At 36.9% G+C, this 72,089-nt stretch overlaps 1 protein-coding gene across 1 annotated transcript; it reads left to right on the top strand.

The window, feature by feature from the left end:
• The first annotated feature begins 57,954 nt into the window (after positions 1-57,954).
• Positions 57,955-61,000, top strand: LOC113349403. Its single transcript, XM_026593377.1, has 4 exons — positions 57,955-58,564; positions 58,658-59,847; positions 60,407-60,662; positions 60,855-61,000. Exons 1-4 carry the CDS (start codon positions 57,955-57,957, stop codon positions 60,998-61,000), a joined length of 2,202 nt encoding a protein of 733 aa, XP_026449162.1.
• Positions 61,001-72,089: the final 11,089 nt, after the last annotated feature.

The raw sequence follows: 72,089 nt of genomic DNA, 5'->3' as shown, positions 1-72,089 counted from the left end.
CGAAACGTTCCTGAATAAAATCAATGACACATATCACTGTTCCATGTTATTTTCGAATGATAAACTTGAATCATGATTTGGTTCCGAACAATAAATTTTTCTCCACCGAAATTTGATCAAGTATGAACAAACGTTCATTAAGCGTAGTCATTATATTTCGAGAAATTCGTAAACTAAATAATTAGTTCTCGACTCGAAATTCTTGTCTATGCATGCTAGTCTAATTAGTTATGCGACAATTGTCTCAAGGATAGAAAGGTGAATATAACTTGAGAAATATGTGGTTCATTCTTCACTTAACTTTTGTTGATGAAGTTCTCCAAAAGCTTCGGTTGATCTTCACCTTCAAATGGTAGAACGCAAATGATGACTGGTTCGCTTCTCAACTGCCTCTATCCTAGACCGAGACTTAATTAATTGTATACTAGAAATCAATATATAGTTTTGACAACTAAATTTGACAACCAGCTTGATATAGCAACACTTGTGAGTGACAAAATTATTTAATACATATGGATAACAAAAATAAAGTTTGAAAAACTCCTCGATCCATTATGCCTTGATTTCCTTGGTATCTTCAACTCTTCTTTAACTCTTCATTGTTCCAAGTTGCAATGATCCTGAACGTGTTCAACTCAGCATCGTTGTTGTTAAAGAACTGATTCCATAGCGATAACAACTTTGAAAATAAATATTCTCAATTTGTTGTTATATAGAAACATGGTATTATTGTATCTCAACTCTGAAGTAATACTACATTGATATGTTTCTCCCCCTTAATCAATACTCATATCTTTTGAATAATAGGTAGACCTATTGGTTAAATGATTCACTCCCCCTTACATGATGATCCATAAACCATATGTGTGTAGTATGAAACTACTAAATAATTCTCCCCCTTTTTGTCAATATAATTGACAAAGGTACGACAATCGCAGGATCATAATGAATACAACCAAAAGATATCTCAAGTTTAAGGAAGATGGAGATACTACATAATAACATAGCTAAACTGCAACTCCTCGTATCAACTTCATATGATTTCACATAGTAATAAATACTTAATGCTCATCCTAAGAGATTAAGAAGATACAAGCATCCCCTTTATAATTCCACAGCCACACTCCCCATAAAGATATATCAATTAAGCACAATTCATTTAAGAACTCTCCCCCATAAGATGGCATTCCCAAGGGAACAACATGAGTGACTTTAGTTTTGTGAAAAAGAAGGATTTTGGCGGACATTAACAAATCACAAGGATTTGTATCCATAGTCTCGACATAAATTAATCTCAAGGCCAGTTACGAACAACGAGACAATTTTACTCGATTTTACTCAACATAAGAGAATCTTGCGGAGTGTATCAAGCAGCAAAACACAAAAGTGCGATCATAAAAAGATCAATACTACGAGAAAAATCTCAAAGAGTTTGTTCTATTTTCTGTTTAAATAAACATAATATATTTAACTTACGATCATATATGAAATATTAGCTAAATATTTCATAAGATTTTTGCAATAATTAAACCAATAATGTTTACATACTGCAAGTTCATATTCCAACAACTCTAGAATTTAAATAAATAAATCTAAAAACATGCAAGATGAAAAATGTTGGTGTTAGAGCATAGCTTGGTTGAACCCACCAGGCGGTGGTATGTCAAGTTTGGTTGTCATATTTTAGTGAGCCAAAACTCATTTAAGAGTCGCTTGATTATGTACTAGAGTCAACTTCGTATACGTTAGCTTGAAAGTATTAGGATATGAGACATTACAAGTATTGCGAAGACTTGAAGAAGTGAAGAAGTAAGGAGCTACAACGACAACATCATCCTTCCACTTGAGGTTAGTGATATTTGACTTGAACTGTTTCATTCTTTTTTTTTTTTGAAACGTATCTTTCAAGTCGTGCATATTGAAAATAAAACTGCGAAGCATGAATGATTATACTCTAGTTAGACATAGTATTAAGGAATACAATACGAGGTTTATTGCTTAACCATTAAACTTTGTAGATAAGACATCGACATAATCGTTTGAATGCTATTGTGATTATGTATGGGTATAAGGTGAATATTTCATCCTAGGAAACAATGTTTTACATTTGTTTTAAGGAAGAAAATTCATGAACTTGTTTTGTGAATCGAAAGAGAAATCGCCAGACATTATTGGTATTGTTATTCATTACATATCTTTTGAACTACCAATATGTGTGATTAGTATAACCGCTCATGACTTGTTTATGTTCTTGTTAAAACTATTCACAAAGGCTTGACTTTTGTATTGGTATGACCTTTTTTTAGTGAAACCGATCTTAAGTAATCACCTGAGATGGTATGATCTATTTTGTGTTATTGGTATGACTTACTCTGGGTAAAGGGGAACCAATCCTAGTAAGAGATGCAACCTATCACAAAGGGGAATCGATCCTTGTATGAGGTGCAGCAAGTTTTTAGCAGAAAGGGGAACCGATCCTACGGACATGTGCAACACGTTTTTAGGCAAAGGGGAACCGATCCTATGGACATGTGCAGCAAGTACAAGTTAGATACCATATATATGTGGGGAACCGATCCTAGTACCTAGTCAACCGAATTTTGGAAAGCTAGTGTGACTATGCACAGTACTCACATGGAGGTAGAACCGAAACTTGTTTTGGTAGAACCGTGAAACCCATGATTTGTGATTGAGTATTCTTGATCAATCACAGTAAACATAGTTCGTGAAAGTCAGATGAACCAATTCTAAACTTGTTTGGAAGTGTGGCTAATCGGTTTCAAGATTGTAAGTATGAAAGAGGACTTACAAAGTAAGGATGTCGACATACTTTGAACATGTGCAGTAACGCTTATCTTTAATTGTTCAAAGTTATTCCTTAATATCTAAAGGATGAAAATCCCAGATTGAATAAAATAAATTGAGAATCTTTTATTTAAGGTTTTTAATTTTATTTTTGGAAAATGAAAATTAGTAATATGCATTTACTAGTTGGAGATTTTCTAAGAGAATTTCGGTCATTATTTTGGACAAAGCATTTCCAGGAATTATGGAAACCGAATCTGGAATATATTGCATATCTTGTGAATATTTTCGGTTTTGGAAATTCCTTGGTGTCCAAACTTCCTTGGTCTATAAATATCAAAGTTTGCATTTCGAGCAAACTAATCCTCGTACAACAAGAACTATCTCAGTTGTGCTGCTACTGGTGAAGCCGCCTATTCGGAGAGGAGAGTAACCTAATTAGGCGAAATCTCTTACGGCCGCTCAGTTTAAAGCCTTCTTTCGGATTGAGAAGTTCTATTAGTACCGTTGGTGGGAAACTAGATAATTGCGGTTTATCTTTTATTTTCGATTGATTTGATTGACTAACGATGGTTGAAATTTGATTGAACCTAGTTTGTTTATGCTTGAGAATCTTCTCTTCTGACATAAGATTCACTCAAGCTAGATCGAAGTTTCGACGGGGATCTTTAGACTGTTTGTAGATCTAAAGATGTCTTGTGATAATCCATTGTTAACAGACTCCGTTCCGTGCGTGATTGATCACAAGAGATTCAAGTTTATTGTGTGCAAGTGTTTATTGAATATCTAAGAAGATTTGAAGACCAAGAAGAATTTGAAGATTTGGGATTCATAATCTTTGGTGTGCACAATACTTGTTTCGGTAAAAGAAGATCCAACTATAATCGGTTTATCCTTGTGGTAGATTAGATTGATTAGTTGTGTAGATCGGCATCAATACAATTCTTTGTGATTAAAAGTTTTGATTGCAAAATCTTAACAATTACTTTGGTAATTGACAATAAGATAGATCTAAGAACCTGATGAAGGAGTTTATTGAGATAAACAGAGGAGCCTTTGTCGAACTCATATCACTTGGTTGAAAAGAGTTGATACCAAACATATTTGTTATTCCTTTACTGTTTTGGAATACGAACCAAAGGAATTGTTCCAATTACGTGACTTATTACATGTCGGTGGCGTGGGAATACATACGGAACTAGGTGACCTATAGGTTTAGTTGCTTGGTCTCAACTATACGAAGTTGGTTTGATTTTGTATAGCGGCTTAATCCTGAGAGTATTCAATTTTGGACAAGGTCCCGGGGTTTTTCTGGATTTGCGGTTTCCTCGTTAACAAAATCTTGTTGTGTCATTTACTTTTATTTTCCGCAATTATAGTTGTTATTATAATTTAAAGTAAATTACACAAACGTTAATTCCTATTTACTTGATAAGCAATCCTATTGTGTTTGGTTAAGTCCGAACCTTGTATCAAGTAAACATACTTCGTTGTTGTATTGTCTCGATCTCATATCCATAGATGATCACACGAAGTGTGAACTGATTTGTTGTATTGTCTCGACTCAGTCCGTAGACAATCACTTTTGGAGAAAGGACTTATAGGTGGAAAAGTTTTAGATTGAGGTATATTTGGGTATCCTCGTCTTTTCAGTTGGAAATAACTATTTGTACTCAAAATCTTTGATATACCAATCCCTAGTTATTCGTCTCAAGAATAAAATCCTCATAATAAGTTTCTTCGAAAACTAAATAGAAGAACACGGAAATAAACTAGATTTTTCCAGACACTTCATCAGTATTGAGACCCTTGAATTTGTCATCAATTGTATCCACGAGCTCTTCAGAGAAAATATCCTCATTGAGTAGTTCATGAACATGAGGTTTCATGAGAACAAGGTCAGCATAAACCTTTTTCAACTCAATCTTCACCATGTCTAAACTTTTTAGCGTTTTGTAGTGTACTCATGTACAACTATAAGGATTTAATCTAGATAACTAGCAGCAAGTTTCCTTCTCTCTGCAAGCAGAGCCTAACTTTCAAAACTGAAAGCAAAATAAATTCTTCATTGATGAAAACTTAGGGTCTTACAATGATTGGGTATTTAAGCCACCAATCTGAGAAGAGGGACATCAACGGTCCTTATTACATCAGAGAAGAAAGTAAACAAAAACGGTGCCCGGGGAAATAAATCCTTCACAAATGAGCACATGTGACAACACGTGATTACTAGTAAACCAGGTGAGTCGGGTATTCGACTCATCTAAGCAACTCGGTCTCAGTCATTGGTACATGACAATGCCTCTCCCTTTAAAAATCCTTGTCCTCAAGGATAAAGTCTGAAAACTAAGCTTGTATGTGAGTTGTATCCTCCCATGTAGCATAATCTGTAGTAGAGTTAGACCAGTGAATGAGTATTTGAGGAACATGTTGATTACCTCTGAGAGTGGTACGAGTGTCTAACACAGCTATTGTCTCGACAACAAAACGACCAGCATCATCCACCACTGGCAGAAATGGTAGTGTAGAAGCCTTGAGACCAATGTGCTTCTTAAGCTGAGACACATGAAAGACTGGATGGATTCGTGATCCTACTGGTAATTGTAGTTTGTAAGCCACTGCTCCAACACGTTTCAGAATTGCAAAGGGACCAAAATATTTTGCAGAAAGCTTAAAATTCTTCCTGATAGCAACTGAAGATTGGTGATATGGTTGCAGTTTAAGAAAAACCAAGTCTCCTACTGCAAATTCCCTATTCAAGCGCTTTTTATCTGCAAAAAACTTCATTCTATCTTGTGCCTTTTGAAAAAGCGGGGGTCTAACAACCACACCCAATAATTCTTTTGGCAATCTGTATGGACTAACTCCAATATACTTTCAAGAGAATCAACTAGACAGTCAGACTCAATCTTAAGAAAAGTATATCAAAGAATTATATCTCAATTTCTCAATTCAATCAGCAATCAAACAAATAGGAATTTGCGAGCCCGGTTGAATATAAGAAATAACTTGGACGGTATCAAAAACCAATATCCAAGTGTCAATCAATTTAATCAACAACCCAAGGGTCAGATTCACAATTGATTGAACTTACGTACAACCTGTGATATTTCAATTATATAAACAAATATAATGTGGAAAAGAAATAACACAGACACCAGAAATTTTGTTAACGAGGAAACCGCAAATGCAGAAAACCCCGGGGACCTAGTCTAGAATAAACACACACTGATTATAAGTTGTTACACCAATTTACTACTACCTATTCGGACTAGATGTAATCACTCCTTCAGCACAAATAGAACTCCTAGCACAACACCAATTGTCTTTAGGAATTCTTCTCGTAAATCTTCTAGCAGAACCCAAGGCTCTCTTTAGAAGATACAATAACACGATTGATACAATTCGATATTTTGTATGCACAAAACACCGGTTTGATTTCCCTTCAGATGTGAATCAAAGTTTTGGAAATCTTGTGCTTATTTTGATAAAAACAATTACTAGGTAAAAGTAATATCAAAACAAACTTTTAGATTAGGGATTATTATACTCTTCAATAAAGGAAGAGAAACCTAATTATTCTACAACAAAAACCACTAGAATAAATCTAGAGATATCTTGTTTAAAACTTCTTAAGGATTTTTACGAGATGCCTTAATCGAAGTTTTCTTTCTAGCTTCCGATTTCGACTAACAAGTGTTGGTATACGATCGGAAACTGAAATCTATCAAAACCTAGGGTCTATGATCAACAACTCTTGAATGGTTTTATATCAGAAGAGAAAACCTTAGAATAAACAAGAGGTGAAAAACCTAGATTACAAGTTGTATAGTCAATCACGAAGATTAATCCAACTCGCCTTTGTGATCCCCAATACAAAGACTTTTATCTCACTCTTGTTCATGAAGAACATAAGACATGGAAAACAACCTTATGAGCTTACACCAATTTTCCAAAGGGGATGAAAACGTGTAGCACTCACGAACCCTTTATTTATAGTGAAAGGTAGCTTGAAATCTAAGCATAACTATTTTCCTTTTTCAAGACTCTCCTAATTTTGGGAGTCTTTCCTAAGTTACAGCTCTTGCCAAAATAATTAATTAGCAAATATTGTATTTATGTGAATAAATCACATTTTAACTTAGGCAGGAATTAAAAGTTATCACAAACACTTTAATATGGTAATCAAATATGTTTGGATTAATAGTCATCTTGCCTAGATAAGGAAACATCACCAACTTGACCAAAAATGCCTTTTATTCACGTAATTGGGACCAAGTCCGTGAACCATTACAAACAGTCCATGGATTGTTTCCTACTAACGAACTGTAACAATTACATCAACACTTATAATTGTTACTTTAGTAAATCACTCATAACTTTATCGTTATAACTCGGAATTGAGTGAATCTTGGCTCGTTGAATTCGTAAGCTCATTCACTATAACATGAGAACCTTTCCAGGGATAGGTTATTGTCACCAAGGTCATGAGTCAAAAAACCTCAAGTATATATACATAAATGTATATTTACCGTGATAGGAATTGTTCCATAGAGTGAGCATTTATCTCGATAGATTAGAAAGGTAAAATTGAACAAGAATCCAAATGAAATCAATAACATACCTTTGTTGATGAAGTACTTGTTGATGTCTTCTTGTAGTCTTCAATCTTCATCCTAAGGATAGTTTCGATTCAACTTCTTAGACTTAATCTAGTCCGAAACTATCTTTAGTATGCTAAATCAAGAATGCATTTTGGCAAATAAAATTGAAAACTAACTTGACATACCAACGCTAGTGGGTTCAACCGAGCAATGCTCTAACACCTTTGCTAGGTCTTCTTTCAGGAGTTGTAACATAATATCTCTCTCTTTCAAGTAACTTTCTACATAAGCAACTGAAGTGGAATCCATAATGGGAAAGATGAGATGAGGAGGTTGATAACCATACAAGGCCTGAAAGGGTGACATTTTCAGACTAGAGTGGTAGCTTGTGTTGAACCACCATTCTGCAAGAGCTAACCACTGTGTCCATTGCTTGGTATTGGAGTTATTCATACACCTGAGATAGATTATGGAAGCACAACTCTAGTGATAGACACTTCCGATGTGGAAAGAAACAATGTGGTCATTTGGATTGATGTTCCTAGAACTCAGAGTCGGGCAATATTCCCAATGACGCTTAACGAGAATTGGATCGACATTTGACGTTCCCAAAGTCATTTGGATTTTAGATTTTGTTTGGATTCCAAGTTATCTTCTATGATATACAATGCCAATATGAATTACTTGTCTTGACGGATTTTAAAATTATATCATGCAACCTGAGAAATAAAAAAGAGTTCAGTGATTACTAGTCCTTTGCAAGACTCAAATCCATGGAGACCACACTTGCAAGTCAAAAAAATTCCAAAATTATGCAGAAACAAATATGGATGGGGAGAATGATAGAGCAGATGACTCGGAGAACAAATTGTTCATTCATAAGTTTGATACCAAAGAAGAAGGAATCAAATTCCCCTCAAGATTTCAGACTTATGAGCCTTATAGGAAGCATATAAAAATTGTAACAGATATTGTTGCTGAAAGACTTAGAATGTAATGCTAAACTTAATTGTAGAAAATCAAGATGTCTTCATCAAAGATAAACAATTACTAAATGTAATGCTAACTGTGGATGAGTTATTTGAATCAAGATGAAAAAGCAAAATATGAAGCATATTGTGCACGCTTGGAAACCAAAAAGCCTTTGATAATGTCACCTGGAATACTAGTGACATGTGAAACAAGCATTAAGCTTTTTACTCAAATGGAGAAACTGGATCTCTTTCTATGCCTCAAGTGAAAACACTAGGGGTACCAAAATACACAACCAAATTTTTCGTAGGCAATCTGTATGGACTAACTCAACACAACTCCGAGAATAAAAACTCAATCAACGAAAGTGTCTAGAATTATATCTCTCTCTCGTTGTTAGAACGTTTGCAGAACTGAATCCGTGAACCTAAATACAAAGAGAGTTCTTGAACGGTAGCAAAGACCAATATCCAAGGATCAATCAAGTCTTATCCAAAAAACAAGGTCAGACCTATCTACTTTGATTGATCAACGAACAACCTGTGATATTTGTAGTTGCAGGAAATCCTACACTACACCCGTCATAAGATTTCATTAACATTCAATTCATTTTTGGATTAATAATCTTAATTTTATTGATGAATCTTTGAACAATCTTACAAGAAAAGATAAAGGAATCAAGAATGACCACTGCTCTAGATTTTCTCTCTCCTATTTACTTGCTTCTCATTCAAAAAATATCTCTCTCTTTCCTTTACAATTGAACGACTATTTATAGGGAAGTACCTAGTGGATGACAGCTAATCTGTCCTTTATTTTCGGATATGTCTTGCGACATTCTCGCAACCTTACAAATGTTAATCTCACAAACTCTCTTATTTTCGCAGAATCATTACATTTTTCTCATGATTTTAGCTGACGTCTTTTATTATGTCTGTAGGATCAGAATCTCGCAACAATAATGTCTCAGCGAAATTATCAAAGGAACAGCACAATAGCGTCGCAGAACAATTTCAGGAAGAATATGACAAACGATGTCAGCTAGGATCATGAGAAAGATGTGATAGTCCTGCGAAAATTAGAGAACTTGCGAAATTAACATTTGTAAGGTTGCGAGAATGTCGCAAGCCATATCCGAAAATAAAGGAAAGATTAGCTTTCATCCACTATGTATTTCCCTATAAATAGTCATTCAAGTTGTAAAGATGGGAGAGATCTTTTTTGAGTAAGAAACAAGTAAATAGGAGAGAGAAAGTTCAGAGCAGAGATCATTCTTGACTTCTTTATCTTTCTTGTAAGAACACTCAAAAATTAATCAATAAAATTAAGAGTGTAATCCTAAAAATGAGTTGATCAACAACGAAATCATATGAGGGGTGTGTTGTGGGATTGCCTGCAACTACATAATGGCGCTAGAAACAGGGAGATTGAAGATCGAAAGTTGAAGATTGTTGATTGAGAATATTCGAGTCAAGAAAGTGATTAAATAAAACAGTGAATCAGTTAGAAGAAAGATAAATAGAATTAATGAAAATGGCAAAATATTGGAGTGTAATACGACAACAAAAACGATGATTAATGAATTCCATGAAAACATCAAAGGAATACATAAACGAAATTTTGAAGGAAGGAAAGTTATGGCGGTAGAAAAAACATCACCCTTGAAAGATTGGGAAAAGAAAAAAATTGCATTCATGGCGGAAGAAATACCAAAAGAAAATTTGAACCACACATCTCCGTTGGTCATCACAGTGCCTATTACACGAAAAGAGAAGGAGACAACAATAAAATCCACAGGAGAATGTATGTTGAAAAGAACTTTAATTGATACAGGAAGTTCAGTTAATATAATATTTTATCACGCATTCCGGGGAATGGGATTTAAAGATGAAGAAATGTCCAGTTCAACATATTTTGTTCACGGCTTCGGAAAATCCACGACAAAACCTAAAGGAGAGATATTGGTACGAATTCCACTTGGAGAAATCGAAACACATGTAACATTGTGCGTAATGGATATGGAATCACCATATAATATGTTATTAGGAAGATCATGGATACATGCGGTAAAAGCTGTGGTATCAACGTTGCATCAATGTATTAAATTCCCCACTCCAAATGGAATAAGTGAAATCATAGGATATGTTGACAATGCGAAATTATGTCATCAGATTGAAGTAAAGCATTATGAAGGACAAGCAAAAAAGAAACAATTTCGCTGAAAATTGGCAAAGGAAGCAAAGAAAGAAGAAGAATTTAGAGTATATATGATAAGGGCAAAAGAAGGCAAAGGAATACCCAGCGAAATTTCGGAAGAAGGAGAAGAGCCTATGAAAACAATAAAAGAACCAACACCAATGGGAGAACCTAAACCCAGTAACACTGCCACAGAACCAACAAAAGAAATAAACGTTGGGATTATAGAGGAACCTCTAATATTGAGAATTGGAACCAAAATGGATAAGAAATAAGAAGAAAGAACTGTTAACTTGTTGCGAGAATATAAAGATGTTTTCGCAGGAAGCATGGATGAGATACCGGGAATAGATCCATCAATTGCATGCCACAAGTTGGAGATTAACAAAAATATGAGACCATTTAAACAGAGAATAAGAAAAATTGCAACAACATACCATTCCCAAATAGAAGAAGAACTACAGAAAATTCTTGATGCAGGAATCATAAGAGAAGCTAAATACCCAGAATGGATAGCGAATATGGTCATTGTCCCAAAGAAAAACAAAGGAATCATGATTTGCATAGATTTCACTGATTTAAACAAAGCTTGCCGCAAAGACAGTTTTCCATTACCAGATATTCCTCAAATGGTAGAATCCGCAGCGGCAAACGATAGGGTATCATCTTTAGATGGATACAAAGGGTATAACCAAATACCTCTCGCTGAAGAAGATCAAGAACATACTGCTTTATTTGCACCTAGAGGTTTATATTGTTACACGAAAATGCCATTTGGTTTGCGAAATGCGGGAGCGACATACCAAAGAATGGTAGAGAAGGTGTTCGCAAAATGGATACACAAGACGTTAGAAGTATACGTGGATGACATGTTAGTAAAGAGTAAAGAAGCTAAAGACCATGTACTAGATTTGAGGGAGATTTTTGAACAAATGCGGCAGTATAACATTAAATTGAATCCTGAGAAGTGTACTATTGGAGTTGCATCGGGAAAAAATTTAGGCTATATTGTATCAAAGGAAGGAATACAGGTTGATCCAGAAAAAGTGCAAGCAGTTCGTGACATGCCAACACCAGCAACAATAAAAGATGTACAAAAGTTGAATGGGCTTCTAGATTCGCTGGGGAGATTCATTTCGCGATCATCAGACAAATGCAAATATTTTTTCGATATACTCAAGAAGGGTGCAAAATTTAAATGGAGTGATGAATGTGAAAAGGCTTTTCAAGGAATCAAAGAACATCTTATGAATACAACTATTTTACAAAAAGCAGAACCGGGAGAAGAATTATTGATCTACCTTGCGACAAAGTCGCATGCATTAAGTGTTGTGTTATTGCGAGTAGACGCAGGAGTGGAGAAACCCATTTATTACATTAGCAAAACTTTTAATACTGCCGAGAAGAATTACTCAAAGATTGAAAAGTTAATCTTAGCATTAGTTTATGCATCATTTAAGCTCCGCATATACTTTCAAGCACACAAGATAAAGGTATTAACAAAAGTACCAATTGAATCAGTGATGAAGAATTCTAAAATATCAGGAAGGGTGGAGAGATGGAATGCACAAGTAGGCCACTTTGATATTAAATATGAAATTTTGTCTTCATTCAGATTAGAATTTGCATCCAGATTAGAATTGGAATTGTTTTAATTTCGCCAGAAGGAATAAAGATGGCTTTTTCATTCAGATTAAAATTTGCATCCACTAATAATGAAACAAAATATGAAGCTGTGATACATGCCTTAAAATTCGCAATAGAAATGAAACTAGAAAATGCAAGGATCACTAGTGATTCGCAGCTAGTTATTCGCCAAATAAAAGGAGAGTATACTACAAATGAACCATCCTTGAAGAAATACAAGAAGCTGGTTGAAGAATTGTCAGCGAAAATCCCAAAAATAAAATGGAGACACATTTCAAGAAAAGATAATAGACTCGCAGACGCTTTTGCTTTCATCTCAAGCATGATGACAGATCCAACTGCGAGATGCATAAAAATACAAACACTTCTGTCACCATCAATCAATAAAGAAGAGGAAGATGTGGATGTGATGATAATAGATAATGAAAAAGAAGAACAAATAAACAATGTCGCAGACTGGAGAATGGAACTTCATGCATATTTGGCGAAAGGAGAAACACCAAGAAATAGGTTGGAAACACACAAGTTAAAAATACGAGCAACGAATTATGAACTAAGAGATGGGTTGCTATACCGAAAATCCTTTAGTGGACCATCACTCAGATGTTTGACACGGGAGGAAGGAGAAAAGGAGCTGAAAATGTTACATAGTGGAGATGCTGGCAATCATAGTGGAGGAAGATCTTTGGCACATAGAGCAAAAATGCAAGGTTATTACTGGCCATACATGCATGAAGATGCAAAACAAATATCAAGACGTTGCGAAAATTGTCAGCGGCATGTAAAGAAAATACATGCACCAGGAGCACCATTGTCATCTTCAACCAGTGTCTGGCCCTTTGGAAAATGGGGCTTAGATATTGTGGGGCCATTTTTACCAGGAACTGGACAAAGAAGATACTTAATAGTCGCAATAGATTATTTCACAAAATGGACAGAAGTGAAGGCAATACAGCATATTCGCGACAAAGATATCTTTACATTCATATTCGAAAATATCATTTGCAGATTTGGAATTCCTGCACAGTTGGTATCTGATAATGGGAAACAGTTTGAGGGACAGAATATAGAAATGTTACTTAATGCATTCAAGATAAAATGTGGAAAATCAACTCCTTTGTATCCACAAGCTAATGGGCAAGTAGAAGCAACAACTAAAACAATTGCAGATATATTAAAGAAGAAATTGGAAGGACACCACAGAGCATGGTGCGAACAAGTACATAATGCAGTATGGGCCTATAATACAACTAGAAGACAAGCTACTGGAATGTCACCTTTTTTTTAACATACGGAGTTGAAGCGGTGTTACCAACAGAGGTTGTTATTCCGACAACAAAAAGAGAAGCTTGGGAGAAAAATCTTAGTGCGGGTTTAATTTTAAACAAACTTGATGAATTAGAAGAAAGAAGAGAAAAAGCTTTACAACATATGGAGAATTATCAGCGAAGATTAGCTCGAGAATATAATAAACGTGTCAAAGTACGCGAATTTCAACCAGGAGATTTAGTTCTGCGAGAAACACCAATATATCAGCGAGAAAATGGTGGAAAATTAGCGAAAAAATGGGTGGACCTTACATCATTAAGGAAATAGTTGGAACAGGAGCTTATAGATTAATGGATCCAGAAGGAAGAAATGTTGGTCATAGATTGGACAGACCATGGAACAGGTTGTACTTAAAAAGATATTATCCGTAAGAAGTTTTGAGAAGTTATGGAATCTGAAAGAATAATTGCAAGATTACTCATATCAAAACAAGATCATAATGTGCGAAATTTTCGCAGAGATAATCACAGAACAATGACATAAAAGAAAGAGGAGAACCTTTATGGCGTACACCCTAGTTCGTGAATAAAATTTCGCAAGAGGCAAATGTAAGACCTAAAGTACGTCATATTAGGGGGTACCTATTGCATGGCTCAGGAAAAGGTTACACCGCCACCGGAACCTGAGTCATGGAGATTTGAGGTCAATAAACCCCATCCGGGAGAGGCACCTTGGATTCTCAGCTTAAACATATGACTTAGGTTGGGCGACTAAGGTAATAAGGACTCTCCCAAGGAGTGTAGAATCTGATCAAGTCGCCGAGGTACACGGTTGAGTCAAGAGTGCCGGGGGCGTTTGAAGCGTCCTTTCCATTCTTGACAAGTCTTGGCTCATACTGCACTCGGCCTGAAGAAAACCCCACTTAGGGTGCAGTCTCGTAACCATAAGCCCTATAGGTAAAAGGGATAAGAGGCTGCGAAAAAACTGGTTGTTGTTAAGACTGGATGGGAGGATCTAACCTTGTATGGTAGAAGTACGCCTCCTTGAAGGGGCAACCAGGGGGAGATAAGGGCGGCACCCTCCATTAGGGAGCTGATAAGTGTCTTAAGACGCAAATGTCATGAGGCTTTTTATTCGCAAGGATATTAAGGCTTGTCATATTTGTGCAACAATCCTGAAGAGGCAATAATACAAAAGAAAAAGATAAGACGAGATCAATGGGTTTTCGCATGAAAGTGCGAAGACGTCCTGCGATTTCGTCGCAAGACGGCAATGTCATGGGGATTTATTTTCGCAAGAATATTTAGGCCTGTCATATTGTCGCAACATTCCTGAAGAGGCCATAATACAAAAGAAAAAGTTAAGCAAGATCAATTTTTGCATGAAAGTGCAAGGACGTCCTGCGATTTTGTCGCAATGACAAAAGGTGGCATAATAAGACCTTTAATTAGGAAGGCAAAATAAGACCATATGATAAAACAAATTAATTATAAGTATTCGCAACAGATTATTTTTTGCAAGAAAGATAATGAGAGGCAAGTATGGGAATCATACACAAGAAGCATTATCTTTCTCATCAACAAAATATTAAAAGAAAAGTTGATTCCAAAGTTGGTAGAAAATGTAATTCGCAAAAGTGATAAAAATAAGACATTCAAGAAGACAAAGCTAGATAGAGAGCTCAAGATTCAATATTAATTTCAGTAGCAGGAGATGACAAAATTCTTCGCCAATATTCTCGCAAGCTCTCCTTCATTTCGGTTTTGATCTTCGCCATGACTAGCATCTTGATTATCGCCAGCAATTACTTCTTCAGGAGAAATTTCTTTCTCATTCTGATTAACACCAGCAGATACTTCTTTAGAAGGAACCTCTTCTTCATCTTCCAAGAAATTATCCTCTGCACCGCTTTCGTAATCATAATCACTATCAGCAGGACGAGGAACTTCATCATCATCTACTTCTAAAGGATCAATTGATGTAGGAGGAAGAGAGTTGGACAATAAAATGTCATTTACAAGGACTTCAGCCCGGAGATGAACTTGGCGAAGAAGTGCTCTTGATGATTCCTATCTTGAATATCCTTAAAATAAGCAAGATAATCAAGTCTTCTTTCGCTCGATCGCGCGAGAACCAGTAAGGTAGAGACAAGCAATGCATTTTCTTTGCGAATTTTGGCATATTTAGCCTCCAAAACAGAAATAGAAGAATGAAGATTCTTCTCAGACTCTGCGAAAGATAGAATACAAAATTTTATTAATAAGGAGTTCAGAGAGATATGACAAAGAAAAGATAATTAAGGCAGTCAAACTATTATGACTACCTTCCTTTTGCGAAATAAGGTGTTGAATCAAGGACAGACAACTATTCTCCCAATGGTCCATTGCGTCATCAAATTTATCTCCAACTAAACCTTTAAGTCGAGACTGAAGATTTTTCTCTTTAGAAATAAGAAAGGCATTTTTCGCAAGAGAAGAATAAGATTCTTCTAATTTGGAATACTGTTCTTTAAGTTGATTCGCCTTTACACTTAAAGCTATTCTACCTTGAATGAGTGTATCTTTCATCGATAGATGACTCTGTTACTTCTTTAAGTTCATTTCTCAAAGAGCGAAGAGATTGCTCTTGGTCAGCACATACTTTTTGGAGAATACTAAGTTTTGCGAAGATATCGCCATCTTGTTTAATAAGTTCGCTTCTCTTGAGATAAGGTTTTATTCTCATCTGATAAAGTTTCCATCCCTAAATTAATTTAGTTAAAGAATAAAAGACGAGATACTTCATTACTTAATAGATCTTGTCTTTGAACTAATTGGGTATTTTCATTGGTAAGATTATTTATCTGATCAAGAGAATATGAATAGAGGTTATCTAATTGGTTATATTGATCCATCAAGATTTCTTTATCAACACGGGCTTCTTCAACAGCAGATTCAAATTGATATCTCTCCATTATTCGTTTCTGGTTTAATGCTTAACATGCGAAAGAGGGATTTCAAGGATAATTAAACATGGGAAGGATAAAACCATCGAAAAACAAATTAAAGACATAGATAAGAAAATCATACCTCTCAATTCATCATTCTTCTTGCGAAGATTGTCACGATCCAGCAAAACATTCTGAAGCTTCTGATTTTCAAGACGAAGAGCATTACATTCTTTTTCTAAAGCTGTCTGCGAAGCAGCTCTGTCAGAACCCAAATGCTTGCTCAGAATTTCGCAAACATTAGACTTGATAGGATCAGTAGAAGACTTCTTGCCATCATCCAGAATTCAGATAAAACTTTGAAAGCAATATCTATCCCTTCCACGGTTTCTTTCGAAAGAGGAAGAGACTTGGGTAGAGAACTGGTAGAGATAGAAGGTTGAGAAACATTCTCAATGGGAAGAGAAGAGGTTTCATTCGCAGAAGGATCCACAAGGGGATTTCAATCATAGAAAGGTCAGCTGAAGAAATGAAGTCAGGCAGCATTTTCGCGAATTGGAGATAAAGGTTTATCTTGCGAAGATGTCGCAGAGATTTGGAAGAAATGAGTAGGTGGAAGGGAACAGAAGTTGGAACAGTTTTAAGGTGGCGAGATTTCTTGAGAGGTTTATTAAGATCTTTATCACCCTGCGAATTACAATCCAGATAAGAAACAGAGGCAACAATATTGTTATTAGAAAAGATAGTGTTTCTTACTACCTTCTCATTCGCAGACTTTCTTTTATGTGCGACAACCTTATGCTGGATTTGGGAATGTTAGGGTTCTGAACTGTAAATTAGTGTTGGAGCCGCTTTTGCTGAAATAACAAGAGTATGGGAATCACATAAACAACATCAAATAAGGCAATAAACAAGATCAATTTCAAATATCAATTCACAAAACTCATAAAGAAGAAAAGAAAACTAACCTTGATGAATCCATGAAATAATAGCAGGGAGATTGTTCGAAGAAAATTACGAACTATGAAGATCTAGTATGAAGATGAAGAAGAACTTAAAAGATTGAAGAAGAAAGAAGAAAATTGCAATAATGGAATTTGCAGAAGAACGATGAAGTTGCAGAGAAAATAAAAAGAAAGAAAAAGAAAGTGGGAATGAATATATATATAGAGGGAATTTCTCCTCGAGAAAATAAACACGATTAATACGGAAAGATATAAGTGGTTAAAAATCAACGGTTACAAAAGACATGTCGAGAAATAAATGGAGGAAATAATACGTGTGATAAATGCAGAATATGAAGAGGAAAACAGCTGCGGCATTTCTCATATCATTCTCTACTTCGCAGAGAAGATATGAGAAGAGGCAAGATGTAGGATCAAAATCTCGCAACAATAATGTCTCAGCGAAATTATCAAAGACACAGCACAATAGCGTCGCAGAACAATTTCAGGAAAAATATAACAAACGATGTCAGCTAGGATCATGAGAAAGATATGATAGTCCTGCGAAAATTAGAGAACTTGCGAAATTAACATTTGTAAGGTTGCGAGAATATCGCAAGCCATATCCGAAAATAAAGGACAGATTAGCTGTCATCCACTATGTATTTTCCTATAAATAGTCATTCAAGTTGTAAAGATGGGAGAGATATTTTTTGAGAAAGAAACAAGTAAATAGGAGAGAGAAAGTTCATAGCAGAGATCATTCTTGACTTATTTATCTTTCTTGTAAGAACACTCAAAAATTAATCAATAAAATTAAGAGTGTAAACCTAAAAATGAGTTGATCAACAACGAAATCATATGAGGGGTGTGTTGTGGGATTTCCTGCAACTACAATGTCACTTCTAAAATTGTTCTGCGACGCTGTTGTGTTGTGTTGTTGATAATTTCGCTGAGGCATTATTGCTGCGAGATTCTGATCCTACATATTGCTTCTTCTCATATCTTCTCTGCAAAGTAGAGAATGATGTGAGAAATGTCGCATCTGTTCATCTCTTCATATTCTGCATTTATCACACGTACTCTTTCTTCCATCTGTTTCTTGACACGTCTTCTGTAACCGCTGCTTTTCAACCGCTCATGTCTTTTCGTCTTAATGGTGTTTATTTCTTCGAGTAAAAAATCTTCTTTATATATTCTTCTTACTCTTCTTTCCACTTTCTTTTTACTTTCTCTTCTCTTTTTATTCTCTCATCTCTGCAACTCTATTGTTCTTCCGTAAGTTCCGCTGTTGTAATCCTTCCCTCTTCAATCTTCTTACTTTTTATTCATTCCCATACTCTATATTCAAATATGCCTCCAAGTGGCCATAAACATGAGAAAAACTTAAAAGACATCCAAAAAGATCTTGCAGAGAAAGGTTTCACACTTTCTACCATTCCTGGTGAAAGTGCCAAATCAATTCTTTCTATCAAACTTTTCTCTGATCAATATTGTGATGATCAATCAATCATAATTTCGCTAGGTCAAATTCTCGCAGGTCTCCCCATTCCTCTTTATGACCCAGATATTCCTCTGTTCTATGAAATTTTCGCTCACTCGGGATTTTCGCGAGCTATCTTCCAATTGAGTGGGGATTGCATCCGTATGATGTTAGAGTTCGCTAATCGTGGTGTTGGTAAAGGATCTATGTACTCCAAAGAACTTAGGGATCCTAAATTTGCAGACTTGGAGATAATTGCTAAGAAATACACAGTAGCGAGTTTCTTTGAAAATTATGAATTGATCTCCATGAAGAAATAGAATACTCGCTGGGGTATTTGTTTGAAAAGGAAAGATAACATTGATGAAGCTAAAATACTCATGCAAGACATTGATTGGAATTCTGGTAAAAACACAACTCCTCGCCAATCCAAAGATGATAAATGGTGTGTTTTTCCCTTGATGCTAAAAGGACCTTACATTGCTGGGTCAAATGTTCTTCCTGAGAATCTCGCTACCTATCAACCTTGGGTATTATCTTGGCCCGAGAAGGAGAAAGAGGTATGTTTCTTCCAGTTTTGCTCACTTTATAGTTCTTTATTTGTCTCTATTCTTTTGTTCGCTGACTCTTGCGACATTCTACAGATCCAAAAACTGAAAGATAGTTATAACAGGACTGGGAAGACTAGTACCTTGTTAGCTCTTCGCTCATACACAGATGAGGTAAGAAATATTCTCTTATTTCTAAACAGTATACTGTTATTTCCATTTCTTATTTCTATCTGTGTGTGAAGATTATTGCTGAAATAGAAGAACCTGCCAATGTTGCGAAGACTGGTGATAAAGGTAAAGGTGCTCTTCGCAAGGAAAAACCAACTGCTCCTCCTTCAAAGAAAAGAAAAGTCCGTTCTTCCTCTCCTTCAAATATTCCTTCTCATGAAAACTCCGAGAATGATGAGGATAATGATGACCTTGCTGCAAATGAAGATTCTCCATCTGAATCTTCTATGGCTAAGCTCTCTGGCCTCTTTTCTGATTCTTTGCAAGGAATGGGAGATAGCCAATTCACTAATACATGTAAAGCTCTCACTACAATTTGCGATGTTCCTTTGTTGGATGGTGATAATTCTCTTCGCGGAGTTTCTAGATCAGTGACTCCCAATTTCCTGCATTCTCTTAATAGTCTGGTATGCTTTCATCCTTTTACTTCTTCGTTGTTGTAATCTCAAAATCTCTTTCTATTTTAATACTTTTTATATTTTCTCGCAGGCTGGAAAAGCTTCTTTCGTTGTTGCCTCAGATCTGGAGAGGAGACGCGAATTTCTTGAAAAGAAGAATCTTCAATTTCGCACAAAGAATGAGGAACTGGAAGCTGAAGTCAAATGTCTTCGCGAGAAAAAAAGACAACTATAAATTGATTCTTCTTCGTATAAAAACAATATATCTAGTCTTCAGCAAGCTAATAATCAGCTCTATGGTATGTTACTTTTCTCCTTTCCCTTCATTCATTCATCCTGTTGTTTTATCTTATTTAATTGATCCTTTTTGCAGACATTTATGGTCTTTCTGATGAAGCTACCATTCTTCGTTCATTTCCTAATGCCTTGGATAATGATACCCTTCTTGAGCGCCTTAATAAATCTTTAAATAGTTTCTCAAATGATAAAATTTCGTTTCTTTCCTTGAATGAACTAAGATCCAAATTTCGCCTTTTATAAATTGACCATAGATCTAGTTTAGGCTTAGCCAATCGATTTAAGCGTCTCCTTCTTAATTATAAAGAGAAAATCAATGATTTGAGAACCAAAATTAGCGGTCTCATAGATGATAAGGATCGCATATCTGATCAAGGTGTTAAGGCTTTGACGAAATTCCAAGAGACCCTTCTTGAAGTTCAACTTGAACGAGATGAAGCTAACCGCAAGAACATCGAGCTCTGCGAAAGAGAAAACCAAATTCGTTCTCGTCTTCTTATAAGTAATGAGGATGAATTCGCTTGGGCTGCAAAAATCTTAGACGATGCCAGAAAATATTTAGGCGTAAATGTTAGTCTCCAAGTTGAGCATACAGCCTTGATTAGAGATATGATTTCTGACAAAGAAGGTTATTAACTGTTGTTCTTTACTAATCTTTTGTTTCTTATGAATTTTCATCAAGTTATTAATTGATTGCCTTTTGCTCGCAGATTCTGAAAGTAGATATCGTGAAAAGATTGAGGAACTTGAAGTTGAAAAAGAGGAACTCGCAAAGAATCTTTCTTCTCGCAACGACAAGTATTCAAGATTGAAGAATCAAATCAAGATCACTGTTGCGAACTTTAAGAATGATGCTATGCATTTTCACAATCAAACTATCCAAATGGTTTGTGATGACCATAGTATTCCTCATTCTGATTATCCTTGTCTCTTGGAGGAGATCCCAAAGAATATTCCCAGTCTGATTATTTCTGATAGCGAAGCTGATGATGAAGAATCTGATGGTGATGAAGGTTCTGATGGAGATGAAAGTTCTGATGCAGACGAAGAAGGGAACAAGTCTGATGAAGATGATGAAGGATCAACTAAGAAGTAGTCTTTGTTTCTTTCTTTGATCTTCTGTAATACTTGTACATTTATTCCTTCTTTCTATATATTTGCAAATTCTTTTGGTTCCCCATATTCCTTAATATATGAGTTTCTTTCATTTTGACCTGCATTCATTAAAACAATTCTTCCTTGCAATACAGTTAATCAATATAATCATTAATTTTTGAATTTTTGTGTAAATCTATCATATGGAGACAAATAACATTTTCTGATTTCATTCATTCCCATACTTGCCTCTGTTATTTGTATCCAAATGAGAGACTTTGCAGATTTTTCTTATTTTGTGCCTCAACTTCACAGTTATTTATGTATAATTTCGCAATCTTATGCGAAGTGAATTTTGATTCTTTTCAAAATCTCATTCTTGTGTGGTCTTATTTTGCCTTCCTAATTAAAGGTCTTATTATGCCACCTCTTGTCATTGCGACAAAATCGCAGGACGTTCTTGCACTTTCATGCAAAAACCCATTGATCTTTCCTTAACTTTTTTTTTGTATTATGGCCTCTTCAGGAATGTTGCGACAATATGACAGGCCTAAATATTCTTGCAAAAATAAATCCCCATGACATTGCCGTCTTGCGACGAAATCGCAGGACGTCTTCGCACTTTCATGCGAAAACCCATTGACCTCGTCTTATCTTTTTCTTTTGTATTATTTCCTCTTCAGGATTGTCGCACAAATATGACAAGCCTTAATACCCTTGCGAGTAAAAATCATCATGACATTTGCGTCTTAAGACACTTATCAGCTCCCTAATGGAGGGTGCTGCCCTTATCTTCCCCCTGTTTGCCCCTTCAAGGAGGCGTACCTCTACCATAAAAGGTTGGCTCCTCCCATCCGGTCTTAGCAACAACCAGTTGTTTTCGCATCCTCTTATCCCTTTTACCTATAAGGTTTATGGTTACGAGAATGCACCCTAAGTGGGGTTTTCTTCGGGCCGAGTGCAGTATAAGCCAAGACTTGTCAAGAATGGCAAGGTACACTTCAAACGCCCCTGGCACTCTTGACTCAACCGTGTACCTCGGCGCCTTGATCAGATTCTGCACTCCTTGGGAGAGTCCTTATTACCTTAGTCGCCCAACCTAAGTCATATGCTTAAGCTGAGAATCCAAGGTGCCTCTCCCGGATGGGCTTTATTGACCCCAAATCTCCATTACTCAGGTTCCGGTGGCGGTGTAGCCTTTCCCTAAGCCATGCAACAGGTACCCCCTTATATGACGTAGTTTAGGTCTTATATTTGCCTCTTGCGAAATTGTATTCGCAAACTAGGGTGTACGCCGTAAAGGTTTGCCCCCTTCTCTTTTGTCATTGTTCTCTGATTGTCTTCTGTAAGATTTATTATCTCTGCGAGATTCTCGCACATCATCATATCGTATTTGCATTTCGCAATCTCAATTTTGTCATTCAATAAAATGTATTTTTGAGAATTTTACTTATTGCGAGAGTATCACAACAAATTAATCATTCATACATTTCTTATTTTTATTACCTTTGCCATCCTCTGCTTGTTTGTTATTTTCTGTTACTGCTTCCTTGGTAGTGGTATGTTCATCATTTTTTATTCTGAGCTAGCATTAGTTTCGCAACATATCTTCTTCTTTTCGTTCGATTGCATCCACCATCAACCTCTTACTTCTTTGTGTTTCTTTGATTTTGTGTCGCCAATTTTCCTTCCTTCGCAAGATTTTATCTCAGTTTCGTAACACCTCTTTCCTTCAACCCAATCTCCCTTTATGATTCCTACACCGCTGGGGTGAGGGAATTTGATGCACTGGTGGAAAGTTGAAGCTACACTTAGAATCCCATGTAGCCAAGGTCGACCAATTAATGCATTGTAGGGTGACTCTACGTCAACGACACAGAATAGGATTTCAGAAGATATTCCCTTCAATGGAATTCGCATAGTAACCTCCCCTTTAGGCTTGCTGGCAGTACCATTAAAACCATATATCTTATATGTTGATGGTATAAGATCATCATCTCTTCCTCCCATAGTTTTATAAGTATGATAAAATAAGATGTTAACAGAGCTTCCTATTAATTGCCCATGAATCTTTAGCTTCATCATCCTCATCTTCTTTCGGTTTTGGATTAATTTCTAATTTTACTACCAATGGATTATCATGTACCTCTTCACCTTCGGGGATTTCTTCTGCGGTAAAAGAAATAATCTGTTTCTGCCATTCCTCTAGTGGCGAGATTTTCGCAATATTCATAATTTCTCTTCCATCGTTATCTCTTGCGAACACTCTACTCAAAACATTGTCATGAAAATCTTCAATTGTCTTGTATGAATGTACGATAGAGTGACAAAGTAGATTCTTTGCTTTTGCACCAACTTCTATGAATAATGTTTCCTTCTTTTTCATCGTGTTTGCTTTGTGATGTTCTGGTGGTGGTGGCAATGGTTGAGTTGTGGGTGCCCTACCAAAAAGTGGTTTAGTTTTCCTTGATCTATCATTCTCAGAATAATTCTTTTTACATTTCTGCAATCATTTGTTGTATGTCCATGAAAATGATGATAAGAACAAAACTCATGACTTCTGTGGTTTGGAGGTGGTTCCGTTCCCATGTTCCATGGTGTTGGTATATTCTCCATCAAAATTATAGCTTCCCATATTTTCTCCACACTTGCATTTAGAGGTGGCATCTTGATTTCTTCCCATACTACCTTGTGACCTCCTTGTCCTCTATTATAGTTTTGTCTTTGACCTCCATAAGTTTCTTGTGGGATCGAGTCTTTGAATCTTGTTATTTCCACCACGATTGTAGAAATTTTTCTCCTTCATACTCCTCTTGATCTCGGCTTCCCATAGCCACCAGTTTCTGTTGATTGTTACCCGTCACCTTCTCTTGTTGTACTTGCGAAGTATTCGCTACTGTGTTTATTAGCTTGGGTAATAAGCTTGCATTCGCTGTTTGTGAACTGGTGTTCGCAACTGGATGATTCCATTTCATTTTGCCTTTCCTCTAGAGCAATATATTCTTCTTGAAGTTCTCGCAATTCAGTCATTGTGATCGTATTCTTGACTCTGAAAATTTGGACATACAATAGGTTGGTTGCAAACATAGCATTGATAAATGATAATATAAGATATCTCTCATACACGGCCAGCCATTTCGCTACACATAGTCCTCCATCTTTTAGTTAGGTGCTTCAAACTTTCGCCAATCCTTTGTTTTAATCCAAACACGTCTTCAATACCAGGTCGCGAAGAATTATTACTTATATATGCCCCCGGAATGTAGTCTGCAAATGATTGAAGGATGTTATTGTATTCTTTGGTAGACCTTCGAACCATTTTAATGCCTCCCCTGTTAAGCAGGATGCGAAATATTTGCATAATACAGCATCATGATTTTCCCATTGCAACATGCACCTCACGTAGGCTTTAATGTATTGAATTGCACAAGTTGTTCCATCAAAAATGCTGGTTAATGCGGGAAAATTGCATTTCGGTGATATTCCTCCTAATTGTACTTCCCTTGTAAATGGAGTTTTCACAGCTTCTTTTATAGCTTCATCCAATTGTCTTCTGCCTACTTCTCCTATATTATTTAGCATTCCTCTCATTTCTTCTAACTCTTTCAAGATATGTTTATTTACACCTGAATTTTGATCCATTGGTCTTCTTAATTTCGCCTCCCTTCTTCTGCGTTCATGTCTTTCTTCTCTCGCGAAATTTTTCATTTCTTCTTCATTATCCTCATCTCGTCTTCTTCTCCGAGTCTCTTCTTCATATCTATCTTGAATTCGCATATGATTATGTCTCTCATTTTCCCCTTCATGATTTTGTTCATTTCTTATTAATTCCATTCGCTGTCTTTCAGACATCCTCTGTATTCTATCATACTCTTCATTGATATTACCGTTATTCCGGTTTTGTGTACGCCTTCTTTCTCGATTGTCGTGATTGTTCTGGCGAATTGTCTCCTGAAGCTCTTTTTCTTCCATTTCCGCTCTCAATCTTTCACGTTCGCAAATTAAACGTGCTTGTTCAGCATAATGTCTTTTAATTTCTTCTTCAATCGTCTGTTGATTTCTTTGAGTTTCTCTTTCATGTAAAATTCTCCTTCCTTCCTCTCGATTTCCTTCGCCATCTTGGTCATTTCGCCCCTGACGTTGTCCGTTCTCTTGATTTCTACCATTTTTCCTATCATCAAAAGTTTCATTTTGTGGAACGTAACGATCATCAGTTCTTTCTCTATTTTCGTGATATTCTTTATTAGGATTTGATATTTCTTCTTGAATATTGTTTCCAGCATTAATTGTGGGTGAGTTTCGCCTCATTTCTCTTCTAGTCGATCTTGAATATGATTTTGTAATACTTCTCGATCTTCTGCTCTGTAGTCTCATATTTTCCATCCTCAATTCGTGATTTGGTCTTGTTAAATTCGCATGTTCTTCTGCCTCAGCTCTTCTTTCTTCGTGTATTCTTCGTCTCAACGTTTTTAACGCTCCAATTTCCTCATCTCCATGAATTATTCCTTCATCTGCTTCTTGATTTCTCTCTACCTGTCTATGGTTTCTGGTTTGTTGCTATTCTTCTACTTCTTCTGCTGAATTTGATTGCCAAGTGTGTATACTCACCCTATCATAATCTGTATTCTTCCCTTGTACTAGTGTTTGTTGAACTGGCGGTTGAATTTGATTTTCTTTATTACTTCTCATTCTAGTAGATTCTCCCATTTCACTTCTTTCCCTTCCAGCAATTCTCTTGCTTCTTCTAACAGTAGTTGGTTGTTCTGATGTATTTCTTCTTCTAGCCATTTCTTCAATGTTAACGAATTGCAAGAAATTATGTAAAATTCTTAACCAATCACTCTAAATCTTCACAAATTTCAATATTAATCTTCAATTTTTTCTAGAATAATCTTCAATATTCCCTGTTTCTAGCGCCATTATGTAGTTGCAGGAAATCCTACACTACACCCCTCACAATATTTCATTAACATTCAATTCATTTTTGGATTAACAATCTTAATTTTATTGATGAATCTTTGAAAAAACTTACAAGAAAAGATAAAGGAATCAATAATGACCACTGCTCTAGATTTTCTCTCTCCTATTTACTTGCTTCTCACTCAAAAAAGATCTCTCTCTTTCCTTTACAATGGAACGACTATTTATAGGGAAGTACCTAGTGGATGACAGCTAATTTGTCCTTTATTTTAGGATATGTCTTGCGACATTCTCGCAACCTTACAAATGTTAATCTCGCAAACTCTCTTATTTTCGCAGAATCATTACATTTTTCTCATGATTTTAGCTGACGTCGTTTATTATGTCACTTCTAAAATTGTTCTGCGACGTTGTTGTGTTGTGTTGTGTTGTTGATAATTTCGCTGAGGCATTATTGTTGCGAGATTCTGATCCTACAATATTTCAATTATAAAGATAAACAATATAATCCGGAAAAAGAAATAACACAGACACCAGAAATTTTGTTAACGATAAAACCGCAAACATAGAAAAACCCTGAAACCTAGTCCAGATTGAACTCCAAACTGTATTAAACCCCTACAGACACTAGCCTACTACCAATTAACTTCGGTCTGAAATGTAGTTGAGCCCGAAATCAGTCTCTCACTGATTCAGGTACAGTCACACTCCTTACGCCTCTTGAATCCTAGCAGGACTCTGTGCAATTGATTCCCTTAGACGGTGCCACACCAACTAAGAGTTGCTTCAACTCAATTGAAAACTTTAAACCAAATCTGCCTCCCACAGATTAAGCCTATGATTGATTTCCTGATTTACGATCTAAACAGATGATCATATCAAATGATAGATCCAGGTGATGGAAATCAATAGCAACTTGACAAGAGTCTGGCTATCCTCAAACTACAGACTTATGCAACCTGAAGTGCTGCCTAGATTATTCACCTCATAAGTATAAAACTTGTGGAATCAACAATATCTGAGACGAAGAGAACTTTGAAGATTACTATCTATCTTGATCGTTGGAGAAAGCTCTACAAAAAATGAAGATCAGGATACTCTAGTTATCAAGATAAAAGATAACTGGACCTGGCTTCATGAATCCCAATGAAGTTTTTGTAGTTCGCTAAACCCTAAAAGGGTTTCTGGAGAGGACGACTCTAGATATTACTAGGACACACAAAAAGTATTGCCAGGATTCAAAGATCCCAGTCGCCAAGAGTTCCCATTATAGAGACTTAAAATCCTAGGTTGCTTTAGGTTTAAGCTAAGATAGCTTTGGAACCAAGCAAACAATATCCACTGTTAGATGAACGCTTTTAATCTTATTCACATATACAAGATATACACTCTGGTTAGGTAAACCGTAACTGAACCGTGTATAAATACTATGTTCAACATGGTTACCCGAAACTATCCGATTTAAACTTTAAAATCTTAACACTCATTTTCATGTTCACTAAGACATTAATCTTGAGTTACAATTATGTGATCAAATGAGTCTAGTGTTAATTAGACAATTGATCAAATGCAAATCACTTCATAGAAATAATTTAATTGCAATTGAATCATAAAAGACATAGTTGGTAAATGTACAAGATATAATTACTTGGATCGTTCGTGAGTCGGTGAGTCACAGTATGCAGATAGGTTTGCAAGCTTATAAGCAATAACCGAATTCCGGAGTTGACAGAGCTTTTTCAGTTCACGTACCGGTTTGCAAACTTAGGTGAAACTCAAAGTTCCGGTTTGGGTACTAACTGGTTCTAGAAAATAGAACTGTATTGGCTCGTATACCGGTTTGATTATTTGACCTAGTTCCCTTACTGTAGTTCCAAATTGGTTTGCATACGCATATCTATCTGTATGACGAAACAAATGGATTCTCCCATGATATATATATGAATATGCAAATCACACAAATCTGAAATTTGATATATAGTTACTCCGCTACATGTACAAGTACATGTAATACGACTACAAAGATATAAAAGTTTTCCCAGTTTGTAAGACTGATAACACTGTCTTGTATTCCGAATATAGTAGTTATATATTTCTTTAAATCAATTCGAAACGTTCCTGAATAAAATCAATGACACATATCACTGTTCCATGTTATTTTCGAATGATAAACTTGAATCATGATTTGGTTCCGAACAATAAATTTTTCTCCACCGAAATTTGATCAAGTATGAACAAATGTTCATTAAGCGTAGTCATTATATTTCGATAAATTCGTAAACTAAATAATTAGTTCTCGACTCGAAATTCTTGTCTATGCATGCTAGTCTAATTAGTTATGCGACAATTGTCTCAAGGATAGAAAGGTGAATATAACTTGAGAAATATGTGGTTCATTCTTCACTTAACTTTTGTTGATGAAGTTCTCCAAAAGCTTCGGTTGATCTTCACCTTCAAATGGTAGAACGCAAATGATGTATAGTCCGTTTCTCAACTGCCTCTATCCTAAACCGAGACTTAATTAATTGTAGACTAGAAATCAATATATAGTTTTGACAACTAAATTTGACAACCATCTTGATATAGCAATACTTGTGAGTTCGACCGAGCAGTTCTCTAAAAATCTCCCCCTTTTTGAATTTTAGTGACAAAACTATTTAATAAATATGGATAACAAAAATAAAGTTTGAAAAACTCCTCGATCCATTATGCCTTGATTTCCTTGGTATCTTCAACTCTTCTTTAACTCTTCACTGTTCCAAGTAACAGTGATTCTGAACGTGTTCAACTCAGCATCGTTGTTGTTTAAGAACCGATTCCATAGCGATAACAACTTTGAAAATAAATATTCTCAATTTGTTGATATACAAAATCATAGTATTATTATATCTCAACTCTGAAGTAATACTACGTTGATATGTTTTTCCCCCTTAATCAATACTCATATCTTTTGAATAATAGGTAGACCTATTGGTTAAATGATTCACTCCCCCTTACATGATGATCCATAAACCATATGTGTGTAGTATGAAACTATTAAATAATTCTCCCCCTTTTTGTCAATAAAATTAACAAAGGTACGACAATCGCGGGATCATAATGAATACAACCAAAAGATATCTCAAGTTTAAGGAAGATGGAGATTCTACATAATAACATAGCTAAACTGCAACTCCTCATATCAACTTCATATGATTTCACATAGTAATAAATACTTAGTGCTCATCCTAGGAGATTAAAAAGATACAAGCATCCCCTTTATAATTCCACAGCCACACTCCCCATAAAGATATATCAATTAAGCACAATTCATTTAAGAACTCTCCCCCATAAGATGGCATTCCCAAGAGAACAACATGAGTGACTTTACTTTTGTGAAAAAGAAGGATTTTGGCGGACATTAACAAATCACAAGGATTTGTATCCATAGTCTCGACATAAATTAATCTCAAGGCCAGTTACGAACAACGAGACAATTTTACTCGATTTTACTCAACATAAGAGAATCTTGCGGAGTGTATCAAGCAGCAAAACACAAAAGTGCGATCATAAAAAGATCAATACTACGAGAAAAATCTCAAAGAGTTTGTTCTATTTTCCGTTTATAAGAACATAATATATTTAACTTATGCGCATATATGAAATATTAGCTAAATATTTCACAAGATTTTTGCAATAATTAAACCAATAATGTTTACATACTGCAAGTTCATATTCCAACAACTCTAGAATTTAAATAAATAAATCTAAAAACATGCAAGATGAAAAATGTTGGTGTTAGAGCATAGCTTGGTTGAACCCACCAGGCGTTGGTATGTCAAGTTTGGTTGTCATATTTTAGTGAGCCAAAACTCATGTAAGAGTCACTTGATTATGTATTAGAGTCAACTTCGTATACGTTAGCTTGAAAGTATTAGGATATGAGACATTACAAGTATTGAGAAGACTTGAATAAGTGAAGAAGTAAGGAGCTACAACGATAACATCATCCTTCCACTTGAGGTTAGTGATATTTGACTTGAACTGTTTCATTCTCTAACGTATCTTTCAAGTCGTGCATATTGAAAACAAAACTACGAAGCATGAATGATTATACTCTAGTTAGACATAGTATTAAGGAATATAACACGAGGTTTATTGCTTAACCATTAAACTTTGTAGATAAGACATCGACATAATCGTTTGAATGCTATTGTGATTATGTATGGGTATAAGGTGAAGATTTCATCATAGGAAACAATGTTTTACATTTGTTTTAAGGAAGAAAATTCATGAACTTGTTTTGTGAATCGAAAGAGAAATCGCCAGGCATTATTGATATTGTTATTCATTGCATATCTTTTGAACTACCAATATGTGTGATTAGTATATCCGCTCATGACTTGTTTATGTTCTTGTTAAAACTATTCACAAAGGCTTGACTTTTGTATTGGTATGATTTTTTATTAGTGAAACCGATCTTAAGTAATCACCTGAGATGGTATGATCTATTTTGTGTTATTGGTATGACTTACTCTGGGTAAAGGGGAACCGATCCTAGTAAGAGGTGCAACCTATCACAAAGGGGAATCGATCCTTGTATGAGGTGCAACAAGTTTTTAGCAGAAAGGGGAACCGATCCTACGGACATGTGCAACACGTTTTTAGGCAAAGGGGAACCAATCCTATGGACATGTGCAGCAAGTACAAGTTAAATACCATATATATGTGGGGAAACGATCCTAGTACCTAGTCAACCGAATTTTGGAAAGCTAGTGTGATTATGCACAATACTCACATGGAGGTAGAACGAAACTTGTTTTGGTAGAACCATGAAACCCATGATTTGTGATTGAGTGTTCTTGATCAATCACATAGTTCGTGAAAGTTAGATGAACCAATTCTAAACTTGTTTGGAAGTGTGGCAAATCGGTTTCAAGATTGTAAGTATGAAAGAGGACTTACAAAGTAAGGATGTCGACATACTTTGAACATGTGCAGTAACGCTTATCTTTAATTGTTCAAAGTTATTCCTTAATAGCTAAAGGAAGAAAATCCCAGATCGAATAAAATAAATTCAGAATCTTTTATTTAAGGTTTTTAATTTTATTTTTGGAAAATGAAAATTAGTAATATGCATTTACTAGTTGGAGATTTTCTAAGAGAATTTCGATCATTATTTTGGACAAAGCATTTCCAGGAATTATGGAAACCGAATCTGGAATATATTTCATATCTTGAGAATATTTTCGGTTTTGGAAATTCCTTGGTGTCCAAACTTCCTTGGTCTACAAATATCAAAGTTTGCATTTCGAGCAAACTAATCCTCGTACAGCAAGAACTATCTCAGTTGTGCTGCTACTGGTGAAGCCGCCTAATCGGAGAGGAGAGTAACCTAATTAGGCGAACTCTCTTACGGCCGCTCAGTTTAAAGTCTTCTTTGGGATTGAAAAGCTCTATTAGTACCGTTGGTGGGAAACTAGATAATTGCGGTTTATCTTTTGTTTTCGATTGATTTGATTGACTAACGATGATTGAACTTTAATTGCACCTAGTTTGTTTATGCTTGAGAATCTTCTCTTCTGACATAAGATTCACTCAAACTAGATCGAAGTTTCGACGGGGATCTTTAGACTGTTTGTTGATCTAAAGACGTCTTGTGATAATCCATTGTTAACAGACTCTGTTATGTGCGTGATTGATCACAAGAGATTCAAGTTGATTGTGTGCAAGTATTTATTGAATATCTACGAAGATTTGAAGACAAAGAAGACTTTGAAGATTTATGATTTGGGATTCATAATCTTTGGTGTGCACAATACTTGTTTCGGTAAAAGAGGATCCAACTATAATCGGTTTATCCTTGTGGTAGATTAGATTGATTAGTTGTGTAGATCAGCATCAATACAATTCTTTGTGATTAAAAGTATTGATTGCAAAATATTAACAATTACTTAGGTAGTTGACAATAAGATAGATCTAAGAACCTGACGAAGAAGTTTATTGAGATAAACAGAAGAGCCTTTGTCGAACTCATATCACTTGGTTTAAAAGAGTTGATACCAAACAGATTTGTTATTCCTTTAATGTTTGGAATACGAACCAAAGGAATTGTTCCAAGTACGTGACTTATTACAGGTCGGTGGCGTGGGAATACAGACGGAACTAGGTGAACTATAGGTTTAGTTGCTTGGTCTCAACTATACGAAGTTGGTTTGATTTTGTATAGCGGCAAAGTAAGGATGTCGACATACTTGGACAAGGTCCCGGGGTTTTTCTGCATTTGTGGTTTCCTCGTTAACAAAATCTTGCTGTGTCATTTACTTTTATTTTCCGCAATTATAATTGTTGTTATTATAATTTAAAGTAAATTACACAAACATTAATTCCTATTTACTTGATAAGCAATCCTATTGTATTTGGTTAAGTCTGAAACTTTTATCAAGTAAACATACTTCGTTTTTGTATTGTCTCGATCTTGTATCTGTAGATGATCACACGAAGTGTGAACCGATTTGTTGTATTGTCTCGACTCAGTCCATAGACAATCACTTTTGGAGAAAGGACTTATAGGTGGAAAAGTTTTAGATTGAGGTATATTTGGGTATCCTCGTATTTTCAGTTGGAAATAACTATTTGTACTCAAAATCTTTGATATACCAATCCCTAGTTATTCGTCTCAAGAATAAAATCCTCAAAATAAGTTTCTTAGAAAATTAAATAGAAGAACACGGAAATAAACTAGATTTTTCCAGACTCTTCATCGGTATTGAGACCCTTGAATTTGTCATCAATTGCATCCACGAGCTCTTCAGAGAAAATATCCTCATTGAGTAGTTCATGAACATGAGTTTTCATGAGAACAAGGTCAGCATAAACCTTTTTCAACTCAATCTTCACCATGTCTAAACTTTTTAGCGTTTTGTAGTGTACTGATGTACAACTACAAGGATTTAATCTAGATAACTAGCAGCAAGCTGCCTTCTCTCTACAAGCAGGGCCTAACTTTCAAAACTGAAAGAAAAATAAATTCTTCATTAATAAAAAATTAGGGTCTTACAATGATTGGGTATTTAAGCCACCAATCTGAGAAGAGGGACATCAACGGTCCTTATTACATCAGAGAAGAAAGTGAACAAAAACAGTGCTCGGGGAAATAAATTCTTCACAAATGAGCACACGTGATTACTAGTAAACCAGGTGAGTCGGGTATTCGACTCAACTAAGCAACTCGGTCTCAGTCATGGGTACATGACAATGCCTCTGCCTTTAAAAATCCTTGTCCTCAAGGATAAAATCTGAAAACTGAGTTTGTATGTGAGTTGTATCCTCCCATGTAGCATCATCTGTCGTAGAGTTAGACCAGTGAATGGGTATTTGAGGAACAGATTGATTACCTCTGAGAGTGGTACGAGTGTCTAACACATCTATTGGCTCGACAACAAAACGACCAGCATCATCCACCACTGGCAGAAATGGTAGTGTAGAAGCCTTGAGACCAATGTGCTTCTTAAGCTGAGACACATGAAAGACTAGATGGATTCGTGATCCTACTGGTAATTGTAGTTTGTAAGCCACTGCTCCAACACGTTTGATAACTGCAAAGGGACCAAAATATTTTGCAGAAAGCTTAAAATTCTTCCTGATAGTAACTGAAGATTGGTAATATGGTTGCAGTTTAAGAAAAACCAAGTCTCCTACTGCAAATTCCCAATTCAAGCGCTTTTTATCTGCAAAAAACTTCATTTTATCTTGTGCCTTTTGAAAAAGCGGGGGTCTAACAACCACACCCAATTTATGGACTAACTCCAATATACTTTCAAGAGAATCAACTAGACAATCAGACTCAATCTTAAGAAAAGTATATCAAAGAGTTATATTTCAATTTCTCAATTCAATCCGCAATCAAACAAATAGGAATTTGCGAGCCCGGTTGAATATAAGAAATAACTTGGATGGTATCAAAAACCAATATCCAAGTGTCAATCAATTTAATCAACAACCCAAGGGTCGGATTCACAATTGATTGAACTTGCGTACAACCTGTGATATTTCAATTATATAAACAAATATAATGCGGAAAATAAATAACACATACACCAGAAATTTTGTTAACGAGGAAACCGCAAATGCAGAAAAACCCCGGGACCTAGTCTAGAATAAACACACACCGATTATAAGCTGTTACACCAATTTACTATTACATATTCGGAATAGATGTAATCAATCCTTCATCACAAATAGAACTCCTAGCACAACACCAATTGTCTTTAGGAATTCTTCTCGTAAATCTTCTAGTAGAACCCAAGGCTCTCTTTGGAAGATACAACAACACGATTGATACGATTCGATATTTTGTATGCACAAAACACCGGTTTGATTTCCCTTCAGATGTGAATCAGGGTTTTGGAAATCTTGTGCTTATTTTGATAAAAACAATTACTAGGTAAAAGTAATATCAAAACAAACTTTTAGATTAGGGATTATTATACTCTTCAATAAAGGAAGAGAAACCTAATTATTCTACAACAAAAACAGCTATAATAAATCTAGAGATATCTTGTTTACAACTTCCTAAGGATTTTTACGAGATTCCTTAATCGAAGTTTTCTTTCTAGCTTCCGATTTCGACTAAAAAGTGTTGGTATACGATCGGAAACTGAAATCTATCAAAACCTAGGGTTTATGATCAACAACTCTTGAATGGTTTTATATCAGAAGAGAAAACCTTAGAATAGATAAGAGGTGAAAAACCTAGATTACAAGATGTATAGTCAATCACGAAGATTAATCCAACTCGGTTTTGTGATCCCCAATACAAAGACTTTTATCTCACTCTTGTTCACGAAGAACTAAAGACATGGAAAACAACCTTATGAGCTTATACCAATTTTCCAAAGGGGATGAAAACGCGTAGCACTCACGAACCCTTTATTTATAGTGAAAGGTAGCTTGAAAGCTAAGCATAACTATTTTCCTTTTTCAAGACTCTCCTAATTTTGGGAGTCTTTCATAAGTTACAACTCTTGCCAAAATAATTAATTAGCAAATATTGTATTTATGTGAATAAATCACATTTTAACTTAGGCAGGAATTAAAAGTTATCACAAACACCTTAATATGGTAATCAAATATGTTTGGATTAATAGCCATCTTGCCTAGATAAGGAAATATCACCAACTTGACCAAAAATGCCTTTTAGTCACGTAATTGGGCCCAAGTCCGTGAACCATTACAAACAGTCCATGGATTGTTTCCTACTAACGAACTGTAACAATTACAGCAACACTTATAATTGTTACTTTAGTAAATCACTCATAACTTTATCGTTATAACTCGGAATTGAGTGAATCTTGGCTCGTTGAATTCGTAAGCTCATTCACTATAACATGAGAACCTTTCCAGGGATAAAGGTTATTGTAACCAAGGTCATGAGTCAAATAACCTCAAGTATATATACACAAATGTACATTTACCGTGATAGAAATTGTTCCATAGAGTGAGCATTTATCTCGATAGATTAGAAAGGTAAAATTGAACAAGAATCCAAATGAAATCAATAACATACCTTTGTTGATGAAGTACTTGTTGATGTCTTCTTGTAGTCTTCAATCTTCATCTTAAGGATAGCTTCGATTCAACTTCTTAGACTTAATCTAGTCCGAAACTATCTTTAGTATGCTAAATCAAGAATGCATTTTGGAAACTAAAATTGACAACTAACTTGACATACCAACGCTAGTGGGTTCAACCGAGCAATGCTCTAACACCTTTGCTAGGTCTTTTTTCAGGAGTTGCAACATAATATCTCTCTCTTTCAAGTAACTTTCTACAGAAGCAACTGAAGTGGAAGCCATAATGGGAAAGATGAGATTAGGAGGTTGATAACCATACAAGGCCTGAAAGGGTGACATTTTCAGACTAGAGTGGTAGCTTATGTTGAACCACCATTCTGCAAGAGCTAACCGCTGTGTCCATTGCTTGGGATTGGAGCTAGTCATACACCTGAGATACTGTTCCACACAAGAATTTGTTCTCTCAGTTTGTCCATATGTTTGTGGATGGTAAGCAGTATAGAGTTTGAGAGTGGTGCCTAAGGACTTGAATAGAGCTTGCCAGAAATGACTAACAAAAATCTTGTCTCTGTCACTGACTATTGAGGATGGTAAACCATGTAGCTTGAAGATGTTATTGAGGAATTCTTTGGATACTGACATGGCCGTGAAGGTATGACTTAAAGGAATGAAGTGGATATATTTTGTAAGTCTATCCACAACAACTAAGATGACACTCTTCTTATTTGACATTGGAAGCACTTCATTAAAATCCATGGATATCTCCTTCCATGCTTGATCTGGTATGGGTAGAGGCTGTAAAAGACCACTAGGAAAATAAGTAGAGCTTTTGTTGCATTGACATACCTCACAAGTGGCCACAAATTGCATGATGTCATGTTTCATTTTGGGCCAGAAGAAATGAGACTTGGCCCTATGATAAGTGCCTAGCATGCCTGAGTGTCCTCCAATAGCAGAGGAGTGTAATGATTGAAGAATGGAGTGTCCAACATCGTTACCTGAGCCAATGTATAGTCTTCCCTTGAATCTCAGTATGCCATGTGAATAAGAAAACTTGGACTGAGCAGGAGAGACAAGTAATGCTGCAATTTGTTGTTGAGCCATGGGGTCACCTTCATAGCTGGATATGATATCTTGTGTCCATTGAGGAGTGCTCAAGGTTAGTGTATTGCAGTCTGCAGAGATGGTTGGTAGTCTGGACAGAGCATCAACAACCACATTGTCTTGGCCCTTTTTGTATTTGATGACATATTCAAAGACCATCAATTTAACTAGCCACTTCTGTTGTAAGGTAGTGGAGAGTCTTTGATCCATTAAATGTTGTAAGCTTTGGTGGTCAGTATGGATGATAAACTTACCATGAGAGAGGTAATACCTCCATTTTTGTACCGCCATGATAATGGCTAAAAACTCTCTCTCACAAGTGGATAATGCCAATGCTTTAAGACCCAAAGCTTTACTGAATAAAGAAAGTGGACTGCTTTCTTGCATAAGTATTGCTCCCACTCCCCTGTCACATGCATCAGTTTCTAGTATAAAGTGCTTGGTAAAGTCAGGTAATACCAATACTAGGGCCATTGTCATGGCAGACTTGAGCCTTGAAAGCTTCATGAGCTGATGCAGACCAATGAAATGCATCCTTCTTAAGCATATCTGTAAGTGGTTTAGATATGGTACCATAGCCTTTGATAAACCTCCTATAGTACCCTGTAAGGCCCAAGAATCCTCTTAGTTGTCTCAAGTTGGTAGGGAGTGCCAAGTTTGCATAACAGATATTTTGGCAGGGTCAGCAGCTACACCATCTGCAGAAATGAGGTGTCCCAAGTATTCCAGTTGAGGCTGAGCAAATACACATTTAGATAGCTTAACATATAAAGAATGTTGTCTGAGGAGTGTAAAAATCTGGTTGAGGTGCATAATATGCTCTTCCAAGGATTTGGTGTAAACCAAGATATCATCAAAAAATACCAAAACAAACTTCCTGAGAAATGGTTGAAATATGTCATTCATCAAAGCTTGAAATGTAGCAGGAACATTTGTAAGGACAAAAGGTATGACCCTGAATTCATAATGGCCATGGTGAGTTCTAAAAGTTGTTTTGAATATATCAGGACCAAAGACTCTTATTTGATGGTAACCAGATCTTAAGTCAATTTTGGTGAAGATAACAACTCCTTTGAGTTCATCCAGCAACTAATCAATTAAGGGAATGGGAAACTTATCCTTGACAGTCAACTCATTGAGCTTTATGTAATCAACACAGAATCTCCAGGTCCCATCTTTATTTTTCACCGGTAGAATAGGAGAATCAAAAGGGCTATTGCTAGGTTGAATAAGACCCACAGAAAGCATTTCTTGCACCAGTTGCTCCACTACAAATTTATGGATGTAAGGACATTTACAGGGTTTCTGTGAAGTGGGTAATGAATCTGGTTTAAGAGGGATTTTATGGTCCAAATTTCTTTGTGGGGGAAGTGCAGTAGGTTCTGCAAAAATATCAGGAAAAGAATCCAAAATTGCTTGTACTGGAGTAGGTATTGGAGTAGGAAGTGTAGGAGAAATAGAAAAAAAATTGACCAATTAATGTTGGTGTGTTATCTTTGATGAATTTCTTCAATGAAGAACAAGAAATAATATTAATGGAAGGTTTAGAAGGACTTCCCTGAAGTGTGATGTATCTACGATGATACATAAAAGAGATCTTTAGTTGAGAAAAGTTGAAAGTGATGTCTCCCATTTGCTGTAAATAGTCAGCTCCCAACATTGACCCTGTTGGAGAAGCATGAATGCCTAATTTGGCCACAAGAGATGAGTCAATGAAGCTGTGAGTACTGTCAGTGTCAACCAAAACCATGATGGGGTGCTTGTGCAAGTGACCTGTAATCCTGATTGTGCCATGAACAACATTCCCTGTTAAGGCATGCATAGATATCTCAATAGGAGAATCACGAGTGGAAGGGGACACAACAGGTGAGTCATCAGTGCTCAGCTGTTCTTGTTCTTCTGCTTCTTCATCAGAGATTAACATAAAAAGCTGCTGAGTTTTGCACTTACGACCCTGCCTATAAAACTCATCACAGTGATAACATAATCCTTTATCTTTTCTCACCTGCATTTGAGCATGAGTAAGCCTTTTAATTGGTGGAAAGGAATTGTCTGGAGAAGTTTTTGTTGGAGTGACAGGGTGTGTTATAATGGGAGTAGTGGATGAATTTGGTGGTCTACTGTAAGTTGAGGTAGAAGAAAAAAATGGTTTTATAGAGGAAGGTGGATGGGAACTAGATAATGGTATTGGTGTAAAAGGTCTAGAGAATGGTTTAATAGGCTTTAGTTGATGGTGCATTGAACCCTGTTGCATCCTTGCTAAATAAAAAGCCTCAGAAGTAGTGTCAGGTTTGAACATCTTAACAGTATTGCGTATATCATCTTTCAAACCACTAATGAAACTGAGGGTATAAAAACTTTCTGGTAAAGAAGGATTGTTAGCAACCATGAAACCTTTGTAATGTTCCCATTTATCATAGTAATCCACCACAGTAGTGGTTTGGGATAATTTGTTAAAACTACCCACATAATCATCATGTGCAACGTCCTCAAAACGAATGCATAAATCTTTAACAAAAGTATCCCACTGAATAGATTCTTTACCTTATTGGTAATTGGTAAACCATGAATCCACCTGAGAGTCAAAGTATATAGCGGCCATATCTACACGATCCTCATCAGGAAATTTATGAAATGCAAAATAACGTTCACACTTAAGAGCCCAACCTCGAGGGTTGGAACCATTAAATCTCGGAAAATCAACTTTAGCTGTGCGAGAGAACTTACTGCTGTTGTGAGGAATTAGGGTCTTGATGATCTGACGAAGATCTGTTAAAAAATTAGCAGATTCGGCTTGAGATTCACCAGAGGAATTTGGATCTGGTGGTTGATGAGTGTTCTGTGACAACTGAATAAGAATTCTCAATTGGGTACCAATATCATCTACTGAAGATTTCAGAGAAGTAATTTCCGCTTTGATTTCATTAATGAAAGTGGTGTTATCAGCAACAGAAGTAGTAAGTTCTTGAAGTTTTTCTCGATTTGCCATGGCGATAGCTTCCAGGATAAGAGTCTGATACCAATTGTAGTGTACTGATGTACAACTACAAGGATTTAATCTAGATAACTAGCAGCAAGCTGCCTTCTCTCTGCAAGCAGAGCCTAACTTTCAAAACTGAAACCAAAATAAATTCTTCGTTGATGAAAAATTAGGGTCTTACAATGATTGGGTATTTAAGCCATCAGTCTAAGAAGAGGGACATCAATGGTCCTTATTACATAAGAGAAGAAAGTCAACAAAAACGGTGCTCGAGGAAATAAATCCTTCATAAAAGAGCACACGTGATTACTAGTAAAGCAGGTGAGTCGGGTATTCGACTCAGCTAAGCAACTCGGTCTCAGTCATGGGTACATGACACGTTTCAACAAGTTCTAGTTTTGCTTCTTCAAATTTTTTAATAAAATCATAAACAACATCAGCTTAAATCATCTCTTCTCGTTCAACATCTTGATGATCATAAGAAAAGTATCGATTCACATCAAATGGAATCTCGGATGAATCAAAAGCATCGTTATCGACCAGCGCTCTCTTCTTTCCTCTTGATTCAACACCACCGTGGTTAAGGGCTCTCTCCATGCTTTCAAGAATTCGAGACATAAGAGACATGCTTGGTTGCGGAACCTTGGATGAGAATTTCTCAATCACAAGTTTGGTATATAAGGAGAAGATATTTACTAGGATATACGATGGTTCGTGATCCGAATTGGATATTAGGCTTTTACACGGTAAAAAGGGAAAGGTACGTGTACCTTTTGATAGTTCGGGACTGGTTGAAAAAAATAAATAAAAAACACACACACACAACAATTTATCAATACTGCAACTATCATTTTTGGTAAATATTCTTCCTTGATTATTATTATATTCTTAGCTCAAAAAACGTGAGTTTAGAGCACAAGAAAAATAATACTTAAGAGAAGGTTTTAATCAGAGAGTGTCACCTAAAGAACTCATAAGATTCAAATATGATTGAACTTATCATGAAGGGATTGCAATATGAAGGGATCGTTGCATATCATAAACAAGTACTACTTGAGATAAATAGTACACATGTCATGCAATAATCCTTATCCAACATGATTTTTCATGGATAAGGTTCCAAGACATGTTCCTAGTTTACACAAGGGTGAGTTGTATACTCACCATCGGATTAATGTTGTTGTTTTCTTTTGCTCTTTCTTTTGAAACGTGAAAAATGATCATAAAAATTATTGTCATCAAAATAAGAGACATGATTAGAGTTCTTACGTGAAGTTCCTTGTCTTGAAGCGAAAAATCTGTCGATAAGATCCTTGTATCCTGTAATGATCAAATTCAGGTTATCTTGTTGAGTTGTTTCAAAAGTTTCCACCCTTCTTAGAGGTATATAGGTATCCTTTCGAACCCATATTTGTGATGGTTTTACAAAGTTCTTTTTAAACGGATTTTGCATACTACCCTTTTTGGTTTGTGGACCATGAAGTTCTGACATTCCTGGAAGCATATTTGCTTGATTGTGGTCTCACCACAAGCGGTTTAGACATTTGAATATCACTAACACCTTTCATAATTAAATTCAAGGTGTTTTGGAGATGGTCAAACTGATAGTTTTCCAATCTCAGTTTACACTTCCTTTGGACATGTCCTTTAATGTTGCAATAGAAGCACACTTTCTGAGTTCCGATGAAATCATAACATGTAGTCTTAACAATTTTGTTTTGTATAGAACTTTCCATCCTCAGAGACACGGTTTTATCTTGATCAGACAAATTCAACTGATTGTCTATTACCAAATTAGGACTTTGATTATTGGTTTCTAACTGCGATTTTTTTAGTATGTCATGAACATAATTTGTTCTTACTCTTCCTAATTCTTCGCCTTGTTCAAAAACTGTCATCATGGTAGTTTCTTTGGATTCACAATCGCAAAGTGGAGCAATGTTCTTACTCGCGATCTCCAAGGCATCATCTCCACGAGACATTTTTGGTTTGGAATCATATTTAGAAATAATACCAATGAGAGTATTGACTTTGTGTCACATCGAAAGAGTTCAGAAGTATGAAATTCTATACACTTGAAAATTTCAGAGTTCTCTTTGGATGCTTCCCGTTTTACTTCTGAGACAGACTCATCTGTAAAACAGTAGGAATGACACTTATCAATATCAGACTGTTTTATGGAATCACAGTGTTCGTCTCTAGAAGAATTTGACAAATCAAACTCTTTTACAAGATCCATAGAAATAATATATTTTAAACTGGTACAACGTTCACTAGAGATCCTGTCTCTGTCCATACTGTCAGACTGCTTCAAACACAGACTTATTAGGTCTTAACGTGTTTGCATGCTCTGATACTAATTGAAAACACTGGGTGTACCAAAGTACACCACCAACTTTTTTGTAGGAAATCTGTATGGACTAACTCAATATAACTCCGAGAGTAAAAACTAAATCAAGGAAAGTGTCTAGAGTTATCTTTCTCCCCCAATCTCTCTCTCTCTCTCTCTGTCTCTTTCTCTCTCTCTCGTTGTTAGAACGTTTACGGAACTGAATCCGTGAACCTAACTACAAAGAGAGTTCTTGGACGGTACCAACGACCAATATTCAAGGATCGGACAAGTCTTATCTAACAAACAAGGTCGGACCTATCTATTGTAATTGATCAACGCATAACCTGTGATATCTCAATTATAAAGATAACTAATATATAATACTGAAAAAGAAATAACACAAACACACCAGAAATTTTGGTAACGGGGAAACCCCAATGCATAAAAACCTTGGGACCTAGTCCAGATTGAACACCAAAATGTATTAAGCCGCTATAAATATTATCCAACTACCAATTAGCTTCACTCTGTAATGTTGTTGAGACCGAACTTAGTCTCTCACTAATTCAGGTACAGTCGCGCTCCTTACGCCGCTTGAATCCCAACAGGACTCTGCGCAATTGATTCCATTAGACGGTCTCACACCAACTAAGATTTGATTTAACTCAATTGAAAACTTTAAACCAAATCTACCTCCCACAGATTAAGCCTATGATTGATTTCCTGATTTACGATCTAAACGAATGATAAGATCAAACGATAGATCCAGCTAATGGAAATCAATAGCAACTTGAAAAAAGTCTGGCTATTCTTAAAATCAGGATTTAAGCAACCTGAAGTGCTGCTTAGATTATTATTCACCCCATAAGTATAAAACTTGCGGAATCAACAAAGTATGAGACGAATAGAACTTTGATGATTGTTATATATCTTGATCGTTGGAGTAAGCTCTACAAACAATCAAGATAAGGATACTCGAGTTATCAAGATAAAAGATAACGGGACATGGCTTCACGAATCCCAATGAAGTCTTTGTAGTCGCTAAACCCTAAAAGGATTTCTGGAGAGGATGACTCTATATATGACTAGGACACACAAAACGTAGTGTCAGGATTCAAAGATCCAAGTGCCAAGAGTTCCCCTTATATAGACTTCAAATCCTAGGTTGCATAAGGTTTAAGCTAAGATAGCTTTGGAACCAATCAAATAATATTCACCGTTAGATGAAAGCTTTGAATCTTATTCACATATACAAGATATACACTTTGGTTAGGTAAACCGTAACTGAACCGTGTATAAAGACTATGTTCAACATGGTTAGTCAAACCTAGCTGTTTAAACTTTAAAAACTTAAAACTCATTTTCATGTTCACTAACACATTAATATTGAGTCACAATTATATGATCAAATGAGTCTTGTATTAATTAGAGAATATATCAATTACAAATCACTTCATAGAAATAATTTAATTGCAATAGAATCATAAATGACATAGTTGCTAATTGTACAAGGTACAATTACTTGGATCGTTCGTGAGTCGGTTGAGTCACAGTATGCAGACTGGTTTGCAAACTTATAAGCAATAACCGAGTTCCGGAGTTGATAGAACTTTTACAGTTCACATACCGGTTTGCAAAGGTGAAAATCAAAATTTTGTAGTTGACAAAACTTTTTCAGTTCACGTACCAGTTTGAAAACTTAAGACTTTTCCCGGTTCCGGAGTTCACATAACGTTTTCAGTTCACGTACCGGTTTGGGTACTAACTGTTCTAGAACATAGAATTGGATTGGCTCACATATCGGTTTGATTATTTTGACCCGGTTCCCTTACCACAGTTCCAAAATGGTTTGCATATGAATATGCATACATATCCGGATCGCGAAACAAACAGATTCTCCCATGATGTATATACGAATATGCAAATCACACAAATCTGAAAGTCGATATAAAGCTACTCCGCTACGTGTACAAGTACATGTAATATGGCTTCAGACATATAACGGTTTTTTCAGTTTGTAAGACTGATAACACTGTCTTGTATTCCGAATATAGTAGTTCTATATTTCTCTAAATCAATTTGAAATATTCCTGAATAACATCAACGACACATATCACCGTTCCAGGTTATTTTCGAATAATAAACTTGAATCATGATTTGGGTCCGAACCATAAATTGTTCTCCACTGAAATTTGATCAAGTATGAATAAATGTTCATTAAGCTTAGTCATTATATTCCGAGAAATTCATAAATTAAATAATTAGTTCTCGACTCAAAATTCATGTCTATGCATGCTAGTATAATTAGTTATGTGACAATCGTCTCAAGGTTAGAAAGGTGAACATAACTTGAGAAATAGGTGGTTCAGTCTTCACTTACCTTTTGTTGATGAAGTTCTCCAAAAGCTCCGGTTGATCTTTGCCTTCAAATGGTATCCTAGACCGAGACTTAATTAATTGTAGATTAGAAATCAAGATATATTTTTGACAACTGAATTTGACAACAAGCTTGATATAGAAACACTTGTGAGTTCGAACGAGCAGTTCTCTAACAATCTTCCCCTTTGTCAAATTTAGTGACAAAACTTTTAATACATATGGATAACAAAAATAAAGTTTGAAAAACTCCTCGATCCATTATTTCTTGATTTCCTTGGTATCTCCAACCCTCCTTTAACTATTAGTTGTTCCAAGTTGCAACTATTCTGAACGTGTTCAAATCAGCATCATTGTTGTTGAAGAACCGATTCTATAGCGATACCAATTTTGAAAATAAATATTCTCAATTTGTTGTTATACAGAAACATAGTATTATTATCTTCTCTCCAAAGGTCAATTATATCTCAACTCCGAAGTAATACTACGGTGATATGTTTCTCCACCATAATCAATACTTACATCTTTTGTATAATAGGTAAACCTATTGCTTAAATGATTCACTCCCCTTTACACATAATGATCCGTAAACCATATGCATGTAGTATGAAACTACTAAATAATTCTCCCTTTTTTTTCAATAAAATTAACCAAGGTACGAAAATCGCGGAATCATAATGAATGCAACCAAAAGATATCTCAAGTTTAAGGAAGATGGAGATAATAAATACTTAGCGCTCATCCTAGGCGATTAAAAAGATACAAGTGTAGATGGTGGATTTTCGACAAAGGATAAAATCGTAAACCCATAATTATACGAACTCCTGATCCAGCAATCATATGTGAGTATTGAGATACGAGTCTCTCATCGAATCTCTGACTGAAGATACTTTCTCTCAGAATACATGCGGATATGTAGTCTCTCGGCTGGACAACGGCATATCTCAATGAATACTGAACACTTCAGTAATTATTTCTATATAGAATCACGAGATTGACGGCTCCTAGACAACTTGCTCTGCTAGTATAGAGCGATAACGTCTTCAGGATACAAGCAACAAGTTTTCCCTGACTATATAAAGGATATGAAGCTCCAACAAGCTCATGTCAGAATAATTAATGCTCCTAGACAGCTTGCTCTGCTAGTATAGAGCCATCAGTTAATTATTCTTAAATTCTTGGATTCATCCACTGAATTTCCGAAAATATTCAAATATTTTCGCAATATTTCGTTACTTCAATCTATGGTTCTTCCCAACAGAATTCCATGGGTTAGTAATAAATATTTAACGCACGGGCGTCTGAGCTACCTATGAGTAAGCCCCGGCTCAAAAGGTGCAAGTGTACTCAACGATGATGCACTAACAATCACCGCACGAACGGGTATTTCAGAATACGATGAACCTATACAAAATAGGAAGGAAAATAATAAATAATTAAAATATTGACCAAGGCGCTGGGAGAATGGTCCCACCGACTGGCCGGCCGTGCCGTGGTCAATCCCACGCCAGTTTTATATTTTTGTCATATTTTCCTTGATCTCATGAAAATCCTTTCATTTGAACAAATTTCCTTCGTTTTGAGGAAACTCCTCGATTTCGTGGTGTTTCCTTCACACCAAGGAAATAATATAAAATTAGGGAAACTATTGTGGGGTCGTGATTATTGGCCAACCGGCCATGCCTTGATCCCAGTCGGCCCCACACCTCATGGTTCCTCATTATTTTATTATTATTTCCCTATACTCATGAAAACTCCTTAATCTCATGGTATTTTCACAAAACCATGGAATATAATATAAAATTAGGGAAACCCGTGGGACCGGGCCCCAGCCGGCCGGCCATGCCTCAGCCGGTCCCACACGTCCTATTATTTTATGATTATTATTTTAAGGTTTCCTTGATCCCATGAAATTCCTTGATTTCATGATATTTCTCTCAAATTATGAAAATTCCTTCAAATCATGGAAAAATACACATAAAATACATAAAATTAAGGAAACTCGTGGGACCGGGCCCAAGCCGGACGGCCCCACACTCCCTTATTTTATTATTTTAATACTATTTGCTTCCTTGATCCCATGGAAACTCTCACTTTAAGGAAACTCCTTAATTTCAACAAAATTCCTTGATTTCATAAAATCATGAAAAATATTATAAAATTAGGAAAAGGCAACATGAGACCGTGGTCACTGGCAGGTCGGCCATGCCTTTGCTCCAGCGGTTCCATTCCACATATTCCTTTATTTTATAATTATTTTCCTTCATCTCATGAAGTTTCATCAGTTTCAGCAAAACCCTAATTTTGTCATATTTTCTCGAATGGATGCTCAACCGCATGCCAGAAAATATCAAAATTCTCAGGATTGAGACACGGACGTGTTGACAACGTGAGCATGTTACCTTGACCGACCAGGGTTGGCTCCTTGGATCGCAATTATCCGGTCCCACGTATTTTCATGATTTGACCTAATTTACGCAATTGCACGTATTAGGTCCAAAACGCTTCCAAATAATTTTGGATTTTCATAGAATGATCGTCAGTCGATCCCGTAACCACCTAGGGCTGATTTCATGACCCCTTGGTCGGTCCCTCACCTCTTCATAATTAATTAGGTTTTATCACCTAAGGCTCAGACGAGCATTATAGGAGAAATGATTGAACCAGCATTTAATCATTCTTTCATCAACAAATCACCAGCTCTTCAAGAGACCTTGGTATTTGCTCACATGAGCATATGGGAGATTCATGGTTGGTCCATGATCCCATGTATCCGTCCCTCTTTCGTCCCATGGTTGATTTTGAAATAAACCATCAATTGGTCATCAATTGATCAAATTAGGGTTTCTGAGTCCAAGGATCATAATTCCAGATTCGAACACTAATAACTTTACGACGATCTCATGATCAGTATTCTTATTAATTATGCTCGGTTCAACTACTAGTATTCTAATTAATTTTTTTTTTGGTCACGCTACCAATAATTCATCAGACGAGCAACACTTGCTCAGATAAGCTATATTTGCTCAAATCAAGGAATATTGGTTCAACTATCAATATTAAACAATTCATCGAATGAGAAATACTTGCTCGCATCAACTATCAACGTGATAATTATATCTCTGTCTCAACAGACACGTTCAATTCATGAGTTTCAGAATATTTTGCAAAATCATGTTCAACTCAGCAAATACATGGACTCATTGTCCCATAAAGTCATGAAGTCAACAACTGACTAATTAACCACGAGACGTCAATCATGTCACATGGGGGTTATTAACTAGGGTTTTGATTTAGCGGTCTACGACACGTGCGTTCATACACACGATGAAATGTGAGCAAGTCGTGCAATCAGTTGAAGGAGTTAACAAATTAGTGGATGGAAAATCGACCAAGTCTCCGCACGATGAGCAACTGGTTTCAAACACGATTTCCATTTCCCCACTCTTTGATTCCATCAACTGTCACACTTCATGGGATCATGGTGTCTATAATTCCAGCAATATAAATAAGTTTCTGAAATCATGATTGAATAGACAAGAATCTCACGTCTCACAGACAACACGAGATCAACACTTCATCAGTTGAGCAATTACTCTCAACTGAGTAACTTCAATCATTCAGAACTTATCTTATTTAGAATTCACAACACACCTACAATCTTTGATTACCATTGATTCCACACATTTCTCAGCTTCCCTCCTACAAATCAACCCATCCTCTCTTGTGACCGAATTTACTCTGGAACGACCATTGTCTTGGTTTAGGCCGGAGTACTACAGATTGATCTCTCGAATTCAAAGCATTCCCTTCTTGCAGTGCATCTGTGTGAGGTTGAACATTTCGCTCGGTTCAAGGAGTCTCCTCCGTACGGTCGTCTCCTCAATCCCGTGAAAACCATCAAATTGTTTTGCCCCATCTACAGATTGGCGACCACAGTGGGAGATTAATCTCTCGGTTGCAATCTCAAGCTTTCACAAGATGGTTGATCTTAGGTCACGTACGATCGCATATCCTAACACAAACGATGGTAGCACCAGCAACAACAACAATGAGGATATCCCGGAAACAATTCCGGCCTCTAATACCGGCGGTGATAATATTACTCCTCCTCATGCTAACACGGAAGGTCATCCTCTGTTTGGCCGACACCCTGAGGAAGTCAGAGGAAACCTACCACCTATCATTGCTGATCTCATCAAAGTGCAAGAGACTCTTGCAAAGAATCAAACCGATATGGCTACAACACAGAAGGAGCTATTTAATCAACTGAAGGCTCTCACTGATACAATGTCAGGGAATACCCAAGGAAAAGGAAAAGAGAAGGAAAAATCCTCAGACGCTGATCCTGAGGTAATTCCGATTCTTACAGTAGATGATGATGAAGTCCGCAAAGCTGCAGACGATCCATCGTCGAAAGAGTCATCAGACTTGATCACTCGGTAGGATTTGGAGCGCCTTCTGGAGAACCGTGGAAAGGACAAGACCCCACATGTACATTGTCACCATCCTCCATACCCTGCCGCTACGCAGAGGATTCCTCTTTCAAAAGGTTATATCTCTTCAACCTTTACTTTGTACGACGGAACCGGCAATGCTCGGGAACATGTTTCTCGGTTCTTGGAAGCTTTGGGTGAACATGAGCATAACCATGTTGTTCGCCTCAAAGAATTTTCAAAATCCTTGAAAGGCAGAGCATACACCTGGTACAACAACATCGCACTAGGAACTATCAATGGTTGGGGAGAAATGGTTAATGCTTTCTATAGGAAGTATTTCTTCGTTTCAGAGCAAATTACCCTCTCTGATCTCGGAAGGATGTTTCAAAGGAACAACGAACATCCTAACGATTATGTGAAAAGGTTCAGAGTTCAAGCGTTGGATTGCCATGATCCGAACGTCACGGAGCAGCAACTGTTAGACTTGTGTATCAACGGCATGATCCCGGTCTATAGAGCTTTATTGGAAAATATCTGTTTCCATACCTTCTCAGAGCTTCATGAAGCGGCGAAGAGATCGGCAACTACTGCACCCGCTTTACTGGAAAGAACAAAAGCTACAAAGGATGAATAACCGCGAGACACTCGAGGTAGAAGACGTCTGATCAAGAAGCAATAAAACCTCCAGCCTTCCACAAACACTGTTGCATAAGGGAGCAAACGGAAAGCCAAATCGCCGCGCAAGCATACCTCATCTCCTTCAAAAGCACAAAGGAAGGATAAGCAAGATGCACAAGCCTCTGACCAACGCACAAGAGTTCCTGATCAAGAAGCACTTGACTTTCCTTTTTCCATTAAAGAGGTGATTGAACTCCTAGATGTCTGGGTCCAAGATGGTGCAATCAAGTTGCCATATGTCAAGAAAGAACCAACTGTAGAAGACATGGAAAGTCCTCGTTACTGCCGCTTCCACAGGTTCGTCAATCATCCCACAAGCGACTGCGGAATTTTAAAGCACATTTTCAAAGAGAAGGTTGATCCACAATAGCTTGAACTGGGGACTGAAGGAGTACACAAAAATCCTCTCCCAGTCAAAACCTTACACTCTCTGAACAACCTATCAAAGAAGCAGTTCAATCCTTGGTCGAACATGAATTGCGTTATCTGTCGTAGGCCAAATGACAGACATGTTCACAGTACTGAACCACATCGTGTCAAGAAGTCCATTCCAAAAATACTTCTTCAGCCTCTAGCCACAGACCAAGATATGTACGACTGGGGACTGCTTACCACAGTCAATCTCAGAAGAAACGAATTTGGAAGAACGTTGATCGATGCTGACACCTCCATCAATAACATTCCATTGAAAACCATCGGATCCACATGCATAACTCGACAAGAAGATACTCATGCTCCATCTCAATCAAATACCTTGAAGGAGCGCTCGGAAATACTTATGGCTACATCATTCTCAAAGTGAACATAAGTTCAACCTGGACAAAAACCAAGTTTCACATAATCAATCAAGAAGATCCAGGATATGACATGTCCTTCAGAAGAGCTTGGATCCATGCTGAAAAGTTGAGTACTTACAAAGCGCTTTTGGTTACACATCTCTCCAACGAAGAAAGTTCTAATCTCGAAGATTTGACGAACATTCCATCATCAGAGTACTTTGAGTAATTTCGACGAGGTTGAAGCAAGAACCTGCAAAATATGCATAGACATTCATCAAGAGGTTCCGCGCTCAGGCAAGTCTCATTCTATGTCTATGTCTATGTCATTTATTTCCCCACATGCTATCCTAGCATGGGGACTTAATTATGTTAGCAACTCTACAAGACGTTATGAATGGTAGATTCACCGCATTAGTATTTTACCAAATGGTTGAATATGACGTTTTCCGAATCAAGCACTGAAATATTCATTACTGACGTCCAAACATGGAAAAGAACAATTTGGGCGTTTCTCCTGCAAGTCCATGTGTTCCACAAAATCAGAAAGCTCTGATGTCTGCACAAGTGTCGAATCCCACTACTGCAACGAAAGGGATGCTGAATCAACAGAAGATACTCCAGGGCCGAGACGATCAAACCCCTAAGATATTCGATGCTTAAGGAATATACGCTTCAATGCTCAAGCATCTAAAAAAGCCATCAAATTGTACTCCCAACCAAAGAGTACAGCTTCAGCACAAATATCTCGACGATGACACATTGATTCAACACCTGCACGATCAAAGTGTAACTAAACGATAAGTCTTCATTATCCCATGATAATACTTCTGAAGCATATGCAACATCATGGATGGCGCTAACTCCTTCAATAGACACTGGGCAACCTAAGGTGATTCCGTGAAACTTCATCAACGAGTTTTCGCTACATCACAAGCCCCTGCATGATTGAGGAACTTTCTCTCTTCACCAATCACATCCAGTATGAAAACTCTTGATGCCATATACCGCAACAATGTCGACTCACTGACAAAGCCAGTTCGTGGTAAAGTTATGCTTTCAGGAGCATTCAGGTTGAACTCTCAGTACACCTTCATCTTACGGAAGCTCAACTCGTCAACTAGTTCGTGAATGTAAAAGGCTCACTAGATGAAGTAGCAAAGATTATATCTATAATCATGGTTCTAGCCTTTTCGGTGTTTGGAGCAACTTCAACCATGGTATCAACATCAACAATAATCTCTAGAGGAACACCATCCATGATCTCAGCATCGACAAGGATCTCTGGAACGTAATCATGGTCTCAGCAGCAACAACGGTCTCAGGAGCAACATCCTCAGGGTTTCATCAACTAATCATTCTCTGAAGTGTTACACATGAAGCAGACTCCTTTAAGAACCAATGATTCATATCAAGATGTGTAGGCCTGATAACATGCTCACATGAAAGTCTTCCCAAAGCTGGCACGACTGGTGGGCATAATCCAAAGTCTTCTACAAGATGTTCTCATCACCTCTACAAATGAGATACAACACATTTCAGGCCATGGGTTTGCAAAAACGTACCAATGGGTGAGGAATGGTACAATGCTTCCTCAACGAAAAATGTTCATATATGTCTCTTCTACAACATACCAAAAGGGCGCATTGATCGGACGTACGAGCTGAAAGATATGGCCTTTACAGTCAGGTTTATGATATATGAAAAATCTGTACGGGATTACAAATCACAAATGTGCACGCTTCGTTGGATGACCTCTACAACTCCGAATTGAGTGATTATTTTCTCATGTGAAAACTCAGTCTCTTAGCTTCAAAAGTTGGGGTCAAGCATCAGATTATGACGTCGTATGAGGTTCCTACAACTTCCTAAGCATACAACATGCAAGCAACAATTCTTAGACGGGATTCTTGACTTCCACAGTCGATCGGTGTCCACCAGGTATTTTCGCTAAGTCCTTCATCAAAGTACCTCCAATTTCGACTACCTGAGTCTTTACATCAATTTTTCTACCCGGATCCTCTATTTAGGTCCTGCCAGAAGAAGGGAAAATGAAAGAGAGAGATTCAACAAAATACTGGGGATTGACGGTCCACTGGTCAAGACGATCGATTTCACAATCCAAAACCAACCAAGAAATCAAGACCAGAATAAAACCTCACATCTCTCAGAAGTCCAAGGTTCAAGATATCATGGAAAGAAAACTAAAGAAAGTTAGCAAAATAAGATTTCTGCTTTTCTGCATCCTCCAAGACTTGCAAAGAAGCTTTCACCGCCTCCAGCTTCTTGGTCAGCTCACCAACTTCATCCATCTTCTTCAACACGGCATCACTAGTGGTCAAAGGAGTGACACCTTCCACTGCTTTCCTGATAGTATCAATCTTTTGACGAAGCCATTTCAGATTGAGACCAAGTTCTTCAGCTTTCTTCAAGTTGTACTCCCAATCAAAGAGTACATCCCGGGTGACAATATTTCCAGCTGTGATGCGGATATAATTTATAACACGCAAGATGGCTTCTACTTGCCTCGTCAAGAAATAACTATGCTCCGGATCCTTGGTAACGACGATGTGCCCATACGTCTTCCACGACTTCTTGTACATAGCAACATATCTAATGGGAACGCTAAATCCACCAACAAACCTATGATATGGGAGTATCTCACCAAATGGAGGAGTAAAAGCAGTCCCTGCGTTGGGATACTCATGCACTATTATCCGGTTCTCAGTCGCTGGAGCAGCGTCAGCAATCATAGGAACAACTTCGGTTGAAGCAGCTTCTTCCATTCTCGATTCGGGTTCCACCATCTCACGCAATACCTCCACGGCATCAATAATAAGCTTTCCATGACCTTGAGGTACAGGGACGGAGGTCTCATTATCAACGGCTCCATAGTTGCTCAATCATCATTGTTGGATCCATTATTCCCAACTTCAGCATTTGGCACCTAATGTGAAGATTACATGGGATTAGAATGACTCAATCGTGGAAACCCAACACAACCATAAAATTCAGAATGTAAGTGAACTAACATCATCTAAGTTCAGCTGAAGAGATTTTACACTTCCCTGTATTCAACGGAGAACTGGGAGCAATTGATAAGTAATTTAAGGTTAGGTCATATACCATTATCTTCGTATGGATGTTGACTACAACATATCAAAATTTCATAGCAATCGGATAAACGAGCTAACAGATGTGGCCAAAACATCGGACAACATGCAATCTGGAAAAGTTCTGAAGGTCTCCTGGAAGTTCACTATTTCGCCTTTTTCAGGCCCTAAACATGCTCAAACTTCAAAGAGCTTATAAAGCTTGGAAATTTCCTAGGCTTGAAGATACATATGCAAACCGAGAAAATCTGACTTCGGACGAGGATTCTACAGCGTTTCTAGTAAAATCTGAAGTCTGAAATTTTCTGGTAACGTATTTCGGCAAAGTTATCCATAAACTCACATGGATTTTCATTCATTCATTCACGAATCAGCGATGTCATACTTCTTTGAAGAAATTACAGGATATATACTTATTAAGGGAGTCTCTAAATCATTTGAAGCCTCGACAATGCCAGAATCTCCGTTGACAACACCGCTATCTCCATTCGGTTCGGGATTTCGGGAATTCTCCATATTCCCATGTCCCAAAGAAGAGTGCGCTTCATCAACATGCTTCTTATCTACAATGGTTCTTCCTGGATTCATCAACAAAAAATATTATTATTTCATTCAAGGAGATGCCGCGATCACCTGCACGAAAGAGATATTTACATCGACTTCTTCATCAGTACTGGATTCTTGAATTGTTCGCCTGGGAACAAGTTGAAAACCGTCAATCGATGGAGAAAAGGTCTGAAAAGAAATAACAAAAACTTGGTCTCGTGATCCTAATTGCACGGGCAGGAAAAAGTCATGACACAAGGAGCGCTAACAACTCACCAAAGAAACGGTTGGGGACTGCACGTCATTTGATAACATCCTGTAGTCCTTACTTCTGGGTGCTCCGCCCCGAAGACTTTCTTCCATTTCCTAGGAGTCTACATTGATCTGAAACCTCACTACACTATCATCCTGTGGTATAGTTGATGAAATAACCAGGAGTACAACTCAGTATGAAGGATCTCTCACCATCACTCAGAGGTCCCAGAAGTACCATTTCTTGAAGTTGCACCGGCGGAGATGTCATCCCTGGAAACATCGTCTTTGAAAGTGTCATCATGGGAGTCAGTCATTCTTGCAAAGTGGCTGTGACAGATGCATAACATTCAGCGCATCATTCAAAGCGCAGGATTCAACACAACAACGAATCATGGAATAAAGATGCTCACATCAGCGTCCGCAAAAATGGTAACTTTCAACTCTTACCTGTTTACGATTCCACTAACAGTACATGAGTTAATACTTCAAATCTTGCTCGTTCCTTCAAACCTGCTAAGACGAGCAAAATTCTGACATGATTTTCATAAAACCGTGAACAACCCACGTAAATTTTACAATGTGAACATTCACTGGTTTCTCAAAATCTGGACAGACGTCCATTCTACGATTGTGAAAACTCACATATAGACATTATTTTACCATGTATAATGGTCTACATTCAACAGTTGTTCAAAATCAAAACATGATTTTACAAACTATATAAATATTTAACGTGAAACTCACGTAAATTTGGAAAATATATCTATATATTTTTGCTCCCCCGCACGAGCATTTGTTTCTGAAGCGAGAGTATATTCACAAAGATTTCTGAAAGCTCGAGATAAATTTTTTTCATGAAAGCTCATAAACAAAATTTTATTACTAACAAACGCACGTCTATTTAAAAAAAAAACTTTCTCTCGTACGAGCATCCACCTTTGAAACGAGAGTTTATTCCACTTTGTGAAATCTCACATGTTTAAAAAATAAAATTTTGTTTTTCGTGAAAGATCATAGACAAAAATTTTATCATTAGACTCGGGTCTATTTTGTTGTTTCTTAAACTAACTAACGAACGAACGAGCGTCTATGCTAAAACGGATTCCTTTCTTGAGCCCGGCCCGCGAATCCTAAACGACCAAGGTTCCATCACCAAATCAGCGGTGCTGCAACTTTATGCTCATCAAACGATGCTCTATCATGCCACTGAGATCTTCATTCAAGTCATGGTATGATCGCACTATCAAAATCCGGTAACGTCTTAACTTACGACTAAGTTCAGTTACTTATACTCCCTCCGTCCTAGTTTACTTGCCAAAATTGAGGGTTTTTTTAACAAAAGTGTACCAAAAAATTACTATATTTCCCACTAAAATTATCTAATTATCAAGAAAGAAATAAAAACTAGGATACAAAAACTAGTATATTAAACAAGTAATTTGAAAGATTGATGATGTATGTGGAAGTAATTTGAATTTGTTTCAAGATTTTGCAAAATCCTATTTTGGCAAGTAAATTAGGACGGAGGGAGTATTGTTTATGACCGGAAAATCACCATTCAATGCTGACCGAGGATCATGGCTTTCCTCACTAAGCAGGGGACTTAATGTAGATGGTGGATTTTCGACAAAGGCTAAAATCGTAAACCCATAATTATACGAACTCCTGATCCAGCAATCAGATGTGAGTATTGAGATACGAGTCTCTCATTGAATCTCTGACTGAAAATACTTTCTCTCAGAATACATGCGGATATGTAGTCTCTCGGATGGACAACGACATATCTCAATGAATACTGAACACTTCAGTAATTATTTCTATATAGAATCACGAGATTGACGGCTCCTAGACAGCTTGCTCTGCTAGTATAGAGCGATAACGTCTTCAGGATACAAGCAACAAGTTTTCCCTGACTATATAAAGGATATAAAGCTCCAGCAAGCTCATGTCAGAATAATTAATGCTCCTTGACAGCTTGCTCTGCTAGTATAGAGCCATCAGTTAATTATTCTTAAATTCTTGGATTCATCCACTGAATTTCCGAAAATATTCAAATATTTTCGCAATATTTCGCTACTTCAATATATGGTTTTTCAAAGCAGAATTCCATGGGTTAGTAATAAATATTTAATGCACGGGCGTCTGAGCTACCTTTGAGTAAGCCTCGGCTCAAAAGGTGCAAGTGTATTCAACGATGATGCACTAACAATCACCGCACGACCGAGTATTTCAGAATACGACGAAACGATGAACCTATACAAAATAGGAAGAAAAATAATAAATAATTAAAATATTGACCAAGGCGCTGGGAGCATGGGCCCACCGACTGGCCGGCCGTTCCGTGGTCAATCCTACGCCAGTTTTATATTTTTGTCATATTTTCTGTTATTTTCCTTGATCTCATGAAAATCCTTTCATTTGAACAAATATCCTTCGTTTTGAGGAAACTCCTCGATTTCGTGGTGTTTCCTTCACACCAAGGAAATAATATAAAATTAGGGAAAATATTGTGGGGCCGTGATTATTGGCCAACCGTCCATGCCTCGATCCCAGCCGGCCCCACCTCATGGTTCCTCATTATTTTACTATTATTTCCCTAAACTCATGAAAACTCCTTAATCTCATGGTATTTTCACAAAACCATACTACACCATATTCAGTGATTAGTAGCTAAAATTAGTAACCAACATGTAGCCGTTACTAATTCGTAACTGGAAATTTCAGTTACAAAAATTTAGTAACTGCCGTGGTTCGGTTACGAATTAAGACAAGTTTAGTAACGGCCCAGCCCATGTTACTACTAGTAATTTCTGGAATAGAGTTGTGTTAAAAGCGCGTGTGCCAGGTAACACTTAAGTTCACGCGTGCTACAGACGTGTGTGAGAAAACTAACCCTAACTTATACTTATCGTATATTCTCTTTCATTCTCATTCATCTATTACTCTCGATCTTTCAATATCTCTGTCTCTCGCTCTCAATCTCTCTTCCTCTTTATCGTTGAAGATTCATTAAAATCAACCACAAGAAGAATTTTTTTTTCTCTTTGTCCTGGTCTCTGTTGGGACGCCAACTCCAACTATAGTTATTTTAGGAATTAGTTTTTTGTTTCCTTATTTGCAAATGATTACGTTATCTATATATATCCTTAGTTTGTTTTAGGTTTGGCATTCAATTATCAAACTGTTAAGCTTTATTTAGAAGTGGTCGATCTCTATTCAAAAGATCAACTGTTCTTGTGTGTTTGTTAATATTAGGATCAGCTAATCAGTACCAGGATCCTATCATCTGGTATCACCTAGGTTTAGATTCTCTTTATTATTCAAAACACAGGTTGCTCACGCGATTGTTGCTGACGTTTCTTATCGAAAAGCTTCACTCATGTATTTATCCCACGCGATTGTTGCTGACGTTTTCTATCGAGAGGCTTCACTCACGTATTTATCCAAGTTCTTATTAGTTTTACAGATGACGGGTGTAACCAACGCACACTTGAATGAGCGTCTTGAAACTTTGAATACCTCTTTGCAAGACATGCTCGAAGAGATGCGGACTGAACGAACAGAGATGCGGACTGAACGAACAGAGTCAACTGAAAAATTTGATACCTTCCGTGACGCGCAAACTACTCTGCAGACCACTCAAAACACCCTTCTTACAGAATTACAGACAATGAATCGCAACATTGCGGCTCTTCTTCGTCTGCAGCAAGGTGGCCACAATGAGCGAACTGACAATCAAAATCGTCGTATGCCAGGTGATGGTGGGGTTGGTACATTACTCCGAGGAAGCCCTATAAATATAAAGTTTCCTATATTTGATGGTAATGATCCAGACGGGTGGATTTTTAAAGCTGAGCAGTTCTTTTCTCTTCATGGGGTAACTGAGAATCAAAAGGTACCGGTGGCTGCTGCGCATCTTGATAAAGATGCCAATTCATGGTTTAGATGGATCAAAGAGTCTTTTGGGACTTTTAGGGAATTAACTTGGCAACAGTTCTCTCGTGCACTACGTTCTCTATTCGGTAATCGTAAGCACATCGATGCGTGTAGCGCCCTCTCCAAGTTGGAGCAAAAAGGTATTGTTCGTGAATTCATCACTGAATTCGAAAAATTATTGAATTTTGTGGTTGGCATGCCTTAGGAACACCAAATCAGTATATTTCTTGCAGGTCTTCGTAAGGATATTGGTGCTAGTGTTCGTTTATTTCGACCGCGAAGTCTTTCAGAGACTTTTGAATATGCTTTATGCCAAGAAGATGTTATCAATTCATCACAGCATATCAATCCTTTGATACGTAACTTTCCATCGAAATCATTTACAGCTGTAAGCCCATCTCTACCACAACGGAATGCCGTACCTTCTGGCATTAAACGGTTGACATGGGAAGAGCAAAAACAACATCGTGCGAAAGGCCTTTGCTTTAACTGTGATGAGCCGTATACGCAAGGTCATCTATGTGCGAAGTCCAGGTTATTGTTCCTTGAAGGTGCTAACGATATGTCTATCACGGAGCTGCAACAGGATAACAGTGAAGACATTCCCGAAGATGTGTTGATTGAAAGTGAAAAAGATATTGCTTCGACACCTGAAATTTCGTTACATGCATTTATGGGCTCTCCGTTTCCGAAAACAATGCGCATCACAGGGTATATTAAAGGACATCCAGTGACGATACTTATTGATTCGGGATCTACTCATAATTTTCTCCATCCTAAGATCGCAAAACACTGTGGTTATAAGGTTACGTCTAGTAACACTGTTATGCAAGTTATGATAGGGGATGGTAGATTTTTAAACGCTACCGGTTCATGCTCTAATGTCACTATTAAGTTACAGGATTATGTATTCGACATCGACTTTTATCTATTAGCAGTCAGTGGTTGTGATGCTGTTCTTGGCGTTCAATGGCTACGTAGTTTGGGTACGTTTACTTGGGATTTCAATAAGCTAATTATGAAGTTTTCCAAACTTGATAGAGAATTCTCCCTAATTGGTGACAACTCTCCAACGGTTATGCTTTTGGATACTAATCCTATGCAGCGAGTTATATGCCGTGAGAAGCAAGGTATTTTCTTACAATTAACAAATGCTACAAATGAAACAGATTCAAGTAACTCAGTGACACCTCCTGCAATAAGAGAGCTAATATTGCAATTTTCTGATGTTTTTGAGTCTCCTACATCTTTGCCTCCCAAGCGTTCTCATGATCACCACATTCCAGTGGTTCCGGATTCTTCTTCGGTGAATGTGCGTCCTTATCGGTACCCATATTTCCAGAAAGAAGAGATTGAAAGGGTGGTTGTTGAACTCAAAGAGGCCGGTTTCATTCGTCTTAGCTCAAGTCCTTACTCTTCACCGGTTTGTTAGTTCGTAAGAAAGATGGCTCATGGCGCATGTGCGTAGACTATCGTGCCTAAATAACATCACATTAAGGATCGATACCCAATTCCAGTGGTGGATGAGTTATTATATGAATTGAAGGGAGCAATAATTTTTACAAAGCTTGATCTACGATGGGGTTATCACCAAATTCGACTCCAAACCATATATACCAAAACCGCGTTTCGGACGCATGATGGTCATTATGAGTTTTTGGTAATGCCTTTCGGCCTTTCCAATGCTCCGGCGACTTTCCAAAGCTTGATGAACGACCTTTTCGACCCCATTTACGTCGATTTGTCTTGGTATTTTTGACGATATATTTGATTTATAACAAGTCAATTGAGAGGCATATTCACCATCTTTCGGTTGTTTTCGATATTTTTACGAGCTAATCAACTCTTTGTGAAGAATTGAAGTGTGCATTTGCGAAGTCTCAGTAGGTTATCTCGGGCATAAAATTTCAGCGGAGGGAGTATCGGTGGAAGACGATAAAATTACAAGTATTTTGAATTGGCCTATTCCATTGTCGGTAAAGGATCTCCGTGGATTTTTAGGATTGACAGGATATTACCATAAGTTTGTCAAGGATTACGGGAAGATTAGTGCACCTTTAACTGCATTGCTTAAAAAGGATGCATTTAATTGGTCCAATGATGCTATGGTTGCTTTTAAAAAGCTACAGACAGCATTAACAACCACACCAGTTCTCCAATTGCCTGATTTCTCAAAGGAATTTGTCGTAGAGTGTGATGCTTCAGGAAACGGGTTGGGAGCTGTCCTTATGCAGGAAGGTAAGCCCATCGCTTATCATAGCAAGTCGCTTTCAGGAAAATTTTTGAATCTCTCTGTTTATGATAAGGAAATGCTAGCTATTGTTTCTGCTATCCAGAAGTGGCGACCCTATTTACTGGGTCGACATTTTAAAATATGTACGAATCACCGTAGTTAAAAGTATTTTCTGGAGCAACGCTTATCTTCGTTAGAACAACAGAAATGGGTAACTAAACTTCTTGGCTACGACTATGAGATAGTTTACAAGCGTGGCTCTGAAAACAATGCAGCTGATGCATTATCTCGAGTTGAAATCCCTCGTTTAATGGCTTGTTACACACCAATTTGCTGGGGTTAATGGAAATAATTCATGAATGCCATAATGATAATGAGTTGAGCTTACTTATTGATGGATTACGTCGGGATCCAAGCCATAAGGCACACTATTCTTATGTGGATAATATTCTGCGATACAAGGGACGTATTGTGGTTGCCTCTACTTCACCTTGGTGTGCTAAACTCTTACATGAGTTTCATGGTACCCCATCTGCTGGACACTCTGGATTCTTACGAACGTATAAGAGGTTGAAGGCAAACTTTTATTGGAAAGGTATGAAGAAAATAATTAAGTCTTACATTGCGGAGTGCGACGTATGTCAGAGAAATAAATCGGAATCCATTTCTCCTCCAGGTCTCCTTCAGCCGTTGCCCATTCCTGATGATGTGTGGCTCGATATATCAATGGATTTTATTGACGGTTTGCCTACTTCCAGCCGCAAGAATTCAATAATGGTGGTAGTTGATCGTCTTTCTAAGTATGCTCATTTTTGCGCAATTTCACACCCTTATACTGCCGCTACCGTAGCAGATATCTTTGTTCGAGATGTTGTTCGTCTTCATGGCATGTCTCGGACAATTGTAAGTGATCGTGATCCTATATTTTTAAGTAATTTTTGGGAAGCTTTCTTTTCGCTCCAAGGTACCAAACTGTGTCGGAGTTCCGCTTATCATCCGCAAACGGATGGACAAACCGAGGTAACGAATCGCACTTTAGAGTGCTATCTCCGTTGTTTTGCTGGTGATAAACCACACAGTTGGAATAGTTGGTTGTCGTGGGCTGAATGGTGGTATAACACCACTTACCATTCAGCCATTAAGATGGCTCCATTTGAAGCGTTGTATAGTCGTCCTCCGCCAACTGTTGCGAGTTATTTTCCAAGCTCTATTGTTGTCCATGATGTGGACACCTCCTTGCGCTCACGAGATCGAACCTTACAGATCCTTAAGATGCATCTCCAAGCTGCTCAAGCTCGAATGAAATCCTACGCCGATGCTCATAGGACAGAAAGAAGCTTTGAGGTAAATGACTTGGTTTATCTTCGTCTACAACCCTACAGACGGACTACAGCTGCAAATCAAGCGTATTCTAACCTCTCTCCACGTTTCTATGGACCTTTTCGCGTTGAAGAGAAAATCGGACATGTTGCTTATAAGCTGCGCATGCCTCCAACAAGCCGCATACATCCTGTTTTTCATGTGTCAGCCTTGAAGTTGAAATTAGGAACACATGACACAGTTGAATCCCACTTACCTACAACACTATATCAGTTCGAATGGGAACCAGAGAAAATCTTGGATCGAGGAATGTTTAAGCAACGCAATGTTGCGGTAACTCGTTGGTTGATTAAATGGAAAAATCGTTCTGTAGAAGAGGCTACATGGGAAGATGCCGCAGATTTCATTAATCGTGGCATCCTTATTAGGTACTTTTTAAACTCCAGGTCATACTATTTTAATGCCATTATGACAAAGCGAATGCTAATTGCAAATTTGTTTGTGGGTTTGTGTTGTAGTGCCATTCATGAAATGATGACTGAAAGAATATGTGTTGTTTTTATGCCTCATGGTCTTGGGCATTTGTTAGGCATCGACACACATGATCCTGGTGGTTAAGTTTAAGCATGATAATGCTGTTTGCTCGTTCATAAATCTGAACTCAACCCAAACCTTAGTTTAATTGCCTTCATATGTCACCAAAAAGATGATCCTTAATTTTAAAAGATTCTCTTATGAACTGTAGGGTAGCTTTACCTTTGAAAGGTCCAATGAACAAAAATCCTCTGTGCTGTTTTGGATGAGCAACTTCTGCTCTTGGTAGTATGTTTGAGCTCTTAGTACAATAGGCGTCAGAGCGGGCGAGGGAAAAGTAAAACTGTACTGTAAGAATAATAAACAGAATTTCATGTATGATTTTTCTGAGAATGTCTTCAGCTCAGTGTAAGTTTTTATTATTGCTTGAATAGATGTTGAACAAAAACCTATTGCCTAACATCTTGAGAGAAAATCAGTTGACTGGTCCTAGTTATGTGGATCAGAAGAAGATAAATTGAACAATCCACTTATTGCTCATGATTATAAGTTTGTTGAAGTTGACGGATGGCCAAAGGTTATGCAACTACTCTCTTTTATCATCAAGAAATCAAGATTATGCAGCTGCTCTCTTTTATTTTGTAGAGCATATGTGTTATAATGAATGATGGGCTAGCCACTATACTTGTACACTGGTTGGACATCTAAAGATAGTGTCATTCTTGCTGAAATCGACTTTAAATCATTGACATGTTATAATGTGTGGCCTTTTTTGCCCCCATCTATTAAAGCCTGATGATTTACTTTACTTTTTGTTTACTTTAATAGGGTTCAGGTTGGGCGCCGTATCTGCACTGAATTCTCAAAAGTATTGATGCCCTAGGTGCTGCTGGAAGCACCAAAAGTCTTGATTGGTTTTCTCGTTGGAGCTCTGCTTTCATACTGGTTTTATGCTATGACCATGCATGAAGATTGTAGGAAGCTGCAGCTCTTAAGATGGTGAAAGAACTCGCAGGAAATTTATCACCTTTCCTCGTCTTATAGAAGGTACTGCAAATCCCCACATTCGAAATGGCTTTCGTGATTACACGTTTCTCATACTATATGTTTGTTTGGTTATGATGCAGTTGTATCTTGAGATGAATCATGCATTCGTCTTTCAGCTTTCAGAGAAAAAAACACCTATACCATAGAAAAAATTAGTTCTGAAATTATGTGCTTTACACCAAATCTTGTAGAATGCATAAATTTGATTAGGAAGTGCATGAACGACTGGAATGTTGGCCCCTGCAAGTATGTTAATACTGATACTAATGGGAAACATTCAATTTGTACTATGATGAGTTTTGAACCTAATGAAATAGAGATATTAAGTTGTATCGGTACTCAATCTTGTGTATTACTTGTTTCTTATCTTATGAAATCCAACATACTAAGTTCAAATGGTTTGTCTTGTATTCTTGCTTGCAGACGAAGCAGTTATCAGGATTGTCGAGGACAAGCAGATATTGAATTAGATAAAGAAACAAGTAGAATTCAGGTAATCTTATTTGTACTGCCGGAACTCGGATTTTTAGATGAGAAAAGAGTCATCTGCCTATACTTAGCAGTTATGAATCATCCGACAGTTGAACTCATCATGAACCTAAGTATCATCGAACAAATCGATTAACATATATTGATTCAAACAATGTTTTTCTTTAATGTAGAATGAATGAATGTTTGAATGTAGAATGAATGAATGTATGTTTACTTTTTTTGAATAGAGAATGGATGTTTGAATTGGATTGAATGACAACAATTCCAGGGGATAGGGTACTTGCAGGGTAAAATAAAAGGGGTGGGAATTAATTTTGACCAGATCAATGAAGACTGGACTTCTTTTTTTTAGTTACAAAAACATTAGTAACGGCAAAAACGTGTTACTAATTTTTACCAAAATAATAGGAGTCGGTCAACGTTGACTTAGTCAATATATTTGTAACCCTAGTAAAAATTTAGTAACGGTCTGGGTGTGGTTACTAATTTTCATTTGGTAACGGCTTGGTTTCCGTCACTAAATCCGTTACAACCCCAGATTAGTAACAGCAACATGTTCATTACGAAAATTTGTTACACCCCCTTTTGTAACGGTTTTGTGTTACAACCCGATTTAGTGACTGAAATAAGAGGTTACTAAACGCGAAATATGGTGTAGTATGCATGGAAAATATAATATAAAATTAGGAAAACCCGTGGGACCGGGCCCCAGCTGGCCGGCCATGCCTCAGCCGGTCCCACACGCCCTATTATTTTATTATTATTATTTTAAGGTTTCCTTGATCCCATGAAATTCCTTGATTTCATTGTATTTCTCTCAAATTATGAAAATTCCTTCAAATCATGGAAAAATACACATAAAATACATAAAATTAAGGAAACTCGTGGGACCGAGCCCAAGCCAGCCGTCCATGCCCTAACCGGCCCACACGCCCTTATTTTATTATTTTAATATTATTTGTTTCCTTGATCCTATGGAAACTCTCACTCTAAGGAAGCTCCTTAATTTCAACAAAATTCCTTGATTTCATGATATTTTCATAAAATCATAAAAAATATTATAAAATTAGGAAAAAGCACCATGGGACCGTGGTCACTGGCCGGCCGGCCATGCCTTGGCTCCAGCGGTCCCACGCCACATATTCCTTCATTTTATAATTATTTTTCTTCATCTCATGAAGTTTCCTCAGTTTCAGCAAAACCCTAATTTTGTCATATTTTCTCGAATGGATGCTCAACCGCACGCCAGAAAATATCAAAATTCCCAGGATTGAGACACGGACGTGAGCATGTTACCTTGACCGACCAGGGTTGGATCCTTGGCTCACAATGAGCCGGTCCCACGTATTTTCATGATTTGACCTAATTTGCGTAATTGCACGTATTAGGTCCAAAACTCTTCCAAATAATTTTGGATTTTCATGGAATGATCGTCAGTCGATCCCGTGACCACCCAGGGCTGATTTCAGGACCCCTTGGTCGGTCCCTCACCTCTTCATAATTAATTAGGTTTTATCACCTAAGGCTCAGACGAGCATTATAGGAGAAATGATTGAACCAGCATTTAATCATTCTTTCATCAACAAGTCACCAGCTCTTCAAGAGACCTTGGTATTTGCTCACATGAGCATATGGGCGCTTCATGGTCGGTTCATGATCCCATGTAGCCGTCCCTCCTTCATCCCATGGTTGATTTTGAAATAAATCATCAATTGGTCATCAATTGATCAAATTAGGGTTTCTGAGTCCAAGGATCATAATTCCAGATTCGAACACTAATAAATTTACGACGATCTCATGATCAATATTCTTATTAATTATGCTCGGTTCAACTACCAGTATTCTAATTAATGTTTTATTTTGGTCACGCTACCAATAATTCATCAGACGAGCAACACTTGCTCAGATAAGCTATATTTGCTCAAATCAAGGAATATTGGTTCAACTATCAATATTCAACAATTCATCGAATGATCAATACTTGCTTGCCTCAACTATCAACGTGAGAATTATATCTCTGTCTCAACAGACGCGTTCAATTCATGAGTTTCAGAATATTTTGCAAAATCATGTTCAACTCAGCAAATAGATGGACTCATTGTCCCATAAAGTCATGAAGTCAACAACTGACTAATTAACCACGAGACGTCAATCTCGTCACATGGGGGATATTAACTAGGGTTTTGGTCTGGCGGTCTACGGCACGTGTGTTCATACACACGATGGAATGTGAGCAAGTCGTGCAATCAGTTGAAGGAGTTAACAAAGTAGTGGATGGAAAATCGACCAAGTCTCCGCACGATGAGCAATTGGTTTCAAACACGATTTCCATTTTCCCACTCTTTGATTCCATAAACTGTCACACTTCATGGGATCATAGTGTCTACAATTCTAGCAATATAAATAAGTCTCTGAAATCATGATTGAATAGACAAGAATCTCACGTCTCACAGAAAACACGAGATCAACACTTCATCAATTGAGCAATTACTCTCAACTGAGTAACTTCAATCATTCAGAACTTATCTTATTTAGAATTCACAACACACCTACAATCTTTGATTACTATTGATTCCACACATTTCTCAGCTTCCCTCCTACAGATCAACCCATCCTCTCTTGTGACCGAATTTACTCTGGAACGACCATTGTCTTGGTTTAGGCCGGAGTACTACAGATTGATCTCTCGGATTCAAAGCACTCCCTTCTTGCAGTGCATCTGTGTGAGGTTAAACATTTCGCTCGGTTCAAGGAGTCTCCTCCGTATGGTCGTATCCTCAATCCCGTGAAAACCAGCAAATCGTTTTGCCCCATATACAACAAGCACCCCCTTTATAATTCCACATCCACACTCCTCACAAAGATATAGTAATTAAGCACAAATTCATTTAAGAACTCTCCCCCATAAAATGTCATTCCCAAGAGAACAACATGAGTGACCTTACTGTTGTAAAAGAACAAATAACTCAGTCTCTCACTGATTCAGGTACAATCGCGCTCCTTACGCCTCTTGAATCTCAACAGGACTCTGTGTAATTGATTCCATTAGACGGTCTCACACCAACTAAGAGTTTCTTCTACTCAATTAAAAACTTTAAACCAAATCAGCCCCCTACATTTTAAGCCTATGACTGATTTCCTGATTTACGATCTAAATGGATGATCAGGTCAAACGATAGATCCAGGTGATGGAAATCGATAGCAACTTGAAAAAAGTCTGGCTATCTTAACATTCGGCCTTATGCAACCTGAAGTGCTTCCTAGATTATTATTCATGCCACAAGTATAAAACTTGCGGAATCAACAAAGTATGAGATTAAGAGAACTTTGATGATTGGTATATATCTTGATCGTTGGAGCAAGCTCTACAAACAATCAAGATCAGGATACTCGAGTTATCAAGATAAAAGATAACGGGACCTGGCTTCACGAATCCCAATGAAGTTTTTGTAGTCGCTAAACCCTGAAAGGGTTTCTGGAAAGGACGACTCTATATATAACTAGGACACACAAAAAGTAGTGTCAGGATTCAAAGATCCAAGTTTCCAAGAGTTCCCTTATATATACTTTAAATCCTAGGTTGTGTAAGGTTTAAGCTAAGATAACTTTGAAACCAAGCAAACAATATCCACCGTTAGATGAAAGCTTTGAATCTTATTCACATATACAAGATATACACGTTGGTTAGGTAAACCGTAACTGAACCCTGTATAAAGACTATGTTCAACATGGTTAGCCGAAACTAGCAGATTTGAACTTTAAAAGCATAAAACTCATTTTCATGTTCACTAAGACATTAATCTTGAGTCACAATTATGTGATCAAATGAGTCTAGTGTTAATTAGAGAATTGATTAATTACAAATCACTTCATATAAATAATTTAGTTGCAATAGAATCATAAACGACATAGTTGGTAATTGTACCAGGTACAATTACTTGGATCGTTTGTGAGTCGGCTGAGTCACAGTACACATACCGGTTTGCAAAATTATAAGCAATAACCGAGTTCCGGAGTTGACAGGACTTTTACAGTTCACGTACCGGTTTGAAAACTTAGGTACAACTCAAGTTCCGGAGTTGACAGATTTTTCCAGTTCACGTACCGGTTTGCAAACTTAAGACTTTTCCCGGATTCAGAGTTTACATAACTTTTTCAGTTCACATACCGTTTTGGGTACTAGCTGGTACTAGAACATAAAACTGTATTGACTCACATTTTTTTGTTTTTTTTTGCTTAATCACATATATATTTATATTAATTGAATGGTCAAAATACAAAAAGTTTTACATCAAAAAACTAGCAAAATTAACTCAACAGATCAAATCAGAAAAAACAGACTAACTAAATCTGTAATAGACAACATTAGGCATTTCAATTCTTTTCAAAAAACTGGGCCTTCCATTGTGAATTATTCTTTCACCTGCACGTAGTCATGCACCTCTTTTGGCTAAATCATCAGCAGAGAAATTCACTTCACGAAAGCTATGCTGGAAAATTATGCATTCCAGGTTATGTTGTGCATTAAGCCATCTTGCTCTGAACATCCAAGGAATGCAATCATTGCAGATGTCACTTATTATTTATTTTGAGTCTGACCTGATTATTACTTTATTGGATCACATTCCGTTTTGATTATTTTGAACCGGTTACCTTACCACAGTTTCAAAATGGTTTGCATACGAATATGCATACCTATCGGTATCAGAAACAAATAGATTCTCCCATGATGTACATACGAATATGAAAATCACACAAATCTAAAAGTCGATATGTAGCTACTCCGCTGCGTGTACAAGTACATGTAATACGACTTCAGACATATAACAGTATTCTCAGTTTGTAAGACTGATAACACTGTCTTGTATTCCGAATATAGTAGTTCTGTATTTCTCTAAATCAATTCGAAACATTCCTGAATAACATCAATGACATATATCACTGTTCCATGTTATTTTCGAATGATAAACTTGAATCATGATTTGGTTCCGAACAATAAATTGTTCTCCACCGAAATTTGATCAAGTATGAACAAATGTTCATTAAGCTTAGTCATTATATTTCGAGAAATTCGTAAACTAAATAATTAGTTTTTGAATCGAAGTTCTTGTCTATGCATGCTTGATAAAGGTGAATATAACTTGAGAAATAGGTGGTTCAGTCTTCACTTACCTTTTGTTGATGAAGTTCTCTAAAAGCTTCGGTTGATCTTCGCTTTCAAATGGTAGAACGCAAATGATGATTGGTTCGTTTCTCAACTACCTCTATTCTAGACCGAGACTTAACTAATTGTAGACTAGAAATCAATATATAGTTTTGACAACTAAATTTGACAACAAGCTTGACATAGCAACACTTGTGATTTTGACCGAGCAATGCTCTAACATCAAGTACTTCACATTCCTTACTGATAAATGGTGCTCGGACAAATAGATTCAAGGCATGCAAAGGTGTGAGAAAAGAATTCTATTCTAGTTGTTGAAATATTCTCTAAGTTGATGAAAAGAACAATAAAAATCTATATGTTCAAAGGATTCAACATATAGAATTCAAGGATCATTATTGCACACCTTCAAGTCGCTGATGATACATTGGTATTTATGGATGCAAGAGAAGAATTTTTTGAGAATTCCATTATTATTACTATTGGAAATATATGAATCTATCACAAGTCTCAAGGTGAATCTAAGTAAGAGAGCTCCATTGTTAGTATTGAAATTGACAGAAAAATCGGTCCTACTAATGAAATTCTGAATCGTGGAAAAGAAAAGTTACCCATCAAATATTTGGGAATGTACGACCGAGCCACATGTAGATCAACCGACGTAAGATATTTAAGCATTTAATAAATCCAGAAAAATCTTGCATCATGGAGAAGACGAGGAAATTTTTGATGGGGCAAAATTCGATGGGGCTTGGGGAACCAGTAAAAAACCAGCATTTTGTTTCCATTTTTTAACACATTCAAACGAATTTAAGTTTTAATTTTGTCATCCTATATTACCCTTCTCCAAATCAAAAATAAATCTTGTAAGTTATCTAAAAATAACAACTAAACTAGATTAACGTAAATAAAAACCGATTGACCATACCTCGCAAGATATGGAGCCGAATCTTAAAGTAATAGCATAATCTTTTCTTCTCCAACATTTCAGTGCAAAAACGAGTGTTACATTACTCTCTGAAATGGCCAAAAGGAAGACTGTATGTACCCACAAGGCCACAACCCCCTGTACCCACTAATCATCTCTTTATTTTACCTTTACAGATTTTTTTGCCAAGAATGTTCCTTCCTTATTCACCTTCATCAAAAGAGAATTTTAATTAAAAAATTTAAAAGAAGTAAAGAATTAAAAAAGAAATTAGGTTGTAGTTTGTACAGGAAGAGCAGCCGATCAAAGCAATCAGCAATAAAATCTGTAAAGCACTTAATTAATCTTTTTCTACCTATTAAAATCTATTTTCATTTCAGTTGCAACAATTGGATAATCCAAATGGGAACAGCATATGACTGGTTCGATGATGATCACTTTTTACTGGCTGATTTTGTGATGATAAAGAACGCCCCCATTATGTTTGTTATTTTTAGATAACTTGGAAGATTTGTTTTTGATTTCGAAAAGGGTAATATAGGATGATAAAATTAAAACTTAAATTCCTTAGAATCTGTTAAAAAATGGAAAGAAAAATGCTGATTTCTTATTGATCTCCATACCCGTTCGGATTTTGCCCCATTAAAAATTTTCTCGGAGAGGACGGCTGCTGACAAAAGCTGACGTACATGTAATAATCAAAAGTATGTTCCCTAGAATCCCTTTCATTGTACTCCATGTTTATAATACCCATGCCATCTTATGTTGAGAAAAAACCAACTCAGATGATGCAAGATTATCTTTGGGGTTCATCCAGAGAAAGAAAAATATGTGTTGGTTTGAATAATCTAATTTTTATACACCAAAGGAATTTGAGTCAATAACTTGAAACTAACAAAGCAAGAATTGCTTGCAAAATATTCCTAGAGATATAAAAATGAAAGCACTGCTCTATGGAGGAACATAATTCAAGAGAAGATGAGAGGTGATGGTCAATATTTTTAGGCTTTGTATTCTCCAAAACCACCGAGGGAAATGGTTCTAAGCTAAGCATATTTTTGAGTGTTACTCGATAAACATTTTAAGGAATGAAGCCTCAATAAGATTATAGTTAAGTTGTTAGAAGAGTAATTCATCTTTGAGGACACAATTTCCAAGAGCTTACAAGATTGTAGTTAACAAATACATTAGGATAAAGAGGTTCTAAATGAGAATTGAAAATTTGAAACTTAACCTCTAAAGTAGTACTAAACATTGAAGAGCTACAAGAAATCACAATTTTAAACTTAACAATTGACATACCTCTAAGAGCATTCACAATCACGACCATAATTGGGGACTATACCCAAATTTGATCTGAAATGGAGGCGTAGTGGAACTGACTAAAGGTATATTTGGTCTGGATTTGTTTGAGACTAAATTTGGTAGCCGACCGAGACTATAACTAATTTTAATGGAACGTAGGTATAGTGAGCGTTTTAGGTGACGCGTGAGTATAATGAGCGTCTAGGACCAGACGTGAGTATAGTGAGCGCTTGAGTGTGGAGCGTTAATATAGAAAGCGTCTGAGTGAGGCGTTGATATAAAATCAGCCAAACAAAACGTTCGTTGTTAGTGCGCTTGAAATCAGGCGGTCATTATAAGTGAGCTTGATATGAAAAGTACAATCTCACTTTCCCAAACGAACTTAATACATCCACTTGACTTTTGGACGTTGATTTTATTAACGTCTCACATTAGGCGTACAACATAGCCACGTCCCACACCGTGCGTCCATAACACGTACGTCCCACACCGAACGACCACTACAACTACGCCTAAAATTCAGACGTTTACTATACTTCCGCTCATCATTAGACGTTCACTATAAGTCCGCCAGACTAAATTTTAATCTTTTTCCATTGCGTTTCACCTCCAGAAAAGCCAAATTATTTTAGCATTTGGTCT

The sequence above is a fragment of the Papaver somniferum genome, chromosome 1 (genome assembly GCF_003573695.1).
Source record: "Papaver somniferum cultivar HN1 chromosome 1, ASM357369v1, whole genome shotgun sequence".
NCBI classification, from domain to species: domain Eukaryota; kingdom Viridiplantae; phylum Streptophyta; class Magnoliopsida; order Ranunculales; family Papaveraceae; genus Papaver; species Papaver somniferum.
This window is presented reverse-complemented; position numbering and strand designations above follow the sequence as displayed.

Excerpts from the sequence above, each read along its gene's own strand:
- LOC113349403 (XM_026593377.1), top strand. The coding sequence starts at position 57,955 with ATGACGGGTGTAACCAACGCACACTTGAATGAGCGTCTTGAAACTTTG. Across the intron at positions 58,565-58,657 it reads CTCCAAGTTGGAGCAAAAAG|GTCTTCGTAAGGATATTGGT; the intron begins GTATTGTTCGTG and ends TATTTCTTGCAG. Across the intron at positions 59,848-60,406 it reads CAAGTCCTTACTCTTCACCG|GATCTCCGTGGATTTTTAGG; the intron begins GTTTGTTAGTTC and ends TTGTCGGTAAAG.